The sequence below is a fragment of the Cervus elaphus genome, chromosome 13 (assembly GCF_910594005.1).
Source record: "Cervus elaphus chromosome 13, mCerEla1.1, whole genome shotgun sequence".
Classification (NCBI taxonomy): Eukaryota; Metazoa; Chordata; class Mammalia; order Artiodactyla; family Cervidae; genus Cervus; species Cervus elaphus.
This window is the reverse complement of record NC_057827.1, coordinates 25,108,088-25,176,734: the sequence shown is the minus strand read 5'-3', so window position 1 is coordinate 25,176,734 and position 68,647 is coordinate 25,108,088. Positions and strand designations below refer to the sequence as shown.

The 68,647-nt window shown below is 46.4% G+C and overlaps 5 protein-coding genes and 1 non-coding gene across 13 annotated transcripts in view; 3 read left to right on the top strand and 3 right to left on the bottom strand.

Moving 5' to 3' along the window:
- The window catches only part of RCCD1 (RCC1 domain containing 1), a 25,594-nt gene extending 2,451 nt beyond the window's left edge, over positions 1–23,143 (top strand). For 2 of the 5 annotated variants that reach the window (XM_043921803.1, XM_043921804.1), the window contains exons 3-8: positions 1–307; positions 497–618; positions 3,029–3,124; positions 3,767–3,937; positions 4,575–4,604; positions 5,116–6,194. The exon at positions 1–307 is cut by the window's left edge and continues 78 nt beyond it. In XM_043921803.1, coding sequence (XP_043777738.1) covers positions 1–307; positions 497–618; positions 3,029–3,124; positions 3,767–3,937; positions 4,575–4,604; positions 5,116–5,267 — 878 coding nt within the window. In that variant the 3' untranslated portion in view covers positions 5,268–6,194. Of the gene's footprint in view, positions 308–496; positions 619–3,028; positions 3,125–3,766; positions 3,938–4,574; positions 4,605–4,759; positions 6,195–16,240; positions 16,344–23,094 lie in introns of those variants that run through there. The other 3 variants (XM_043921807.1, XM_043921806.1, XM_043921805.1) reach the window with 3 other exon arrangements.
- PRC1 (protein regulator of cytokinesis 1) lies at positions 11,258–33,731 on the bottom strand. 4 transcript variants are annotated; one of them, XM_043921799.1, is made up of 15 exons: positions 33,575–33,731; positions 28,169–28,301; positions 27,694–27,816; positions 25,943–26,176; positions 25,188–25,358; positions 24,601–24,750; positions 23,570–23,717; positions 22,666–22,802; positions 20,210–20,305; positions 18,454–18,600; positions 18,127–18,237; positions 16,795–16,905; positions 15,529–15,705; positions 15,161–15,202; positions 11,258–13,468 (listed from the first exon to the last, which is right to left on the bottom strand). In XM_043921799.1, exons 1-15 carry the CDS (start codon positions 33,583–33,585, stop codon positions 13,397–13,399), a joined length of 1,863 nt encoding a protein of 620 aa, XP_043777734.1. In that variant the 5' UTR covers positions 33,586–33,731; the 3' UTR covers positions 11,258–13,396. The 4 variants fall into 4 exon arrangements, with proteins under 4 accessions (XP_043777734.1, XP_043777735.1, XP_043777736.1 ...); XM_043921802.1 differs by having other exon boundaries at positions 13,334–13,468; positions 15,606–15,705; XM_043921800.1 differs by lacking the exon at positions 15,161–15,202.
- Positions 19,676–19,782, top strand: LOC122707286. The gene has a single exon (XR_006344798.1). It is a non-coding gene; the product is annotated as a U6 spliceosomal RNA (small nuclear RNA).
- A 3,609-nt stretch (positions 33,732–37,340) lies between the features above and the next one.
- VPS33B (VPS33B late endosome and lysosome associated) lies at positions 37,341–53,722 on the bottom strand. The gene is made up of 23 exons (XM_043921368.1): positions 53,258–53,722; positions 51,141–51,221; positions 50,700–50,761; positions 48,949–48,998; positions 48,698–48,765; positions 46,433–46,478; positions 45,303–45,397; positions 44,904–45,008; positions 44,425–44,521; positions 44,126–44,203; positions 43,383–43,456; positions 43,007–43,093; positions 42,759–42,849; positions 42,278–42,352; positions 41,963–42,027; positions 41,824–41,878; positions 40,675–40,721; positions 39,942–40,074; positions 39,232–39,305; positions 38,487–38,588; positions 38,230–38,305; positions 37,998–38,114; positions 37,341–37,708 (listed from the first exon to the last, which is right to left on the bottom strand). The coding sequence occupies exons 1-23, from the start codon at positions 53,351–53,353 to the stop codon at positions 37,629–37,631; spliced, it is 1,854 nt and encodes a 617-aa protein (XP_043777303.1). The 5' UTR covers positions 53,354–53,722; the 3' UTR covers positions 37,341–37,628.
- Positions 53,723–57,944: 4,222 nt separating this feature from the next.
- NGRN (neugrin, neurite outgrowth associated) lies at positions 57,945–62,553 on the bottom strand. The gene is made up of 3 exons (XM_043921369.1): positions 62,261–62,553; positions 61,774–61,884; positions 57,945–58,997 (listed from the first exon to the last, which is right to left on the bottom strand). Exons 1-3 carry the CDS (start codon positions 62,422–62,424, stop codon positions 58,409–58,411), a joined length of 864 nt encoding a protein of 287 aa, XP_043777304.1. The 5' UTR covers positions 62,425–62,553; the 3' UTR covers positions 57,945–58,408.
- A 17-nt stretch (positions 62,554–62,570) lies between these two features.
- On the top strand, positions 62,571–68,432 carry LOC122706384. The gene is made up of 4 exons (XM_043921550.1): positions 62,571–63,019; positions 64,503–64,615; positions 65,209–65,745; positions 68,400–68,432. Exons 1-4 carry the CDS (start codon positions 62,977–62,979, stop codon positions 68,430–68,432), a joined length of 726 nt encoding a protein of 241 aa, XP_043777485.1. The 5' UTR covers positions 62,571–62,976.
- The last annotated feature ends 215 nt before the right edge of the window (positions 68,433–68,647 follow it).

Below are 68,647 nucleotides of genomic sequence, written 5' to 3'. Positions count from 1 at the left end.
TCCTGGTGCTGCTGCGCGCGGGGCCGGGAGCCGGGGCGGAGCTGCAGGCCTGGGCGCCGGGTTCGGCTCTGCGCGGAGAGCCCCTCTGGTCCCAGGCCGTGCAGGAGGCGGAAGGCGGACCCAGCCGTGATGAGACCCAGGCGGGGCCGCTGCCGCTGCTGCCCTGCACTCGCGCCTACGTGAGCCCGCGGCCACCCTTTTACCGGCCTCTGGCCCCCACGCTGCGGGCACGTCGCCTGGAGCTGGGCGCCGAGCACGCGTTGCTGCTGGACGCCGCGGGCCAGGTGTTCTCCTGGGGCGCGGGCAGGTGAGTGGGGCTTGGCCAGGTGGGCCAGCTGGCCTTTTGCAGGGGTGAGGGCGCGGGGGGGGGGGGCTGCGATAAATGTGACCTCGGAGTGGGAGGTCAGCATCCAGGGGCCAGGAGGGAGTGTTTGGGCAAGGATGGGGAGGAGACCTCTTGGTGTGAGCATCGCTGACTGGGATCTTCTTTGCTAAGGCATGGACAGCTGGGCCACGGGACCCTGGAGGCCGAGCCGGAGCCCAGGCTGTTGGAGGCGCTGCAGGGCCTACCCATGGCTGAAGTCGCCGCAGGCGGCTGGCACTCTGTCTGCCTGAGTGGTGAGTGACCTAGGGCTTTCACAAAACCAGCTCAGGGTCTCCCAGATGCCAAACCTTCCTCCTCCTCGCCCCAGTTAGATGGGTGGCCTAGCCAGGCCTCCTTCCAAGCTCCTCCCGCATCCATCAGCCCAGTCATTCCTGACTCCCAAACGCCTTACAGATTCAGCCCCCACCCCCATGACCACCCTCACAATCCGGGCTGTTGGCAGTTGTTTCCCGTCTTCTGGTCTCACTACTCCTCCCATCCGTCTGCCTCCAGCCAGGGCTGTCATTTTGGAATACTCCCCAAGGGAGAATGGAGGGGTGAGGGGCAGCTGAGACAAGAAGGATGGAGAAGAAAGGCAGCAGCTGCCCAGGTGGCCGTGATGTGTGGCACACAGTGGGCACCAGGAGGCCCACCCGGAGGAGGACGGTGGTCAGTGTGAGCTCAGGTGGCGCCGTGGCTGGTCACCCGGGATGGGATTAGCATCAGTTGAGATTGTGTTCACCCCTCTGGCAGGAGATCAGGTGCAGCTGATAGCTAGGCTGTGGGGTAGGGCTGGGAGCAGATGATTTTTGCAAGGATCTGCATCTGGGCACTCTGGCTGCTACTTATATTGTTACTGACAAGGTCGGGCTGCACAGCCAGCCAAACGCTGAGATGCCAAGGTTGACAGCCAAGAAAGAGTTTATTCACAAGGCAGCCAAGTGAGGAGATGGGAGAATAAGCCTCTGATCTGCCACATTGAAGGGCTTGGGGTATTTATGGCATAAGCCAGGTGGTCTTAGGCATGGAGAAAGGTGATTGGAGGTAGGGAAGAAGGTGAGGTAATCAGTGTTCTGAGCAGGCATACCTGAGTCAACATGGTTCTGCAGATTTCAAAGTGGAGGCGCTTTGGGACTTCCCTGGCAGTCCAGTGGTTAGGATGCAGAGCTTTCACTGCTGGAGCCTGGGTTCAATCCCTGGTCAGGGAACTAAGATCCCACAAACCACCAGGCAGCAGGGCGGGCGCGGGGAGGGGGGGGAGGCAATTAGCATGATCTAAGGGTGGAGTTTTCCAGCCCTCTGACATTAGAAGGTCATTCATTGGCCATGTGCACAAGCCCAGTTTTAGGGTCGGTGGTCCCATCGAGTCTCCAGATTGCTTTTGCTGGGCAGGCGCTGACTCCAAGTTCCTGTGAAACAGCTGGGTTGTATGAAACTGTATACAGTTAAAGGGGGAAAAAAGCAGAAAAACCAAAGTGAACTTAAAGAAGGCACTTTACAAGCAAAGGGGTTTTTAATAGTGTGTTCCTCATCTGTTCTCCAAGGAAAGTTTAAGAATTTCTCCGTAGTTATCACCTTCTGTTAAATCCGTGGGGCATGGTTTCACTCGGGATCTTTAAAAATGACTTAGGCCTGCACTCTCCCCTTCCTATTCTAATGGGCCTGGGTTGGCAGCCAGGCTTGAGAACTACTGGGCGGGAGGAGAGACGAGAGGACCAGAAAGTGAGCACAAAGGGAAGTCTCACACTAAGGTCCAAAAGGAGTTTGAGGCCTCGGTGTAGTGTGGTTGGAGCACTGATGCTTCAAACCAGACCTCCCAGGTTCACATCAGCATCACTCTGCCCCTGGTGATCTTGGGCAGAACACCTCACCACTCAAGTTTCTCTGGAGTAGAGTGGGGATATGGTGCTTAATATCCGTGCTGGCACGGATTAAATATTTGATAAAAATCAGCTACTACTGTTAGTGAATTTTTAGTGTTAGGGCTCTTGCTCCAGCCAACAACCCTATATAGTGTTGTGGGAGGAGGCAAGCAATGTTGAGAGCTTCTAGAGGCCTTCAGGGATGGGGGAGGGTGTAATGGGTCAAGAGGGTCAACTGTATGGCGACAGACGGAAACCGACCTTTTGGTGATAAACTGTAGTGCATACAGAAGTCAAAATATATGTAATGTTGTAAATATGAAACTTATACAAAAACTTTCATGCTGTGTCAATTAAATCAATGCTGTGTCAGTGTAAAAAAACAAACAAACACATTTTTTAAAAAAGGTCTTCAGGACCAGTGATGGGTAGGGCTGAAGAAAGGAGCCTGGGCTCAGTGGATGTGAAAAGAAGACACTCGGAAACTTCCAGGGACTCATTTCCAAACTGCATGTTGGGGGTGGTGGCTGGGATTTAACAACAAAAGGGAAAAGTGACCCTGGAGAGGAAAGCCTAACAAGAGGTGTCCTTTAAGAATAGGGTGACCGAATGCACATAAGGGGGAAAGGCCCTGCTGAGACAAGAAAGCTGCTGGGCCCTGGGGGAGGTGCTTAATCTGGAACGCTGACTTGGGTGGGGCAGGTAAGAGTTGTCTTTCAGGAGCCACACTCCTACAGGGAGTGTGGAGGGATGCAGGGGTGATCTGAGTCTGTTTAATGGGACCCTATTCTCTCTGAGACAGAGACAGGAGATATTTATATCTGGGGCTGGAATGAATCGGGGCAGCTGGCCCTGCCCACCAAGAGCCTGGCAGAAGATGGAAAGACAACTGCAGGAGGTGAGGGTCAATTTTGTTAAAAATTTATTTTATTGAAGTACAGTTGATTTGCAATGTTGTGTTACCTTGTGCTGTATGGCCACATGATTCAGTTATACCTACACACACATTCTTTTTTATATTTTTTCTATTACGGTTTACCGCAGGATACTGAGTATAGTTCCCTGTGCTATAGATTAGGACCTTATTGTTTTTTCCATTCTATGTATAATAGTTTGCATCTGCTAACTCCAAACTCCCAATCCATCCCTCCCCCACCCCCTCCTCCTTGGCAAACACAAGTCTGTTGGTGAGAGTCAGTTGTTGATTTCCACACATTCTGTCATTCCTGCCTCCTGGCCATAGGCTGGCTCGAGAGCTACAGGGCTCAGAAGGGGTATGTGACATCCTTGGGACCCCAGGACACACCGAAGGACTCTGAGCCCCTCATGAGAGGGAGCACGGCACGCCCCACAAGCCTGTCAGCTCCAGCACTTCCCAGGGAATTCGGGGTTGGAAGCGACAGCTTTGGAGCTAGAGTAGAGGCTTCAGCTATTGTATGAATGATGCTTATTATTTTAATTATTTTTTACGATCGAGGTGTAGATCAGGTCTCAGTGAGTGTTCACCATCATTATCATAACTCTTACTGCTTCTCTGAAGCCTCAGGACTGGATGAAGATGGTTCTGAAGTAAAGAGAGTCTCTACGGGTGAGGATGGAGCCCCTGCCCCCTTCATAGCAGTCCAGCCCTTCCCAGCTTTACTGGACCTCAGCCCGGGCTCAGAGGCAGTCAAGGTCAGCTGCGGATCCCGGCACACGGCAGTGCTGACAAGTGAGTGGGGCCAGGTGGGCTGGTTCAGGACGGAGCAGGAAGCCCCCTCCGCCCAGCTGGCGGCTGCAGGAAAGGGTGTGGTCACTTAAAAGGCTAGCAGCCTCACTCCCTCGGGCCTTTCACAGAGGCTACCCAGCCTGTCAGGCCCTGAAGGTTCTTCCTTCCGGAGGGAGGCTAGTGTTTGCCAGCCTTGCATCAGATGAGGATCTGCCCACCCCTGCTCCTGAGACTCCAAACTCAGTAGCTATGAGTCACAGCCATTGGGCATATAGGAAGGTGAACTTTTTCAGTCTGGATCCTTTACCACCCCAGACATGACTAGTGTGTGTGCATGCCGTGCGCTAAGTCGCTTCAGCTGTGTCCGAGTCTTTGCAACTCTGAGACTCTATGTAGCCTGCCAGGCTCCTCTGTCCATGGGATTCTCTGGACAGAGGAGGGGGTTGCCATGCCCTTCTCCACGGGATCTTCCTGATATGTGACTAGACTGTTGTTAAAAAGGGAGAGAGTATGTGTTGCTCCGCCAATCAAATCAGACGACGACCACAGTGAGCTGGCTGTGGGTTGTGGCAGGCTGAGCTTTTCGCATGCCCTGTCAGAGAGCATGGCAACAGCCCCTTTACTGTCCTTTCGGTTGCAGGAACGGGGGAGCTCTACACCTGGGGCTGGGGTAAGTAAAGGGTTTGCTTTTGTGATGCTTAAACAAAGGGGAGGAAAAGACCTGCGGGTAGAGGGCAGGTGACAACAGCTGTGAAGAGGAGTGGAAGCAGGGGTCTCAGCACGACCGCTGGAGTGAAAAGCCGTCTTTTCCCTTCTCTGGAACAGATCTAGGCACACTCAGAGGGGCAGAGCTCAGAGAAATAGGAAGTATCAGTATTTCCTATTTACCTTTCTGAAAAAGTATGTGTCCCAATGGAATATTTCGCTAGCATTTCTGAGACCTCTTTTGGTCTGGCCCCGGGAAGAGAAAAAGGTAGAATGAAAATCTCTGAGCATCTGAGCTTGGGAGTGGGGAGCCTGGATGATTTGCCCGGCTCTGTGGTGCTGGTCTGAACTCACAGAGCAGACACCAGCAGGGTGGTGGCCTAAGCCCAGCGCTTCAGTCAATGGGCTCCTCCTTCCTGGAGGGGAGAAGTCACAGGGCCCAGCAGAGGATGGCAAAGGGGCTCATTTCACTTTAGGTAAATATGGACAGCTTGGCCACAAGGACACAACCACTTTGGACCGGCCCTGCCGTGTGGAGTACTTTGTAGATAAGCAACTCCAAGTAAGAACTGTGAGCTGTGGGCCCTGGAACACCTATGTGTATGCTGTGGAGAAAGAGAAGAGCTGACCTATGGATAAGGGTATAAAATAACAGTAGAGTGGAAAATTATAAAGCCAACACCTGTGAAACTCCCCACAGGGCAAGGAAAACCACTGCCAGCACCCAGAGGCCTCACCTTTGCCCCTCCCGTTCACAGCCCTCTTGCTCCACCTTAGAGCAGGTGGCATCTTCAACTTTGTCCCCCCATTAGAAACACCTGGAGGGAACTCCCTGGTGGTCCAGTGGTTAGGACTCTGCGTTTTCACTGCTGAGGGCACAGATTCAATCCCTGGTCAGGGAACTAAGATTCTACAGGCTCCAGGGTTTGCTGTGCCCCACACTCCCAGAAAAAAAGAAGCACCTGGAGATGTGTAACTGGATGCCTAGAGACGGCATCATGAAGAGAAAGTGAAAGTCGCTTAGTCATGTCGGACTCTTTCGACCCCGTGGACTACAGTCCATGGAACTCTCTAGGCCGGAATACTGGAGTGGGTAGCCTTTCCTGTCTCCAGGGGCTCGTCCCAACCCAGGGATCGAACCCAGGTCTCCCGCATTGCAGGCAGATTCTTTACCAGCTGAGCCAGGGCCAGCACCTTAGACATGATGAAATCGTGAACTTAAGGGTGTAGAACATAGATGTGGGTAGATTTTTGAAGGGCTTCCCTAGTGGCTATGACAGTAAAGAATCCACCTGCAATGCAGGAGACCTGGGTTGAATCCCTTCCTGGGTCGAATCCCTCCCTGGGTCAGGAAGATTCCCTAGAGAAGGGAATGGCTACACGCTCTGGTATTCTTGCCAAGCTGCCCCATCCCAGGTGATTTTTGAGGTAGTGCTAAGACTGGGAACCGCTAGAGGTCATCTTTTGTCTATTCATCTGGACTGTTTTCGCTTTGAATCTTACCATTCCATGTATACCTCTTTATACAGTAAAATTTGTCTGCTTTTGAACTTTAGGTAAATAGTCATTCTGTGTATGTTCTTTTATGTCTTTTTTCATCAGCACTGTAAGATTCATCTGTGGTGACCTAAAGTTTATTCACTTCCATTCTATTACATGAATTATACCTCAGGTTTATATATTCTCTTGTTGATACTGATTTCTTTTTTCTTACTGAGTTAAAATACACATAACAAAAAACTTATCTTCACATTTTAAGTGTACAGTTCAGTGGTCCTGGACACTCCCATTGCTGTGCAGCCATCAGCACCATCAGTCCCATCTCTTATCTTGTAAGTCTGAAACCCTACAGCTATTCAACAGCGACTCCTCATTCTCCCCAACCCCTGACAACTGTCATTATACCTTTTGTCTCTCTTTGTGATCTTGACTACTCTACCTAATGTAAGTGGAATCATAACAGTATTTATCTTTTTGTGACTGGCTTATGATCAGTTAGCATAATGCCCTCAGGGATCATCCATGTTGTGGCATACTGCACAATTTCCTTCCTTTCTAGGCCTTAATAATGTTCCATTGTATGTATAGGCATGTTTGGTTTATCCAGTCATTGGTTGATGGACACTTGGGAGGCTTTCATATTTTAACTGTTGTGAATGATGCTACTGTGAACATGGATTTACAAACACCTCTTTAAGACTCGGCCTTTAATTCTTTTGGATACATACCTAAAGTGGACTCAGAGTCATACGGTAATTCCATTTTTAAGTTTTTGAGGAGCCTACATTACTGTTTTCCACAGTGGCTTTAACATTTTACAATCCCACCAATAAATAGTGCACAAGGGTTCCAATTTCTCTCTATCCTTACCCAACACTTTTTTTGCTTTAAAAAAACTATTTATGTATTTTTGGCTGCGCTGGGTCTGCGTCGCTGTCTGTGGGTTTTCCCTGGTTGTGTGTGGCCTTCTGTTGCCGTGGCTTCTCTCGTAGTGGTTGGGCTCAGCAGCTGTGGTGCACAGGCTTCGTTGCTCCGCAGCATGTGGAATCTTCCCAGACTAGGGATCCAACTGTGTCCGCTGTGTTGGTAGGTGAATTCTCAACTACTGGACCACCAAGGAAGTCCAACTTTTTGCTTTTTTGACAGTAGCCATCCTAATGGGTATAAAGTGGCTATCTCATTGTAATTTTGATTTGCTATTTCCCTAAAGATTAGTGATGTTAAGTATCTTTTCATGTGCTTATTGGCCATTTACATATCTCTTTTGGAGAAATGTCTATTCAAGTCCTTTGCCCATTTTGAATCAGGTTTTGTGTGTGTGGTGTTTTAGGAGTTCTATATATTCTAGGTATTAATCCCTCATCAGACTGATTTGGAAGTATTTTCTCCCATTCTGTTGGTTGCTTTTTCACTCTGTTGATAGTGTCTCTTTTGCTTAAATGTTTGTTTTTCGGTTGCATTGGGTCTTAGTTGTGGCTTTTGGGCTCAGTAGTTCGGTGCATGGGTTCTAGTTGTCATGACACATGGGCTTAGCTGCTCCGTGACATGTGGGATCTTAGTTCCCAGATGAGGGATCGAACCTTGTCCTCTGCATTGCTTTTAATTTTCATGAAGTCCAATTTGTCTATATTTTCTTTTGTTGCCTGTGCCTTTGGTGACATGTCTAAGAAATTATTGCCAAATTCAGTGTCTTGAAGCTTTTGTCCTATGTTTTTATAAGAATTTTTTAGGTCTTATATTTAGGTCCTTGATCCATTTTGAGTTAAATTTTTGTATACAGTGACAGGTAAGGGTCAAACTTCATCCTTTTGTATGTGGATATCCAGCTTTCCTAGCACCATTTGTTGAAAAGACTGTCCATTCCCCAATGAATGACCTTGGCACCCTTGTCATAAATCATCTGCTTATATATTCAAGGGTTTATTTCTGGGCTTTCTATTCTATTCCTTTGATCTATATGTCTCTCTTTTTTATGTCAATACTGGCTTGATTACTATAACTTTGCAGTAGGTTTTGAACCTAGGATGTCTGAGTCCTATAGTTTTGTTCTTTTTCAAAGTTGTTTTGACTGTTTGGGGTTCCTTGAGATCCCATGAGTTATAGGGCTTTTCTATTTCTGCATAAAGGTTCTTGAGATTTTAGGGATTGCTAGAATCTATAGATTTCTTTGGGTGCTACTGATATTTTAACAATATTAAGTCTTCTGATCCATGATCATGGGATGTGTTTCCATTTATTTATGTCTATAACTTTTTTTTCATTTATTAGTTGGAGGCTAATTACTTTACAATATTGTAGTGGTTTTTGCCATACACTGACATGAATCAGCCATGGATTTACATGTGTTCCCCATCCCGATCCCCCCTCCCTATTTATGTCTATAACTTCTTTCAGCGGTGTTTTGCACTGGGTTGGCCAAAAAGTTTGTTTGGTTTTTTTGGTAACACATTATGGAAAAACTCAAATGTGCTTTTTAGCTAACCTAATAGTTTTCATCATACATGTCTTTCACCTCCTTGGTTAGTTCAGTTCAGTTGCTCAGTTGTGTCCGATTCTTTGTGACCCTATGGACTGCAGCATGCCAGGCTTCCCTGTCCATCACCAACTCCCTGAGTCTGCTCAAACTCATGTCCATCAAGAAGGTGATGCCATCCAACCATCTCATCCTCTGTTGTCCCCTTCTCCTCTCACCTTCAATCTTTCCTAGCATCAGGGTCTTTGCAAATGAGTCAGTTCTTCTCATCAGGTGGCCAAAGTATTGGCGTTTCAGCATCAGTCCTTCCAATGAATATTCAGGACTGATTTCCTTTAGGATGAACTGGATGGATCTGCTTGCAGTCCAAGGGACTCTTAAGAGTCTTCTCCAACACCACAGTTCAAAAGCATCAATTCTTCAGTGCTCATCTTTCTTTACAGTCCAACTCTCACATCCATACTTGACTACGGAAAAACCATAGCTTTGACTAGACGGACCTTTGTTGGCAAGGTAATGTCTCTGCTTTTTAATGTGTTGTCTAGGTTGGCCATAGCTTTTTTTCCAAGGAGCAAGCGTCTTTTAATTTCATGGCTGCAGTCACCATCTGTAGTGATTTTGGAGCCCCCAAAAATAAAGTCTGTTGCTGTTTTCCCATCTGTTTGCCATAAAGTGGTGGGACCAGATGCCATGATCTTAGTTTTCTGAATGTTTTAAGCCAACTTTTTCACTCTCCTCTTGCACTTTCATCAAGAGACTCTCACTTTCTGCCATAAGTGTGGTCTGCATATCTGAGGTTATTGATATTATTGATATTTCTCCTGGCAGTCTTGATTCCAATGTGCTCATCCAGTCCAGCATTTCTCATGACGTACTCTGCATATAGTTAAATAAGCAGGGTGACAATATACAGCTTTGACATACTCCTTTCCAAATTTGGAACTAGTCTGTTGTTCCATGTCCAGTTCTAACTGTTGCTTCTTGACCTGCATACAGATTTCTCAGGAGGCAGGTAAGGTGGTCTGGTATTCCAATCTCTTGAAGAATTTTCCACAGTTTATTGTGATCCACACAGTCAAAGGCTTTGGCATAGTCAATAAAGCAGAAGTAGACGTTTTTCTGGAACTCTCTTGCTTTTTCGATGATCCAACAGATGTTGGAAATTTGATCTCTGGTTCCTCTGCCTTTTCTAAACCCAGCTTGAACATCTGGAAGTTCATGGTTCATGTACTGTTGAAGCCTGACTTGGAGAATGTTGACCATTACTTTGCTAGCGTGTGACATGAGTCCAATTACGTGGTAGTTTGAGCATTCTTTGGCATTGCCTTTCTTTGGGATTGGAATGAAAACTGACCTTTTCCAGTCCTGGCCACTGCTGAGTTTTCCAAATCTGCTGGCATATTGAGTGCAGCACTTTCACAGCATCATATTTTAGGATTTGAAATAGCTCAACTGGAATTCTAATCACCTCCACTAGATTTGTTCGTAGTGATGCTTCCTAAGGCCCACTTGACTTCGCACTCTAGGATGTCTGGCTTTAGGAGAGTGATCACACCATCGTGATTATCTAGGTCATGAAGATCTTTTTTGTATAGTTCTTCTGTGTATTTTTGCCACCTCTTCTTAATATCTTCTGCTTCTGTTAGGTCCATACCATTTCTGTCTTTCATTGAGCCCATCTCTGCATGAAATGTTTCCTTGGTATCTCTAATTTTCTTGAAGAGATCGCTAGTCTTTCCCATTCTATTGTTTTCCCCTGTTTCTTTGCACTGATCACTGAGGAAGGCTTTTTATACCTCTCCTTGCTATTCTTTGGAATTCTGCAATTAACCTCCTTGGTTAATTGCTGAGTATTTTAGTCTTTTTGATGCCGTTATAAATCATTTTTGTAATTTCCTTTTCAGATTGTTCATTGTGTATAGAAATACAACTGATTTTTGTGTATTGACTTTGTATCCTGCTACTTTGCTGAAGTCATTTATTAATTCTAACAGCTTTTTGGTAGTCTTTAAGATTTTTTACATATAAGATCACTCACCTGCAAATATAATTTTATTTCTTTCTTTTCAATTTGAATGCCTTTTATTTCTTTTATGGCCTAATGGCTCTATGTTGATTAAAAATGTTGAAAGTGTGCATCCTTGCCTTGTTCTGATCTTAAAGCAAAAGTATGTTCACTGTGGGCTTGTCACATATGGCTTTTATTGTGTGGAAGTAGTCTCCTTTTCTATTTTATTGCGTTTTTATCATGAAAGGTTGTGGAATCTCTCTTTTTCTACATCAACTGAAATCATCAGTTAGGGAGTTAAAGCATAACACATGCTCAGGGTTGGATATTTGCTCAAAAATGCCTGAGAAAACACTTGAGTTTTCATTTCTGTCTAGGATTCAGGCTCCACAAATAAGAACCGAAGGCTAAGGCACAGTTGTTTATGGCCTGAAAGTGAAAGTTGCTCAGTTGTGTCCGACTCTGTGACCCCATGGACTCTATAGTCCATGGAATTCTTTAGGTCAGAATGGCCTGGCTAAGCATTAAAGACTTGCTCCAATACAATGAATATTTTTTTCCCTCATTTTCCTTTAGTGAGTTTAGCAAGTTGTAGGATATAAGAACAATATACAAAAATCAACTATATATATTTATGTAGCCAAGTAACAACCAGAAATTTTAATTAAAAGATACCATTTACAATAGCATCAAGATATGAAATACTTAGGGATAAATCTGACAAAGATGTGAAATATTTGTACATGTGACCTATAAAATACTGCTGAGAAGAAAACCGAAATAAATGGAGAGAAATGCCTTGTTTGTGGGTTGTTAGTTCTCCCCCAGTTGGTCTACAGGTTCAATGTGATGGCAATAAAAATTCTACGAGATTTTTCTGTAGAAATTGACAAGCTTTTTCCCCTAAAACTCATACAAAAATGCAAAGGACCTGTAACAGACAAAATGATGTTTAAAAGCACAAAGTTGGAAAGTTAACATTACCTGATTTTACAAGTTCATATAAATCCTCGTAATTAAAACAGTAGTACTGTCATCAGGACAGACAGATGAGTGGAACAGAAACTTACAGGAGATAAAGTTTAGCTTTTTAGTTAATGGTGCTGGACAACTGGGTACTGTATGAAAAAGAATGAACTCAGCAGGTACTTCACCAGAGAAGAATGATGGCAGAGAAGCACGTGAAAAGATGTTAAACAGAATTTAAAAAAAAAGTTAAACACCATCATTAGGAAAATACAAATTACAACCACATTGAGATACTATTTCACAGCTACTAAAATGGCTAAAATCATAAAGACTGACCATACCAAGTGTTGCAGAAGATATGAAGAAACTGGAACCTTAATATATCATGAGAGTGTAAAGCCATCCACTTTGGAAATCAGACTGGCAGTTTCTTAAAAAGTTAAAATATACACCTACCATATGTATGATCCAGCCATTTCACTCCTAGGTATTTACCCAAAAGAAAAATAGAGCTGTACACAGAGACTAGCAATGAAAACTTGGGAGTTAGGCTTTTTATTTCTCTCAGAAAACTTTTTCTCAGCACATGAGATGTTCTTAATTTAGAAGCACTCAAAGTAAAAATCATGCTCCTGACTAAAAATTTCTTGTATGTTCTTTTAGTCCTGTTTTTCAGACAAAAACCAACCAAAAAGTGATTGGGAAATCAATGAAAACACCACTACAATATATGTTTCTGAAATATAAGTATACATTTTAATTTAATATATTTTAAAATCAGTACATGTATACACATGACTAACAGACCAAATCCACACCTGTAAGCTTCCAAGAACCATTTACTGTGCTGACAGTAGTAGGGGTGCAGGCAGAGGGAGAATAAATAATAGTGCTTTGGGGAGCGCAGTAGTGATCGATAGGGTAGGTAAAGAAGGAGCCTCATCGTGGACATTACGGCAGGAACAACTCCCCAGTACTGACATGTGCAAAGTTCCAGGTCTCCACGACAGGAACAGGAATGGCCCAGCCAACCAAACAGCCTCCCTACTTGGCTACCAAGTGCAGAGGGTGGAGGGACTCAGGCACCAGGGCGCCGGGATGGGGGAGCTGGACCCAGAGAGTAGAGTTCAGACAAGCACGTGTGTTCATACACACACACACCCCCCCCTCCCCCACTGACCACAGCATCACCCCATATGACAAAACTGTACACAGTTGAACAAAGGTGCTCCCAGCCTCCCTGTCACCTCTTTGGCAGTGAGTCAGGCCATCCCAACTTCCGACACACAGACATCTTCATCAGTAGGAAGGCTGTCCTGTGTGGTGGGGACAGGCCTTTAGGTGAGAGCAAAGCTACTGAAGCTGTAGCATTAAGTGAACATCCCTAAACAAAAAAGATGTTAGTTGCTAATTATAAGTGTACAGACAGAAAACTGCTTCATGTCCCATACCCCAAGGATGGACACAGTCATTTTCCTACATAAAGATGAAATATAACAAGCCCTTGATCATGCTTCAGCAAGTACAATTATGGGGCAGGAAAAGAAATTAAGTTCCATATGCTAAAATTTACACTTACTGCTATGAACTAAGTTTTAATGTATTTCTTGAGTCAAAATAAAACCAAATGTCTGAGGACACACTAAGCTTATGATAGACTTTCATCTGTAACTCATTCACTTCTCTCAGTTAGACTCATGGTAATGGAACGTGTCCAGGCTTTCAGGCATCTAAACTGAAGAAACATTAAAGCCACCCTGTATAATTAGGCACAGAAAACTTCAGAGGGGTGACTGATCAGGGCTTCTCAGGACTGGATGTTGGTTGAATTGAGGATTCGGGAAGCAGCATCAGATTTGGAAGCCTTTGAAAGTTCGCGCTGTTGAAAAATAAATAACATCAATGGCAGTACTGCCCCCTCTCATGCATGCCCTGCCCTGGTAAGTAAGCATGAGTAAATGTCAGCACACAGCCCTCTGAGGGCGTTTCTCTAAGACGGTGGGCCCTAGCCCAGCACAGGCTGTGTTAGGAATCCAGGGGAAGGGAATGCTTAGTCACAGATTAAGCAGGTGCACATATGCCCCTTGATTGCTTTCCTCAGCCAGTTTTTGTTAAAACTTCACAGAGGAGAAATCCCTTAGACTTCACCAAGTACTCTGAGTTGTCAAGCTAGATAGGCAACAAGCTTTGGTCTTTTGAGCCCTTTATGAAACAATGGGCCAGAGTGTGTATCTACCAATCCCTGGGGCTGAGGGCCTGTTAACCTGCTGGTGATTTCATCTCATGCTGGAGCACATGGTATTGAAGCAGAAGACAAAGCATGAGTGACCAGTGAGGAAGGACAGGTGTCAGTAGAGGTTAGTCTGCTGGCTTCAGTGCTGCCTGGTGGAGCCTGCAGCCACAACAGCCCAAACCAGAAGAGCCTTCCTGACCGAGCCAAAGACAGATATGTGTAAGTGCCAAGTGGATGAAGCGGGGCTGGCTGAGCAACAGGAAAGAGAAAGTTGGACTTGGTGGCCTGCAGTCAGCTAGCCACAGTGACAAGTACCCACTTCTGTAGGAGAACCACAAAGTCAAGTACTTGATAAGGAATTCCCTGGTAGATCAGTGGTTAAGATTGAGCTTGAGGTTCAATCCCTGGTTGGGGAACTAAGATCCCATATGCCACACAGCACAGCCAAAAAAAAAAAAAAAAAAAACAATTCTTAAAAAAAAAAAAAAGTAATTTGACAAAATATAAAACGAGCTTCAGAGCTCAAAATGAGCTGTAGCTTTGGGCAGCTGTCACATTCTCCATTACTGCAGCAAGACAGTTGATGCCCTAGGCTTTCACTCAATATCCCCCACAAGGGTGAAGGACAGCCTTGCCTCTCAATAATTAGATACTCAGACAAGAGAACACATCCCTAAGGAGAGGGCACTGCAGTTAAGTGTTGGTAAATGTGAAGTAGGTTACTAGGAGCTGAAGAGCATTGTGGGGAAAAAATAACTTTCTTCCAGTGCCTCCTATGTGCTTTAGCAGCTCAGTGTGGTAGAAATAGGCAAAGGCAAAGAAATGAGCATGGGCTAGCCCAGAGCAGACAGAAAGTTGGCAGTGCAGCTCTGAGGGGTTAGTAAGACATATACTCCAGGAAATAATCAGCACACAGGCCAAGAACCTTATAGGCAGCACACAGCTGGGGCTCCCCTCCCCACGTGATGGGGCCTCTCTTCTTTCTAGCACACTGGAGGCCCTTAATGTCACAACTGGGGAGGGTGGAAATTCTCTGTTGTGAAATAACAGGATAAAAAAACTTTGCCTAACTTTAGATGGGGCTGAGAATCCAAGTCTGAACAAGTTAATCGGCAGATTAGTCTGTTTAGTCAGTCTGTTGGGAACTTAAGCCAGATATTTACTCTTTTTGAAATCTGTATTAGGGATTCCTGCTTCCTTTGTTTAAAAAAAAGTCTTATGACAGTACAGCTGAGATGACTGGTTAGTGCAGCCCTGTGCCCACGTGGGAAGGAAGCCAGCAGATGACAGATCAGCTTGGAAAAGGGACATGGGACATGCAGGGGTTGCCATACAGACCTGAAGCCCAACAGTGGAGCTGTCAGAGAGGGACGGATCCTTCTAAGAACAAAGAATTAAAGACAATTACCAAGACTCCACCAAGAGAGCACCAGGGCAGTGATTAGAAAGGTCACCTCCTGCAGCCAGGGAATGGTATTTCTTAAGCAGAAGGATCCAGGTTAAATGTCTGTTTGCTGCTGCCATCTTTCTTCCTGTATACCACCCTTACACCACCCCCACCTCATGCCATGGTCATTTTAGGAAAGGGATTCTCAGCCTCCAAAGATCCGTCCGAACTAACAGCCTGGGTGCCCCTGGGGAGATGCCCCCTCTGCCCCAACTGTGTGCTCCCCAGGGACTGGTAGATATTAGAAAAGGTGAATTACCGCAAACTCAGAATAGGTGCTGGCAACAGAATTAATGCTGAAGTTGCGCCGTGGGGGGGCCGAGTCAGGGTACCCACCGCTGAGGATGCTGCCATTGAGTTCCAGGTTCTCCTTGTTGGCTCCATGCTTGACGGCACGGGGTGTTTTTTTCCCCGAACAGGTGGAAGTGATGACTGGCTGCAGAGGAAAGGAAGATCCTTCAATGTATCACCCTTATAATTACCATGCATACACAAATTATCAAAGGCTGACACCGTCTTTATTCACATGTCTGTAATCCTATACTTCTGGTTTAATAAATATAAATTCATAATGACTTGCAGAACCCCTATCTTGAGCATAGTCTGTGGAATACTTGAAAGACTGAACACGTTTTAGCACACCTCACCCCTGTCCTGGGGTGAGTTCCTGTCTGCACCCAGTCGTCCAGTGTCTGGGCTGGAACCCACATGCAGGGAGCAACTGAAGACCAGGCTTTGAACTGAGCCTACGGAGACTTCAGTTTCCCAGCCACCCCAGTGCTTCCCACAACACCAGTCAGGGCTCAGGAAGACCATTTTCTTCTCTTCTCTCATTGAGCCTTTGAGAGACTAGTTAGTTTCCATCTGTTAACTCTCAGCATCTCAATAATAATCAGATGAAAGGATCTTAGAAACTGGAACAAGTAGGTGGGGCCTTGTGTGGCTGAACCACACTGACTCCTTTTTTTCAGCTCCACCTTAGGCCCGCAGTCCCACCCTCTCCCCGTCCTGCATGACTGTCCTGCATGACTGACCTTCGATCTTCGCACAAGGAATGTGCCCAAGCCAGACAAAGCCCCTATCAAGTCTGACCCTTGCCTTCACCTGATATGAAAACTGGAAGAATGCCTTTTGCTGAGGCAGGTGATTGGTGGTCTTGAGACCCTGGGAGAAGGAAAACTGCACAGCGCCCGCCCATCAGTACAGACGTGCTGCTCCTAGATGTGTCCTATAGATGTGTCTACATTTTTAGCTTTGGCCCCTTTAAATCCCTCTGTACCCCTTTCGGAGCTTGAGTGCAGATGCAAATGCCTCTGGGTCACTGTCCGCCGGATCCTGCCTGTATGTAAATCACCCACAGTAAACTTCATAATTGCACTTTATGAAGCTATCTGCTTTGTTTTTCGGTCTCAAAGCTCCTTCTCAGTCCAGAGGGAAATATTCAGTATCTCTGCCTCCCAATAGACCCTGGAGTGCATAGGCCGGGCTGGTGTTGCAGATGTGCTTGTACACAGAGCATACTGACCTTGCTGCCAGAAGGTGGAAGTCGAGACACAGGGGAGCGGTAGACTGTCCCCGAAAAGACAGGCCGAATGCTGCTGTTGGCCGTAGCATTGGACATGGTGGTAGTGTTCAGCTAGGACAAGAAACAAGATTACTGACATGAGACAACGTGCTGAGTAACCCATCCCTACACTACAGAGGAGTGAGGACGGGAAGCAGTCTAGAAAAGTGTTCAGTGTTCCATCGAGCAGGTGGAATTGTAAAATGGGACAACCATATTGTTCCGAAAAGTTAAACAGGCAACTATCCTAAGATGCAGCCATGTCACTGTTGGGTATTTATCCAAGAGAAATGAAAGCATATATCCATACAAAGACTTACACATAAATATTTATAGCAGCTTTATGTGTAGTAGCCAGATATAAGCTAAATATCCATCAACACAGGCAACTAGATAAGCAAATCGTGGTATATACATCCAGTGGAATACTGTTCAAAGTAAAAAGAATAACCTACTGACGTAACACAGATGAAAAAAGCCAGACACAGAAGTACACACACTGTGTGATTCTATTCTATAAAATGTTAGAAAATGCAAACTAATCAATAGTGACAGCGCAAACAAAGATGTAGCTGCCAGGAGCTGGAGGGGATGGGTGAGGGAAGCAAAGAGAATACAAAAGGGCAAAAGGAAACTTTGGGTGTGATGGGTAAAAATTTATAACATGTTTTAAAAATTTCATCACATTATTTTTTTCCTAATAAAAAATTAAGTAATATCAAACAATAGGGAACTAGTTTAATAAATGACAGAATGCCAAAAAAATAGAATATACCAGCTAATAATGAGCATATTTAAAGAAAGTTTAACTTTCTGAAAAAGCAGAAATCAAAATTATATATGTGATCTCTATTTTATGAAAATACACTATTTTAAAAAGCTTTTTATAAAAGCAGGAAAAACACCAAATATTCTCATTGGTGCTCCTGGAGTTATACATTATAGGTGATTTTTTAAAAACATTTTATATGTAATAAAGTATGAGTTGAGGATCGAAGAGGAAAATAGCACTCCATTTATCAAAGAAAAGGTTTAAAAAAAAAAAGGATGGAAGGGGAGGACGGACTCCCTGATTTCCTGCTCTAGAGATTAAGGAGTATTGGCTATTCTATTTGCCAAGCATGAATGTCTTCCTTCACACAGTGCCATGGTCACTTGTTGGAATTACAGAATGAACCTCTGAAGGTTTTCATCATTACAGAATGTTGGCAGCTGCCAGCACCCCCGAGTTTAATCGGGGACTCAACAGCTGATACACATCAAAGCCCAGCAGTTCGGGCAGCTCCGCCTCACCTTGCGCACTTTGCCTGGAGTGCTGGGTGCCAGTCCTCGCCGCTTGTTGGGTGTTCGCGGAGTACTGCCATAGAGCATCTCTGTCTCTGTCTGCTTCTTGTTCTTTAGTTGCTGTGTGAAAGTCAGGGGCAAGAATGATAAATCCCAGAAGGAGAGCAGCTCTGGGATGGGGGCAGAGGAAGGGCCAGAAATACAATGCAAGTGTTTACACCTAGAGCTAAAAAGAGCTGCCATGAGCTGCAACTTCTTTAGCCAACTTAGAGCCCTGGCAGACTCTGGGCTGCTCGCTCACTGCTCTTCCCCGCTTCCCAAGTCGGGCTCACTTACTCGTTCCTGCTTGGCCCTCTCCTTCTCCAGCCGGTGCATCTCCCACTGTTCTGTTACGTACTGCATGAATTTCTGCCCATTCACCACAAATGCCTTTGAATGCTCCTGTTCCCATATTTCAATTCTTGCTTTCAACTCCTCTTCCAACTGAGACCACAAACAAGGACATGTTAATCATGGCAAAGCTTTGGTGTGAAACCTGAAAGAAATGATTCTCCCAAAGAATGCCTCTCCCCGCCTCAGAGTATCATTAACCTGACTTCAGGTAGCTGCACCCATATGGGAACAGGCTGAAGTGGCCAGGAATCAGTCTGGGCATGGTTCATTCATAACACGCTTGAAGGTGGGAAAAGGTGAGAACCCAGAGCCTGAGCACTAAAGTTCTGGTGCCGCAAGCTGGAGGCAGCACTGGGGGAACCTGCAACAATAAGCAGGCAGTGTTCACGGAGCAGCACAAGCTGGGCTGCAGCCTGGGATCCACCCCTCACTGACTCTGAAGAGGTGGGCAGGGTACATAAGTGCTCAGTCCCTCAGTTTGCTCATCTGTAAGAATGGAAATAATGCCAACTTCTTAAGGATGTTGTGACGATTAAGTGAATTAATAAATGGAAAGAACTCTAAAACAGTAGCTGGCACTTAATTCAATAAATGTTAATTATTAAAATAGAGAATAGTAATGAAGTCCAAAGCACTTTCTCAAAAGGTCACCTTGTGTTATGGGCTCAATTATGCCCCCTGCCAAATTCATATGCTGATGTCCTAATCCCCAGTACCTCAGAATGTGACTCTATCTTAACACAGATGTAATTAAGTTAAAATGAGGTCATAAAGGTGAGTCCTAATCCAACATGACTGTAGCTTTGTAAGAAAATTTAAACACAGACATATACAGTAGGAGGACTGTGTGGAGATACAGGGAGAAGATAACTATGTGGAGGCAGGAAAGAAGCCTCAGAAGAAACCAGCCCTGCTGACACCTTGATTTCAGACTTCTAGCCTCCAGGACTGAGAAAATGAATTTCTGTTGTTTTAGCCACCCAGTCTCTGGTACCCTGTTGTGGCAGTCCTAAAAACGTAATAAAACTTGATATTCGGTTATCAAGAAATACTTGATACTAGGAAGACCCAGCATGTACTTACTATCCTTGCCTAACCTTTGGAAGAGAATACAGTTTGGGGGCAAAATGATTCAAAGCAAGGGATATATAAAAAGTGAGATATTGTGCTCGCTTCGGCAGCACATATACTAAAATTGGAACGATACAGAGAAGATTAGCATGGCCCCTGCGCAAGGATGACATGCAAATTCGTGAAGCGTTCCATATTTTTTGTTGTGAAGTAATTAGCCTCCAACTAATAAAAAAAAATAAGAAAAAAAAAAATGCAATTCTCCTTGAAAATAATCCTGAAGAACCACAATGTTGCAGCTACTAGAGACCCTAGAGATAAAAAAGGAAGAGTTCCAACCCCTTCATTTTTCAGATAAGTCAATGCATCAGAGCAAGAAGTGACCTCCGTGGATTTCCAGTTCAAGAGTCTGATTCCATTCATCAAACTCTCGGAGAGCTGGGGGCTTTCTCTTGTTCCTCCAGGAACTGCCTCCTCTGTCCACTTAGTTCGTAAAACCACCAAGATATTAACAATGACACAATATCTCAAAGTGTTCACTTATTAAAGCCTACTATATTATAAGCAAAAAAAAAAAAAAAGAGATATTTTGTAGCCATGCACCAAACACTTTCAGCAACAATATTACCTTAGGGAGTGTTTTTTGGAGCTTGGCTCTCTGCTTTTCCTCTTTTAGAAGATTTCCTCCACGATTTGTAAATCGACTTGGATCTGAAGCTTTTCTCTGTGAAAAACACATTTTAATTAGAGTAGATGCCTGACAGTCAGTCACTTCTGCTAGAATCCATGCTCTCATAAATGGATGCATATTTGTAAGGAGACTTGAGAGTTTTCATCCCCACCCACTCTGAGCAGTGAGACATGGTGGCTTTCTAAGGCAGGGAGTGGGGTGTGAATACTCCCAGAGAGATGCAAGGTCATACACTGGGGTGCAGGAAAACTCCTGTTTCCTTTTCTAAAGAGTAAGACAGGCTTTAATATTTACTGCACAATGTCACTGGCTCCTTTCCTTGGTTCAGAGGTCACCAAAGGGAAATGGGGGGGTTCGGGGGGACAAGCAGAAGGTCTACACTCAGAGGGCTTGCTGGTGGCTCCCCCACTTGCCCACTCCCACTGTATTAAGACAACACAGCTTAAATGTGCTCAGTGAAAGGGTTTATAGATCATGTGATTTTTATTAAATTAATCCTCACAAAATGGACAAAAAATAGAAAATGTTAGGCTTCTTATTCTTTTTAACTTTTCTGTTTTTAGTTACGTTCTACAATATATCAGAACAGTAAAGTAAGTATATAATTTATAAATGCAAATTAGGTGAATACACTAAAAAATGGGGCAGATAATCAAGAAAGTTTAGAAACAGTCTCAACAATTTGGGGGCCAAACTGATAAATTCTGTTTCCTTTCCAGGCTGTTTGATTAGTAACTTTCTATAAGCATATCTAAAAGGAATGGTAATTAGTTTATTTTTCCTTAAACATTGGCATGTAAACAAGGGTTGCATATTTGGTTCTTTATTAACTTTATATATATATGTTTTTAAATTATAGTTGATTTATAGTATTATATAAGTTTCAGGTGTACAACACAGAGATTCACAATTTTTAAAGGTCATACTCCATTTATAGTTATTTTAAAATATTGGCTATGCTCTACAGTGTTCCATGCATGCTGTACAATGTATCCCAGCAGCTTAGTTATTTTATACATAGTAGTTATACTTCTTAATCCCCTACCCCTGAATAGTCCCGGTTTCCCCCTCCCCAGTGGTAACCATTAGTTTGTTTCTATGTCTGTGAGTCTGTTTTTTTTTGTTATATGCATTAGTTTATTTTATAGATTCCACGTATGAGTGGTGTCTTACAGTAGCTGTCTTTTTCTCTGAGTTCTTTCACTAAGCATAATACCCTATAGGTCCATCTAAGTTGTTGCCAGTGGCAAAATATCATTCTCTTTTATGGTACTTTCACTACTTTCACTACTCCTCCTCCTTTCTTTCTGTCAGAAGTAAGGAGGAATGGAGGCCTAGAACACCTGCTCTTAAACAGCTGTGAGATCTCACACAGTTTTCTCTACTTCTGAGTCCTAGTTTCCTGCCTATAAACTTATAGTTAAACTCTGGATTTGCTAAAGGGCTGTTCCAGCTCTAACAGGACTGGTATGGACCTGAGAATAAATCTCATGAATTTCATGCCCGAAGTGCCTCTCTTGCCTCAACCCAGTCCCAGCTCTGAACCCTAAAATGCTCTAAGGGAACCTATTTGTGTGTCTATCAGAACAAAAGGAACTCAGGGTACACAAATGTGCCCCAAAAACCAGGCAATTTTCTAAGATAATAGTTTAAACAGTACAGAATGTTAGTTACCTGCCCCCACATCCATTCTTCTCTCCTTCCTTAGAAACAGACCCTGGATTTATCTACGGTAGCAGTTCTCCCAGCCTCGCCAGTAGTTGGTGTGGCATTTAAGTGGAGGTGCTATGAAGAGAGCCTGGGAAGGGCTCTTAGAGGGAAGGAGGGGCAACGCCTTTTGTGCTCCCTCCTTCCCATGCTGTATGAAACGCTATGGTTGGAGCTCCAGAACCACCATGGACCTGAGCTTAAGACTCACCCCTGGGACTTCCCTGTTGGCCCAGTGGTTAAGACTCTGAGCTCCCAATGCAGGGGGCCCAGGTTCAATCCCTGGTCAGGGAACTAGATCCCACATGCTGCAACTAAGACCTGGTGCAGCCAAATAAATGAATAAAAAAAAAAAAAAAAAAAGACTCACCCCTTAGTGGTGGAGGAGCTATAAACTGGAGAAGCCTGGGACCCCACTGACTATGGAACAGCCATACCTGCCTTGCACTGCCTACCTCTAGACTGCCTTTATGCAAGAAACTTCAGCCTTATTGAAAGCATTAATTTGGGGTCTTTCTGTTACATGTTTCTAAGCTTGACAAATACAGATGGGTTAGCAGTAATTTACAGATCTAATGATAAAACCTGGTAAAGAGCAAAGGAAACAGGCTCTGACTCCATGCAGAGGATGCTTGCTTACCACCACACTGTACTCTAAGGAAAACAGACAAAAACTAGGGCAGTACCTCAAACTCTAAGAAAAGCCTCCAGCTTTCTTCCCACTTCTGGACACCTTCAAAGAGTTCTTTGTGAACCTCATAGTAGTTTCTTAACCGCACGATCTCGGCATCATGGAGCTGGAGCAGATTTTCTGTGTAGTCCTCTGCAAGATACAGGCCCAGTAGTTTTAAGAAATCCCTCCAGTGTTTAGTATCCCAATTTACTAATCCCTCATCCCCCTAAAATGGAAGCAGATTTTTCTCCCTTACCGTAAAAGTGATACACGAGTAATTGTATGCTGTAGCTAATAAAAGTCAGGTTTGTCACCATCAGCCTGGTAGGACTGGAGACTGACTAAGGTGTAGAATAATATGACTAAGATTCTCAAAACTTCTGTCATCTTTTGCCTTGTCTTATGTTTCTTTCATATTATTTCTTTTCATGCTGCCCAATAGAGGACTGAGTCACAGAAAATGTACAGAAACATGGAATTCAGTAAAGACAGCAGCATCTTTATATTCAATTTAGACCAGAATTCCATTGGGCCCTTGGGGGCATACTCCTGGGCTCAAAAGTGGGCTCTGCCATTTACCTGCTGTGTGTCTCTGGGTTAAGTTGTGCAACATTTATGTGCCTCAGTGTCCTTCCTCATCCCCTAACGTGAGTATTAAGTGAGAAAATCCTGTTAAGAGTCTGACATTGCACCTGGCAGCACAGAGTAAGCACCTGATAAACCTGAGCTTCACACCTGTAGGCCACAGGGTTATACCGCTTCAGAGATCCCTCATTTCCCAATAGCATTTGCAAATGCTTATTTGAACAGGAATGGCAGTTTGTGCCTCTGTTGCAGAGGAAATACTCCCCAGCGAACGTCTGCACTCATGAATCACAGGTGAGCAGCCACACAAAGGGCGGCACTTCTGTACGAACCCGAGTAGTAGGCGGCGAACGCCTGCCTCTGCTCCTGGCTGTAGAAACACTTGTCCCAGTGCTGCGCCACCTCCACTCGGATTGCCTCGATCACCTTCTTCATGTTTTGCATTTTTAGTTCTTCCAACCGATCCACTTCTAACTGCAGCTAAAACAAAAAGACCTGTTAAAAGTGCTTGTCATACTTGTATATTTATGTAAATTTGCAAAATATTTTCCCCTTTTTTAATAAAGTGAAGTGAAAGTTGCTCAGTTGCGTCCAACTCTTTGCAACCCCATGGACTATAGTCCATGGAATTCTCCAGGCCAGAATACTGGAGTGGGTAGCCTTTCCCTTTTCCAGGGGATCCTCCCAACCCAGGGATAGAACCCAGGTCTCCCGCATTGCAGGCATTACCAGCTAAGCCACAAGGAAAGCCCTTTTAAATAAAATTACAACACAAAACCACAGTGGCAAGTCAACACTCTATAACAATGATATCCTAGGAGCCAGAAATCTAAGAAACATACACAAAAAATAACAGATGATCAGGCTACTGCCACCCTTTTCTGATGTTTGTCTTAAAAACAGGCTCACTCAGGACTTCCTTGGTGGTCTAGTGACTAAGACTCTGTGCTCCCAATGCAGGGGGCCCAGGTTCAATCCCTGGTCAGGGAACTAGATCCCGCATGCAACTAAGACCTGAGGCAAATAAATATTTTTTAAAAAGAAAGAAAAAAACAGGCTCACTCAAGGCAGAAGCTGGTAAAGACATCAGTGTGTGCTCACGCTCAGTCGCTCAGTTCTCTGCGACTCTTTGCGACCCCATGGACTATGTAGCCTGCCAGGCTCCTCTGTCTATGGGATTTCCCAGGCAAGAATACCAGACTGGGTTGTCACTTCCTATTCCAGAGGATCTTCCTGACCCAGGGATTGAACCCACATCTCCTGCACTGGCAGGCAGATTCTTGACCAGTGAGCCACTAGGGAAGTCCCAGAGACATCACACTTGACACCAAAAAGCTGACCCAGTGCCCTTAGGGTTCCTTACCGCTTTCCGGACCTTGGCCTTCGACCCAGTCATAACCGTGGCCACAGCTTCTCTTTCTTCTGCAGGTATTTGCAACCTATCCCAGAGCTCTCGTATCTGAGCACGCAGCCCCTCACACACTGCTTCATTTTGTGCTTTTCGCACTTCCAGCTGTATCAAGGAAAGCCAGTGGTTACAGCAATGACAGAGGCAGAGAGAAAGCTGGCCCTCTGGCTTCACACAAAGATACATCTCTACCCGCATGGAGAAGAAGCACTTTCACAAGACTGAAGAGCTGTGTTTTCATGACTTCTGAAAACAAACTATAAGGCTGTCATTATGGTAGTAGGGTCTCAGATCTCCAAAATTAGGATTCAAATTTTAACTAAAAAAAAAAATTTTTTTTTTTTTTTTTTTCAGTTAAACACTAAACTAATTAAAATAACTTACTTTTTCACCCAAATCCTGAATTTCATATTCTGAGAACTACATATAAATTAAGGTTTTTGTTTAAAAAAAAAAAATTCAAGGTTGTATTTCATACAATACTCTCTTTATCTTAAACCGCAAGTTTTTTTTTCCCCAGGTCATAATCTGAGCGACATTACCTGCCGGAGCAACTTCTGTAGTGTTGCAATATTTTCCAGAGATAAACAGAAGGCTTCTTCATCTTCACACACCACGTCTCTTTCAAAGCTTGTGTCCGGAGTGTGCTCTAATTCCTCCATACACAGTATGATTTGTCTCTTTATGTTAACAAACTCCTCACGCCTAGATGCCTATGAAAGAAGATGATTATAAGATACCTGGAGGAAAGTCAAATGACTTTTAGGACATATGAATGTTGACATAAAGCTATGACAAACCTACACAGAATATTAAAAAGCAAAGATATCACTTTGTTGACAAAGGTCCATATAGTCAAAGCTATGGTCTTTCCAGTAGTCATGTATGGGTATAAGAGTTGGACTATAAAGAAGGATGAGCGCCAAAGAATTGATGCTGTGGTGCTAGAGAAGATGCTGCAAGGAGATCAAACTAGTCAATCCTAAAGGAAATCAGTCCTGAATATTCATTGGAAGGACTAATGCTGAAACTGAAGCTCCCAATATTTTGGCCACTTGATGCAAAGAGCCGATTCATTGGAAAAGACCCTGATGCTGGGAAAAATTGAAGGCAGGAGAAGAAGGGGGCGACAGAGGATGAGATGGTTAGACAGCATCACTGACTCAATGAACCTGAATTTGAGCAAACTCCAGGAGATACTGCAGGACAGGGAAGCCTGGCGTGCTGCAGTCCATGGGGTCACAAAGAGTTAACACGCTACTTAGCAAACTGAACAGAAACACCAATGTTAGCATACCTTTGTTTCCCTCAAAGTTGCCACATGTTGTCTAAACTGATTCAGCTCTTCTAAGCTGGGAACTGAGGTGCTGTCGATTTCATAATGGGGCATGCAAAGAATTTCACACAGTTCTTGATCTTGTTCTTGAAGAATTTTCAGTTCTTGTTTTCTCTCCTTTTTCTGTTTTCTCCTCAGTTCTACCTGAGTACGCAAATCCTTTTCTAGTTGCAAGATGGTTGTCTCTCCTTCTTCCTGTAGGAGACAACATACCACTGTTAAGGTGCCAAGTAGATTTCTTCAAAGGAGGAGAAAGATAATGAAAAAAAAAAGACTAGGATGACAGACTTTTAGTTAAACTTACAAATAAGTTAACTTATTTGTTAGCCTAACAGAATAAACCTAACCTAACAGAACATGGCACAGAGAGGGCCCCCTAACAGAGTTCCCCAACAAGGAAAGGTACCGGGGCAATCTTACCAGAGGTAAAAATGGCTGAAAAACTTGCTTTGAGTTAGCTATAGTTATTTAGCTCCTAACTAAACGTTTATCCCCAAAATCCTAAGAACATCACTTAACCATCCCAATAATCGAAGGTCATCATTTAACCAATAAAAATCCATTTTGTACTCCTTGCTCTACTCCTAACTGATAAGCAGGAGAAGAAAAAAGTGGCAGTTATATGTCCTATAAATTTTATTCAACATTGAACTAGGAACTGTAATATAATTTAAGGGAGATATACTACTGAATACCTAACTTCTCATCCAATTTCATATCAAAAGTTTAAAAAAAAAAAGACTAAAGAAGGAATCTCAGAAAACAACAAAATTCTGTAAAGCAATTATCCTTCAATTAAAAAATTTTAAAAAGGAATCTCAAAATCAATGATATTTATGCCATTTGTGTTGATGTCAGAGTCTGCCTGATTGCTCACGGCTACAAGACATTAATTATCCTTAACTCTTTAAACACAGTGTCCTCCTCTGCTGACTCCATCTAGATACCCAGGCAGTTCTTTCTGTAACAGGGAGAGGGACCTGAGACCTTACTGGTACCACATCAGCCCCCTGTGTGCTGTCCCTGCTCCCACCTCTATTCTAGTTACCTTCCCAACCCTCACATTTGTCTTCATGTTTATGATCCCAACACTGTTTTTACTTTTTCTAACCCAGGCTATGTTTCGGGGTCCCTCTGTCATTCATGTCATGCTTGCTGGTGTCTGCATTCATGTCTGACTCGTGCTGGAGCACGGGACAGCAACCTCTCAGCAAGAAACACAGATGAGCATCCCTGGGTTTGACCTCACTCTCCTGATATTCCTACTATGGAAACATTTCTTCTCATGTGGCCACTCTGGCTGGTTCAGTGCTGTGCAGCTTTCAAGTATGAAAAAAACCCACAAAGGCAGGTTTTGGGGGTAACTTTCCCTTATATCACTTGTCACTTTTGTTTAAGTAGCTCTTTTCATTTTCTTTCAAAGAAAGAATGGAATGATATCATCTATTCCTCTTTTAACAAAGCTCAGAGTTAAAAAAATTTTTATGTCCTACAAATTGATAGGAAACTTGTTTTTGATTAAAACATTGCAACACTTAGGTGTTTAGCCTCTCAACAGGGCAACTTATTTATATAAGTGAAAAAAACGGCTTTGCTGGAACCAAGTAACTAGGCAACATGCTCCACCCATTTCTCACGTCCAGTACCAGCCCTACAAAGTTCTTCCCTAAATCTCAGACCCAAACAGGATCCCCTGACACCCTGCCACATACATGAAAAGGCTCAACATTTAACTCGCTGCACAGAGTGTTCAGTTCTTTTTGACAGACGGCTATGCTTTTTATAAGTCTTTCCTTCAGGCTTTCCTCTTCAGCAATCATCATATCCAGGAGGTCCTATGAGAGAGAAAACAGTCCTATAAAAGTTCTGGGTTTTTCCCCATTTGCGTCAAACAACAAATAACACCAAAAACCTCACAGTTTCAAATTTTTAAGAAAGGACTTAAAAAAAAAAACAGGACTTCCCTGGTGGTCCAGTGGTTAAGACTCTACACTCCCAATGCAGGGGACCCAGGTTCAGTCCTTGGTCCAGGAGCTAGGATCCCCATGGCTTGGCCAAAACAAACATGCAAACAAAACCAGGAGGAGCCTGTGACATCCTAGTGTCACTTCTATATGCTATTTTAGATGAGACACCAACATCCTTTCCCCTGTCCCACTGCAAAGAGGCCAGTGCTACTAAACTCACCTTGATGTGCTTCTTTACAACCTCAGTTCTTTGTAACCGCTGGTCCTCTGGAATGCCAATCAATTCCCATATTTCCCGAAGGTGATTCAGGGCTTTCTGGAGACATAGTATGGACTCCTCTGCCAGCACCTCACTAAAAACCAAAAGAGAAGCCAGAGATATGAGTCACTGCCTCCAGTCTAAAAACTGTATTTACAGAAACTAAAACTAGTTTCTCAGTGGGCTCAAGGCTAAAAAAATTGGAAACAAGCGTTCAACTTAAAATTCATCTTTAACTACTCCCCTATCCTTTCCCCTACAAACACCACAACCCTGGCAAAGCAAAATCCAGTATCACATTACATTTTAGAAATTCAATCTTACATTGTGTAAATTCAATCTTTTGAATAATACTCAGAATCTGGACTTCAATCAATGATTCTACTTATGGCAGTATAATACGGAAAAACAGACAAAAATGTCAGCTCCTATAAAACAGCTGGAAGTTCACTGCGAATTTGTTACTCATCTTTTTCCCTTCCAGTTTTATTAAGCTATAATTAATATACAGCACTGTATAAGTTTAAGGTATACAGCACAATGATTTGATTTACATACATCATGAAGTGTTATCACAATAAGTTTAGTAAACATCTATCATCTCATATAGGTAAAATACTAAAGAAATTTTAAAATTATTCTTCTTATGATGAGAATTCAGTATTATTCTTTAATAACTTTCATAAATAACATACAGTGGTGCCAATTATATTGATCATGTTGTACATTACATCCCTATTAGTTATCTTTTTTTTTTTTTCCTATTACGTATCTTAAAACTGACTTATCTGGACTTCTGTGGTGATCCATTGGTTAAGAATCTGACTGCCAATACAGGGGACGTGGGTTTGGTCCCTGCTCTGGAAGGATTCCACATGCCACGGGGCAACTAAGTCTGTGCACAACTACTGAGCCCACACGCCCTAGGGCCCGGGCTTCACAACGAGAGAAGCCGCTGCAGTGAGAAGTCCGTGCGCTGCAGCTAAAGAGTAGCCCCTGCTCACAGAAACTAGAGAAAGCCCACGGAGCAACAGAGACCCAACATGGCCAAAAATACATTAATTAAATACAAATTTTTTAAAAACCTGACTTACCTTATAACCTTTTGACTGCCCTCATCCAATTCTTCCTTCCCCCTACCCTCAGACTCTGGTAAGCTAAAACTATCTCTTTTTCTCTGAATTTGCTTGTTTCTGAAATGTAATTGACCTATAACACTATGTTAATTCCTGCTAGAGAACACAGTGAATATTAGTGAACATATTTCTATACATTTCAAACAGATCACCAGAATAAGTCTAGCTACAATAGGTCACCATACAAACTATTACCTAGTTATTGACTACATTCTGCACACTGTCCATTTCATACCTGTTAACTCATTTATTTTGTAACTGGAAGTTTGTATTTTTCTTTTTTTTTTAATTTGGCTGCACTGGGTCTTTCTTGCTGTGGGATCTTCATTGCAGCCTGCAGGATCTTTTTGTTGTGGCATATGGGATCTCAGTTCTCTGACCAGGAATCAAACCAACATCCCCTGAATTGCAAGGCAGATTCTTAACCACTGGACGGTCAGGGAAGTCCCTGATAGTTCTATATTTAATTTTCTGGGGGATCGCCAACTGTTTTCCATGGTGGCTACTCCAATTTACATCCCTACCAATAGTGCACAAGGGTTCCTTTTTCCCAGTATCCCTGTCAATTCATGTTATCTGTTATCTTTAAGAAAAGCCATTCTGACAGTTGTGAGGTGATTATCTCATTGTGGTTCTGATCTGTATTTCCCTTTTGATAAGTGATGTTAAGCATCTTTTCATGTGCCCGTTGACCATGTGTACGTCTTCCTTGGAAAAATGTCTATTCAGATCCTCTACCCATTTTTAGTAAGGGTGTTTGTTTTCTTAATGTTGAGTTGTATACATTCTTTGTATATTTTGTATATTAACCCCTGATCAGTGTTGATGAGTATATAGAAAAGCTAGAACCTTCACACACTGCTGGTTGGAGTGAATTAGTACACCACCTTGAGACTGTTGGCAGTATCTGCTAAAGTTAAACTCTGGATGTGCTTTGCTACCAGTCAGCCAGGAGGCCTGGAACAAGTCACTGAAGCTCTTCTGTGCGAGAGATGAGGCTAGAGGCTCTCACTGGCCCCCTTTCTGTTATAGCATATTCAGGGATTCTGAATCACCAGACTAGATCTCCAGGAACATCAGTTTCTCCATAGTTTTAATATACTCATTTCCAAGACATTTTTCTAGCCAAGGAATCCCAATGTAAAGGTTTCCTGTGCTAGTTGCAGAAAAGCTTTTGCACAAATACTAGTTGCCTATGCCAGATGGCAATATCAATACACACATAATGAAGAGTGTTTAAAAGAATTTACTGGGACATCCTTCGTGGTCCAGTGGTTAAGAATCTGCCTGCCAACACAGGGGACATGGGTTTGATTCCTGCTCTGGGAAGATTCCACTGCCATGGGGCAACTAAGCCCATGTGCCGCCACCACTGAGCCCACGCTCTAGAGCCTGTGCTCTGCAACAAGAGAAGACACTGCAACGAGAAGTCCAGGCAGCATGTACACCTCAACTAGAGGAACAGCCACAAAAACCCATCACAGCCAAAAACTAGTTAATAAAAAAAATGAAAAGAAAAACCTACAGAATGGGAGAAAATATTTGCAAATGATGTGACAGACTTGGGCTTAATCTCCAAAATACACAAACAGCTCAAACAACAATAAAAAAAGAGAAACAACCCCATCAAAAAATGCACAGAAGACCTTAATAGACATTTACCCAAAGAAGACATACAGATGGCCAGTAGGCACATGAAAAGATTCTCAGCATCACTAATTAGTAGAGAAATGCAAATCAAAACTATAATGAGGTACCACCTCATAACTGGTCAGAACAGCCATCATTAAAAGTCTACAAATAACAAATGCTGGAGAAGGTGTGAAGAGAACCCTCCTACACTACTAGAGGGAATATAAGTTGGTGCTGCCTCTATGGAAAACAGTTTGGAGATTCCTCAAAAGAAAAAAGAGAGAAAAATGGAGTTGCCATATGATCCAGCAAGTCTACTCGTGGGCACATACCCAGACTAAACTATAATTTGAAGATACATGCACCCCTAGTGTTCACAGCACTACTACAATAGCAGGAAACAACCTAAATGTCCATCAACAGATGAATGGATAAAGAAGGTGTGGTGTATATATACACATATACATACCCACAATGGAATATTACTCAGCCATAGAAAAGAAAATAATGCCATTTGCAGCAACACAAATGGACCTAGAGATTATCATTAAGTGAAGTAAATCAGAAAGACAGACAAATACCACATGCTATCATGAATCTAAAATACGACACACGACAGACTCACAGATATAGAGAACGTATTTGTGGTTGCCAAGGGGGAAGGAAGGATTGGGAGTTTGGGATTAGCAGATTCAAAGTGTATAGCACACAAAACTATATTCAATACCCTGGGAATAAACCGTAATGGAAAAGAATACATGTATAACTGAATCACTTGGCTATACAGCAGAAATTAACACAAAATTGTAAATCAACTGTATTTCAATAAAACTTTAAAAGTAAACTAAAAGCATAAAAAATGTAAAAAAAATTATGGTACAATTATGTACTGCCTTGCTAATTGGTTTCAGCTAATTCCTGAAAAGTGCAAATTTGAGATTTTTTTCTTATACTACATCACTTGAAAAACTGAGGGTGCTTACAAGAATACCATTCAAGAACACAGAGGTTGAAAGGGGCCAATTTTTCCAGTCTCGAGACTCTTAAGTCACTAGCCCAGAAGATATCCTAAATGGCCCTTTAAATGATTTCCTACCTTCTGGCAGCATTCCACTGATCTACTGTCCTATTTTTTTCTAAATAGCCCTCCAGAAAAGCTTGTTAAGCTCCTCTGTACAACCTGCTTCAGAAATCAAGCCAATAGCTAATTCAGTGACCATTCTGATAACCATATTTTTCAGGCATATTTCTCTCAGTCTTCTCTAAATATGAATACTTGACACCAGATTACCTGAAAGTCTGGTTTTGTTAGCATAGTAATTCCAGTTGTCCTTTTAAAGCCTAGTTAGATCTGTCAGGCTGGAACCAAAGTTAATTGATAACTTTTCCTTCCTATCATTCACTTTCTTGAAAGCAGTAAAATGCCTGAACAATCCAAAAACTGCTAACGGACGTGGGAGTAAGAGTCTTCTGTAAAATGTCCTTTAAAATTTTACCAGTCTTCAGAATGTGTCATTAGCTGAAACACACAGAAGCTTAACTGTGCTCTCTTTTAAATAAGTTATTTGTCATCCACAACCTGACACCCAACAACTGTTTTCCAGTGGTGCCAGTGATTTGTACTCCATTCCCATTCTCCCAAGGATAAGCATTTGAAAAAGAACTGTCAGAATCAGCAACCATGGAAGGAAGAACCTTACAAAGCCATACATTAACCAGTTTGACCAATAACTATAAATTACTTAATAATGAATTATCACAATGCTTCACTCACTACTTTCCGAAAATAAGGTTAACAACTGTATCACTTTTAACACAAAAATCCTAGCACTGGCATTGTTTTCATTTTAGAGATGAGCAAACGGACATTCAACATCATTGCCCAAAGTTACAAGGCCAGTAAGAGGCGGAGTGATGAATCTGGTCGCAATTTCAATTCGGACACTCCTTCCCCCCCACCCCCGCTTCTCCCGCAATGCCTGAAAAGTTGCTAAAACGACCGGACACGTATTCCTTAATTGGGAGTTTCTGAACTTGCAAGAAAACCAAGCTATGTTTCCAATTCGAGTAAAATATTAACACTGCAACCCAGAGACACTGAAATGCAACGCTAAATTAAAAGCTTAACGGCTTTATTGAAACCCTGACTACAAAAAACTCAGGACATACATAAAACAAGCCGTCGGTGCCAAGAAGCAGCACCTGAGACGCTAGGCGGCCGGAGAGGGTGGGGCTCCCGGACTCCAGCTCCGACCGGCCCGCACCCGCGGCGCCGCGGGCCCGACCCGACCTCCCCACCCCGCCGCTGATTCCGGGCACCTGCGCTCGGGCCGCTCGGGGCGGCTGGACCTGCGGGGGCCCGAGGCCGCCGGGGAAAGGGTGTGTCAGGTCTGGCTTCTCCGCCGCCAGCGGCCTGCGGCCCTCGCGCCGACTCACAGCTTCCCAGCGGAGCCCGGCCGCTCCCGGCCTCACTCGGTTGCGGCTGACAGGACGCCCCGACCCCGGGTGGAGGGCGGCCCCTCGGACCCCGCACCGCCCCGCACCCAGAAGGGGAGTCGCTCCTTCCCGCGCCCCCTCGACACCCCCCACAAACATGCACCTTCTCCTCATGACGGACGCTCCAAGCGGGCGGGCGTCAAGGCCCCCGACCTTCTCCACGCGGGCCGATCGCAGAAACCCCCGGCAAGCACCAGCGGCGTCCCTCCCGGTCGCAGCTGCACGAGCCGTTAGGCCTCCGCAGAATTTCAAACCGAACCGGAGGCGGTGAAAGCCCCATGATTGGTGCCCCGTCCCGTCGCTCCTCGCGAAGCCCCGCCCTCGCCCCGCCTACCGGCGCGCCGCGGTTTGGGGCGGGGCACCTGCGCACTGGGCGCGGTTTTCAAAGTGCGCGTCTCCGCCTAGAGACCGCCGAGTCTCCCGGTCTCCCTGGCATGGTGCGTTTAAAACGCATTGCCGCCCTTGGCCGGCGAGGTGACGGGAGCAGGAGTCACAGAAAAGCCTGGCGCCTTAATGTGTTTCCCTCGCTCTTTCAGGCAGCAGTCCTGGAGACCAAGCTGTGGTGGCCGTTTCCCCAGATACAGGAAAGCAGGACCTAAAGGGGAGAGGGAGTGACGTTGGACCTTGCTCACCGGCCGGTGCTTTTCTATTTAATTTTCCCAACCATCCTGTTTTTGTTGTTGTTTAGTCGCTAAGTAGTGTACGACTCTGCGACCCCAATGGACTGTGGCCTGCCAGGCTTCTCTGTCCATGGGATCCAACCTGCCTCTCCAGCGTTGGCAGGCGGATCCGTTACCACTGAACCACTGGGAAGCCCGACCATCCTGCTAGGTAAACACCGCCGTTCTACAGAAGGAAGTATCTCCAAAAGGTTTGTGACTTCCCAGGTAACGATTGGTAAATAAATGAGATTACCTGGATCGTGGTTTTCTTTAAAACTACATGGGTTTATATAATTGTCCTATGAAAAATTAGACTCAAAACTCGACAAAGTTGCTTGCAGCTGTGCGCTGTGCTCAGTCGTGTCCGACTCTTTGCTACCACATGGACTGTAGCCTGCCAGACTCCTCTGTCTTTCGGGATTCTCCAGGCAAGAATACTGTACTGGATTGCCATGCCCTCCTCCAGGGAATCTTCCCAGCTCAGGGATCAAACCCAGTTCTCCCGCATTGCAGGCGGATTCTTTACCATCTGAGCCACCAGGGAAGCACTTAATGCTTACACATCGCTTTTTCATGGTTGTGTAATATATGGTCGTGTAGATTCATAATTCAACTCTTTTACAGTTGATGAATATTTAGGTGTCATTTGTACAGATAAATGTTTTCATACCTCAATCTCTGCATCTTGCATTCTTTCTTAGGGTTAGTTCCTAGAAGTGTAATTACTTTATGCTCCCTCTCCAGACAGGTTGTATTTATTCACTTGCCCTCACCACCAAGGCATCCTCACTGTTAGAATACCTTCCTTACCCTCAGCAGCATGGAGTACTGTGGTCCTTGTGACATGTCTTTGCTTGATAAGAATTGTTGCTTGCTTGATAATAATGGAAATTGCACATTTCCCCCATGGTTTATTGGCCAACAGTAGTGTCTGTGAGTTCTCTTCATTTGCCTTTTCCATGAAAGAAAAGTAAAGGGTGCTTGTTTGCTTAGCCTTCATGACAGTGTTTTTTTTCACTTTCAGAAGAACTTCACTGTTGCTTTCAACATCCTTTAACTTGTTCGGTTCAGTTCAGTTGCTGTCATGTCTGACTCTTTGCGACCCCATGAATCGCAGCACGCGAGGCCTCCCTGTCCATCACCAACTCCCGGAGTTTACTCAAACTCATGTCCATCGTGTTGGTGATGCCATCCAGCCATCTCATCCTCTGTCATCCCCTTCTCCTCCTGCCCCCAATCCCTCCCAGCATCAGGGTCTTTTCCAGTGAGTCAACTCTTCGCATGAGGTGGCCAAAGTATTGGAGTTTCAGCTTCAGCATCAGTCCTTCCAATGAACACCCAGGACTGATCTCCTTTAGGATGGACTGGTTGGATCTAACTTGTTAACAGTGTGCCAAACATTTGCTCCACTATGTGGCCTACAGGCACCACTTTTTAAATTTTCTTGCTCTCTTTGTTGATCAAGTTGAGAGTTTTCCAGAAAGCATCAAAAACTTGTGATCTTCAGACAAGTGTCCAGGGTTATAAGTTTCCAGAGATAAGACTATTTTGCTATCATGTGCTTTACACTGTAGTTCTGAAACCAACAAAGTCATAGAACCGTTGAAAGATAATTCAGGGCACATACTCAGCATGTAAAACACTTTGAAATGTATGTATACAAAAGGATCATATTATGGTCCTAGTGAACTGCACTGTTCTAGAATTTAAGTGCAGTGCACTGCTACCGTTTATTCATTTGGCCAAAGAATGTTTTTCTGACTGTATAATTCTTTTTACAAACTAACAGTCTTGTCAGTAGTGTCTCTCATCTTGCACACTAGTTTGGTGTAACCCTGTCAAGCTTCTAGCTAGATACTTGAGATATGCATTTTCCTTGGAATTTCAACACAGCATTGTCATTTTCCTGTGGAAAGAATACTTTTGATGACCTAACAACACAGGTTTGGGTCTTCTTTTTTTTTTTTTTTTAATTTATTTATTTGGCTGCATTGGGTTTCAGTTGACAGACACGGGATCTTTCATTCTGGCATAACTCTAGTTATGCGTGCTTAGGTGCTCTGAGGTATGTAGGATCCTGGTTCCCTGACCAGGGATCGAACCTGTATCCCCTGCATTGCAGGGCGGATTCTTAACCACTGGACCACCAGGGAAGTCCCTGATCTTTCTTTTAAGAAGTGGCAGCACTGTGGACCTGGGAACAGACTGGAGGCAAAACAAATGGAAAGGACAGTTTTGCAAAAAGCCCGGGCCAAAAACAAGTACATCTGCCATGGGGATGGTGAAGAGAAATGAACTAGAAGCATTTAGAAATAATGGGTAGGGGGACCAGCTGAATGTGGTGGATAAAAAGGAAAAAAATCTAAGGTCAAGGATATAATTTCTTGCATGAACAAAACCAGGGCAGATGATGAGAATGTCAATTAGGGAAACAGAGGAAGAGGAGCAGGTTTAGGGGCCCCATGTGGTGACACGAAGTTCAGTTTGAGAGTTTAATTTTAGACGTGCTGAATTTCCACTGCCCACGGAATGATCACGTTGGAAATAACAGCGTGAAGTTCAGCAGTGAGACAAAAGCTTGGCATGGGCAAGCGGATAACAACAAAAGACAGAGAAGGAGATGGCAACAAAGGAGGATCCACAGACAGGAAACAAAGGAGATGGAAATGCAGCCTAGGAGACGCAGGAGGACAAAATTGTCATGGAAGCCTTACAAGAAGGAAAAGGGGATTAAGAGTGAGATCAAGTTAGAAGACAACCACTAATAGATGGTGGTTAGAGTTCACCATTTTTAAAGGGTGAAGGGAAAGAGAAGCCATTAGAATTAGCACTTACAGGGGCACTAGTGGCCTTTAGAGGAGCACAGTGCCTAAAACTGCTCTAAAGGGGGGCGCAACCTTTTCTTCTGCAATGAGAAACCGAAGGCTTAAAATTCAAGCGCCTCCTTATGTTGAAACGATAGCAAACTCATTTTTCCTAAAATACAATGAATCACCGAATTTTAGAATTGGAAGGGTGCTTACTGATCATCTAATCCCTGTTTTATGATTGAGGAAAGTGAATTACAGCGCAAGTTTCAAGGAAGAAACAGACCAGGCCCAGAGCAACTACCCAGTCCCGGCCGCGGGGCACACGAAGCTGCTATATACAGCCCCCTCCACCTCCCCCCAATAAACTGTGGAAGTGCCTGTCCAGAACTAAACATGATACGTTGAGAGTAGAGGCTTTATTTACAATGATACTCAAAGAAGATTTAGCAAAAGATCCTCCTTATCTTACTAGCAGGGGCTGTACTTCATAAACAAAAAAGAAACATCCTGGGGGCAGGAGGTGAACTCTCTCCTCAGATAGGTTCTCTAGATCCCAAGTAAGTTTCCGGCTCCCCAGCTCTTAGGAGGGTAGTTGGTAGATATTTTCTTAGCAGCTGGGAGTCAGACTCCTGCATCCCACTGAGGAACATGTCCAGGGAAGACATCAACACTGGCAGGGAAAACTTCAGGCTTTCACCTCACTCATGGCCTCCATGAGGCGGGCACTGTTGGTGACTGCTGTTGTCAGAAAAATGAACCTGTAACCTAAGGAGTAAAAGCACCACCGAACGTGACCGAGGGCAGATTTGAGCCCCTGACACCAGCCATGTGGGGCCCCTCCAGTTCCACAGCCCGGGCTGGGTCAGAGCACCAGTCTGTAGTCACAGGTACACCAGCACCACACTCTCGGGCCCAGCAACTTGCCACGCTGGATCCGGGCTCCCTGCTATTCAGCCCCCAGCAAGATGGCAGCAGGTAGTACCCAGAGGCCTCTAAAGAAGCTTTCCTGAGGTCTGCCCTTAGCCCCCCAGATCCCATGGAGGCCTGTTCTCACCTTTCTCTCTGCCCAGGAACCGGAGGGCTGAGATCTCAGAGAACGTGCAGCCACCCAAGAACACCACCAAGATGAGACGCAGGGACTCGCTGGAGGCCTTGTCATCCTTGGTCATGTCTGCAAAGACCAGACCAGACTCGGCTCTTCACTGGCCACGCAGGCTCGTACTGGGCAGTGCATCGGGCCCTCCCCTTGTTCCACCCGCCCCCACTGGGCAAGGAAGGCCATGCACCTGTGAAGGCCAGCTCACTGCAGTTGAGCAGCCGCACCACTTCGTCCAGGCCCTGCCAGCCCCGTCGCTCCAGCACCTGGGAAGGCACAAGCGCTAGTTTCAAGTCCAGCTGTAGCCAGACTGTAATGTTCCTTGCTAGTTGCTCAGGTAGTTACAAGCTGGGCCAGGCCAGGCTGGGCTCTGGGCTCTGACCCAGGCCAGGGACTAAAAGAAAGCAGAAAGCATGAAATATGAATGGGAGGGGGCCACGTTCTCACCTGCTCGATGATTCTGCAGCTGAGGGGCACGTACGCACCGCTGAACACGTACGCCATGTCACGCGGCACTTTCAGGTCATACTCGCCATCCACGCGTGGGATCTGGAGGGTAAAGGGGAACGCAGGAGGCAAGTGGCAACTCAGCCTTCCAGTCTTTTACAGAGTCAGAGGAAAGTGGTATATCCCTAAGAGCTGTTCTTACTTCAACGAAAGGAAGAAGCAGCAATAGCCCTGGGGGGGGAAAGACTCCATAATCAAAGACGGAAGCTGTTCAGTACCTGCCAGTTCTGCTGAATGAGGGCCCATGTGCCCTGGCAAGAGTGCCCCTTTGTGACCCTCCAGCAGTGACATGGGACACGCCTGTCACTGAAGCAGCACTTGGCACATTCTGATACTCGTAGGTGTGTGTTACATGTTTACTAAGCGAATGAACCTTTGTGTTTTGTCTCATTATTAAATTAAGCTCATGCTATAATGCTACCAAACAAAAGAATCTTCTTTTTTTCCTTTAGTTTTTAGTTTTTGGCTGCATTTTGGTAGTATATGGGAACTTAGCTCTCCAACCAGGGACTGAACCCACACTTCTGCTTTAGAAGCATGGAGTCTGAACCACTGAACCACCAGGGAAGTCCCCAAACAAAAGGATCTTTATAAAAGCAAAGCAACAGAAAGGGTTTTGTGGGCTCAAAGTACTCCACAAAGGACTGAACCCACTGCCTCCCCTATCCACTCCTGATCCACATACCAAATTCAGCTTCTTGCTGATGGCTCGGAAATTGCTTCTCTTGGCCAGGGAACTGAAGGCATCAGTAATCTTTCCTGGGAAAGAAATTTGTGCCGGGTTTTATCTAAGGTTTATGGATTAATGATGCTGCTGTGGGTGATACCATTCAGGAAGTGACAGGACCGCCTCTCCTCAAAGAGCAGGACCTATCACACCTGAAGACCCTCCTCAAAGCTGATCACCTACACCTACAGCCGATTACCTGAAACTGATCAAGACATTCACTGCCTTTCCCTCCTCACCCAGTCTTCCTCCTTCTATAGGGGACCAACTCTCTAGTAAATGCAATCCATAGGGTGATCTACAGTTTACTGCTTAAGTGTGTGGCCTTTGGAGTCAAACCTGACTGACTGGGGGGCCCTGAACAAGTCACTTAACCTCCCTCTGCCTCGGTTTCCTCATGTGTAAAATGGAGACAATACAACTTACCATGAAGAAGGTTTGGTAGGATTACATGAGAAAGTATATCTAAAAGGCTTAGCACATCAGTGTTCACTAACTTGAAGCTGTTCTAACAAGAAAGCAGGAGTGGCGGTAAGGACAGTGACAGTAAGGAATCGCCTTCTCCTTCCCCAGCTCATTCTCCCCTTGCCCAGCGTGCTCCGCCTGTTGAGAGATGAGGCGCCGAGGACCAGGGAGGGCAGAAGGGGCTACCTGCGCTCCCTGCTCACCTGCGGCCCTGTCCGTCACCAGCTTGCTCACTTTACTCTCCACGGCTGTGAGGGTGTCTCCTGGGGCCTGCTCTGTTAGGAGCCCAGCTCGCCGCAGGTTGGAGAAGGTCAGCAGGTGCTCGGGGCCATAGCTCTGAACAAAATGCAATTCAGCTCTCTACCAAGCATCCACCAAGGGCCTAGCCCTGTGAGGTGATACGGAGGTGGGGGAGAGGAGGATTATGTGGTCTGTGTCCTGAAAAGCCCACACTTGTTTGTGGGGAAGAATTTTTTTTTTTTTCCAATCAGGGGATAAGTGCTTCACAGTGCTGTGCTGGGGAAGTCACATCAGAAATAAGCAAACGCCAAACAAACAATAAAAGCAGCACGAAACAATTAACACAGAAAATTATGGATGGAAGGAGGTGGGGAAGGCTTCACAGAGGAGGCAGAACTTGAGAAGGACCTGGAAGGAAAGCTGTATAGATGCCTCACAAGGAGCTAAAGGGAGGGAGAGTCCAAGGGCAAGAACTCACCACTGGTTCCAACAGCTGAACTGTTCAAATTCCCTCCCATACTAGCCACATAAAGCGGGGAGCAGAGTGAAATGAGGGTGGTGAGAAGGGTGTCTGTGCTGAGAGGCAGGCCGCATGGGAACAGAAGGGTGACCAGGGCCGGAAAGGGGCTATTTCTTCTTCAACTCTTTCAAAAATGTCCACCAAATTCCCTCGAGAACACATTCTCCTGGCCTTACCTGCAGGTACTGGGTTTTCAGGGATCGGTAATCCTTGGGGATCAAACCTGAGGGTAAGAAAAGTAAAGGTTTAGGAGCCAGTTGAGGTGTCCTAACATGTACAGCCAAACCCACCAACAAACCCTCCTCCCCGCAGGAAAAAAAACACAAACCCTAATGAGAAGGAAGGAGTTGGACTTCATGTTAACTTTGCATCCTATGCAGTCAATTCTAAATTGACTCCTGAACTGAAGCCTGCTTTTTGAAAGATAAAGCCTGGATCTGAGGGTTCCAAGAGCCCTGGAGAAGGGACACTGATGAATGCCAATCTCATCCATGGGGGGTGGGGAAGGGGAATGCAAGCGCTGGGAGAAGGGCCTTCCTGTGCTTGTGTTTCCCTGGCTAGGGGCCAGTCCTCCCGGGAACTGCTTAATAGCAAGTGAGGAATGGGAGAAGTGTTCACATGAGTTCCCAAAGTGCAACAGGGAACTCTTAAGGTGTAAGAGGAAATGGGCTTCCAACTACAATAAAGGGGATTTAGAATAAGCAAATGACTTCTTTGGGTAAAAAGCAACCTTAAAGAATATTTGCTGAGATTTCCCTGGTGGTCCAGTGGTTAGGAATCCACCTGCCAATGCAGGGGGCACGTGCTAAGCCCATGTGCCACAACAAGAGAACCCTGAAACAACAAAGACCCAGTGCAGCCAAAAATAAACAAATTAAGATAATAATAATATTTGTAAACTGGAAGACTTCAACACTCAGAACAAGTTGCCATGAAGAGTTGCGGAATCCGAGCTTCTAAAATGCTTATGAAATTGGTTTTTCCTGAACTGTATCTTGATTATGAAATCGTGTTGAGGGTAGGAGGCCAGATGGAATAACGAGAGACATGTTGCTCAGCTCTGCCCTTTACAGTCCTATGATGGGACAGGACTTACTGCAGAGAAGAGAACTAGATGCAGATGTCCTTAGAGTTGGTACGATAAATCACCTTAATGACCTGGGGGTGTTTCACCCCGAACAAAAACCTACTTTATTACAAGGGAAAGAATCCATAAGATTACAGGGGAATGAATGTTCTGCCTGTTAGGACATTTCTCTTTCTTTCAAAATGACTTTTTCTGTCCCTAAGGTACAGCTCTTCAACCTTTGGTCCCTGGGACTCACCATTCTCCGTGATGGACAAAAGGCACATAAGACGGAGGCTTTCTATGGGTGACACCTGCACAGGAAGAAAAAGTCACAGAGAATTCAAGTTTCTTAACACACGTTCTCTCTTCTTCCCTCTGCTTGAGCCCCGCCTCACCTGCCGGTCGATGTGCTCTTCAATGTAGTTGGTGCTCTCCCGGATGTTGAACCCCTCCAGTAGCGCTGCAAGGAATCAGAGGAGAACCTGTGACTGGGGGAGTGGCTCAGCTTGTTGCCATCTACGCTAATGGGCGTCTGTCTCCCCATCTCCTTCTCCATCCTTTTGGGGTGGGTTAAGGGGCCCCCAGGACTTCTAGCAGGAACCAGCATTCCACATGGCCACCATCAGCTGGAAAGTGCCAAAGAGCATGTTTTCAGGGCGGGCTGGGGCTGGGAGTCCAGGAAGCAGAAGCAGGAGAGGCAGCCAAGTCACCATGCTCAGTCTTGATGAGCTCCTGGAAGTCCTGCTTGGTTTTCTTCTTCATGATGGATTCACAGGCCCCAATATCTGCAGATGGGACAAAAGGGGAGCAGACACATTCCTGTTTATGGAAGGAGGTCGCTTTACTGTCCAGGAGAATAAAAACTTCCTCAGGCAAAGGGCAGGAGCCCTTCTTCCCATTTCAGAACAAATAAGAGCACTATTTGGGACTTCCTTGGTGGTCCAGTGGCTAACATTCCCAATGCAGGGGGGCACAGGTTCGATCCCTGGTCAGGGAACTAGATCCCACGTGCCACAACCAAGGCCCAGTGCAGCCAAATAAATAAATAATTTTTTTAAAAAGCAACCAGAAACACTGATATTATTAAAATAATTTTTTTAAAGCACTATTTGATAGATGAACGGGATCTCCTCCCAGAGGCAGAGCTCCTCTGCAGCCCTCCCCTCACCCTGGCCTCAAGCTGAAACGTACGGAGGCTCAGCAGGCGGTGCTCCTGTTTCAGTCCCTTGAGCTCCTGAGACACGAAGTTCTTCATCTGCTTGATGTCCATGCCTCTCCGGCGCTGTGGGGATGTACCCGAGAGGTCAGGCCTTCTGCCCTCACGTGGGAGTGACCACTGCCCGCCCGCAGGTCCCACCCCCTGCTGCGGTAGCATCAGGGAGGCAGCAGCCTGGGGAGCCGCTGAGGGAACAGACAGAGGCCCTGGGCGGGAGCCTCACATCATACTGGGCCTGCAGATTCCGGGCCTTCTGGCTCAGGAAGCCGAAGACATTGGAGAAGTGCTCGTTCCGAATCTCGTTAAACACCTGTGGGGGGAATGCGACAGGAACAGATGACTGCACAGACTTGGACCTCCCGTCTTCCTGCCTGCTCGGTGCAGTGATAGCACAGGGCGCGTGCTCGGTGGTTCTAGCAGAGAAAGCTGAGCCGGTTTCGATGAGGACGTGTCCTATCCCTGCTGTGCACCCTGGGGTGCCCTCTAAGCTGGCAAGGTGGCCTTCTCGCTGGGACTCCGCCTCCCCTCCCAGCACCAGGGCCCTCAGCCTTGTGGTGGCAGCGGCCTGGGAAATCGTCTGCGGGCACCTGTGTGCTCACCTTGTCCTCGGCATTGAGCAGCACCTTCAGGCTCTTGTCAGAGGATGTGACTTCCGGGCCAAAGTCAACACTCCCTTTGAGAGCAGATGGGATAGCTCTGAGGATCTCCAACGAAGCCTTCCTTCCCCACCCTTTTCTGAATTGCCATGAAAGGTATCCCCAGGACTTCCCTGGCAGTCCAGTGGTTAGGACTCTGGTTAGGTCCACTGCCAGGGGCCCGGGTTCGATCTCTGGTCAGGCAACTAAGATCCCATAAGCAGGGTGAAAAAAAAATGAGTTAAAGGTCCCCCAAACTTTTTGGGGGCTTCCCTGGTGCCCCATGGAGTAGGAAATGCTACCCACTCCAGTATCCTTGCCTGGAAAATTCCTTGGACAGAGGAGCCTGGCGGGCTACAGCCCATGGGGTCGCAAAGAGTCGGACATGACTGAGCACACAGTGGTGGCTCAGCAGTAAAGAATCCACCTGCCAATGCAGGAGATGCAGGTTTGATCCCTGATCCAGGATTCCCTGGAAGAGGAAATGGCAACCCACTCCAGAATTCTTGCTTGGGAAATCCCATGGACAGAGGAGCCTGGTAGGCTACAGTCCACGCGGTCATAAAGGAGTCGGACTTTGCAACAAAACCACAACAAACCATTTGGAAGCCAGCATTTCACTCTGAGCCTGAGTCTCCCCCACAAGTCCTCCCCCAGGGAGGCCCAAGGACTCGAGCACACCTCTGTCTCGCCGAGATGCCACTTACCACACTTGATGCGGAAAGTGTCATCCACCAGGCCCTCATAAACCACCTGGGAGCAAAGTGCCGTCACAAAGTCCATGTCTGAAATCGAGACCCCCAACCGTAAGGGTCTTCCTCAACTTAGCCTACCACCCAATTAGCTCAGTATCCATGGGGCCCAAGTGCCCACGCTGCCCCGGTCAATGCTGGCATTCACAGACCCCACTGGAGGATTCCAACTGTGCCACCGTGTCTGCTATATTTTGTAATATTCTTATGTCTTCTCGGGTCCACGGAAGAGAGGAGTGCTGAGCACAGCTCACCTCTGTCCAGGAGAAAGATATGTCCAATTTCTGGCCTTCGGCCCTTGGTTTCACCATCCTCCTCCTCTTCCAGTCTCTTCCACAGTTCATATGACATCTGCTAGGGCCCAACACGTCCTCAGTCTTGAGTCCAGGTCCCTTCTGCAGCCCCACACCTACAGAACCCAACCCGTTCCATGCAATCCTTCTCCTTGACCCCAAGGAAGAGCTCATTATAACATGATTACCTCTTCTACTCCATCTGCTCCCATCCTTCCCCATCCTTCCCCACAGCAGTGAAGGAGTCTCGTTGCCCTCAAATATTTAGGAATGCTACCCAGGGGTGTCCTACTGTTCTGTTAGCCACATGAGTTCTCTGCTCTGGGGACCTCTTCTGGAGCAACAAAAGCCTATACATCACATCACAGATGCCCTCGAATAATCCTTAGTGGGCAGAAAATGGGTGAAATACAGGCTATCTGGGCAACAGAACTGCTCACCTTGGCACACCTGCCAATTCCATAGCAGTTGGGGAAGGGTCCATAGAGGGTGCTGAGGAGGTGCAAAGCTTGCGCCAGAGTGTTGATCCAACGCTGATCTCCTTCCTGCAGGGACCATGTGGGCCACAAAGCTATGGATCAACCTGACAGATTCATCTGGAAAGGGGCGAGGCCTAGAAGCCCCGGAGCAGAAGGGCAGGGTTTTGGCAATGCTTCAGAGGGTTCATTTTCATTGGCCCCAAAGGAAGCCTCGTGAATATCAGTCAGCAGCGTTCCACCTCCAAATCAGTATCACTCATGATACATGAGATGAGCTGGAAGAAGGTTGAATCCATAGCCCACAGGACCCCATGTTTGTCCCCACTCCTTGAGGCCAAGACCCGAGTGCCTTGCACTCACCAGGAAGTAGTCCCTGAAAAACTCTGGTAGTTCCATGCTCAACAGATCCACATCAAGAGGCAAGAGAGAGAAGGCCCATTCGTCACAGCTCACATCTGTGGGTACAGAGAGCGTCAGCCTTCCTGCCTAAGGCACCCGGCTCCACATGAAGAGGGAAGGTCCACCGCAGTCATGTGAGACTTCCCGAGGGCCTTCCCCACTGCCTCAGGTACCACACTCAGCATGGGATGCTCAGAGATGAGTAAGATACAGTCTCTTCCTGGAAGGGGCTCACAGGCTGATAAGGAGAGGACATGTGTATGTGACAGCCTGTAATACAATGTGGTAAGTGGTGTGTTTCCATTAGAGTGCCGACCAAAAATGCTGATGAAACACTTACTGCATCATCTGACAGTACTGACTGAAAGCTGTGTATGTACAGGCACTAGGCTACTGGGAACACGCTCCTAACTTCTGGAGCTTACAGTGAAGTGGGAGGGTGCACAGCAGACAAACGGGATTCCAGTTGCAGGCTCCAAAGACAAAACAGCAACCTAAGAGCACAAACAGCTCACGGATCTAACCCCAACTGGGGATACAGGAAAGACTTCCTGAAGAAGTGACATTTAGGCTTAGAATTCAAGTATGATTCAGGTAGGCAAAGAAGCTGCAGGGTGAGGAATATTCTAGGCAAGGGGAACAGATGTGTGAAGTCCCCATGGCTGGAGGGCGGTGACTCAGGAGAGCGGAGCACACATGAGTCTAAAGGGCAGGAAGGGGCCAGACCGTGGAGGTGCAGGAGGCCACACTGAGGGTTCTGGGCTGTATTTGGAGCAGGATTTCCAGCAGGAAGGACTGGGGACCAGGTCTGTGTTGCACACGAGGAGGGAAGGCACACTGTTTCCTTGTGGGGGTCTTGGGAGGGAAGAAGAGAGCACGCGTGGTTTCCAACTACACCCCCAGGACCCCTTCCTTACTCTCCCACTAGTGGCCTAACCTGGAGTCCTTCTTCGCACTCTAAGGACACTCTCCTCCTGCCAGGCCAACAGGAATGAGAGAGAGCGAAAAGGAGGAGATACGGCAGGGGGACAACCCTCAGGGCCTGCTCCCACACATCCTCCCCCTTTCCACTCGCACCCGCCTCTTCTCACCTCCATAGACGCCCTCTTCCTCAAGCACCATCTCACACGCGTAAAACTGAAAGACCAAGGGAAGCTGATTAGTAACCCCCTTCTCTGTTCTTTCCACTTCTCTGGATTCCTCTTTGGTCTCTGATGATGACCACAGTTACTGAATCCAGGGAAAAAGACAAGAGAACCCAGACTCTTAGATCTAGAACGGACCACTGGAATCATCCGGCCTAACACTATGTTTCCTTTCCATCCCATCCATTTTATCTGTTTACTAAGCCAATTGCTCTTTTCTTCCTGATTGACTGGAAAAGCTTTACAAAGGAGAGGGTATTCAGCTGTCATGGAAGGGTGAGTCCTGCAGGTAGAGCTTGGAAGAAGGGCGTGACAGTGCTATAGAAACAGAGGAAGAGGAGCAGGTGGAGGTAAAGAGCAGTGGGGCGGAGAGGGGAGGGATGGATTTATGGTTAGGACATGTCCCTGGGACCTCTGCAGACACCTGGGGGAGGTCTGGACAGACAGCCTTGGGGTTCATGGCACATACATTACATTTAAAGTATGTAGTTTATTCAAAAGAACACAGAGAAGAGAGCTAAGGACAGGACTCTAGGGAACCAAAATTAGGAGCACACAGTCCAAGACCTTCCAGAGAAGGCTAAGAAAGAATACACAGAGGCGGGAACAGAGAAACTAGCGCCTCTAAATAGCACCTCTAAAGGCAGAGGTTCAAAGAAGAATGGGCAGCCGTATCCAACGCCAGAGATGTTAGGTAGAAGAGCCCGACACAGACATCACTGGGTTTGTGAAGAATTATCTGCTACCACTGCTTCTGCTTCCTCACACCCACCTTCTTCTTTTTATCTAGATGCCCTAGATCTCTGTGGTCAAATCCAGTGATGTCTCTGTCAGGCTCCCAATGCAGGGGGCCCGGGTTCGATCCCTGGTCAAGGATCTAGATCCCACATGCATCAACTAAAGATGCAGCATGCCACAACCAAGACCCTACCCAGCCAAATAAATAAAAACTGAAATCCTATAGGCCTATTTTTAATTCTAACTAATGAGATTCCTTTGCCCACTTGGAAAACTGCCAATCTTCATAATTAATAGAGGGAGCTCAGGAAGAAAGAGATCTCCTCTTCCCTTACAGCCACTAAAGAAGGGACGGTCCTGTGATGGAAAATCAGGTCAAAGAATTTGCTTAGATAGGGTGTTAGAAAGAAAAAAATTCATTAAAATCTCAGTTTTGTTTTTCTGTGTGTTACGGAGGCTTGCAGCATTATTTGAAACTGTTACCAACCTGTTCTGTTCCCTATCTAAACAAATCTGTCCTTGGAAGTATAACTGGGAAAAAAGGGTTCTGCATGACTCCAAAAGCTAGAAATTACTGCTATAGCTCCTTTCAGTTCAGTTCAGTCGCTCAGTCATGTCTGACTCTTTGCAACCCCATGAATCGCAGCACGCCAGGCCTCCCTGTCCATCACCAACTCCCAGAGTTTACTCAAACTCATGCCCATCGAGTCGGTGATGCCATCCAGCCCTCTCATCCTCTGTCGTCCCCTTCTCCTCCTGCCCCCAATCGCTCCCAGCATCAGGGTCTTTTCCAATGAGTCAACTCTTCGCATGAGGTGGCCCAAGTATTGGAGTTTCAGCTTCAGCATCAGTCCTTCCAATGAACACCCAGGACTGATCTCCTTCAGGATGGACTGGTTGGATCTCCTTGCAGTCCAAGGGACTCTCAAGAGTCTTCTCCAACACCATTAAAAAGTAACCGGTAATCCTGATTAGTTATTTTACTCAATAATTTTCTTGCCCTAGTAATAATGTTATACTTCATATATTTATATTCCTAAACAGGATAGCTTCCTAGGTGGCACAGTGGTAAAAGAATCCACCTGAAATGCAAAAGACATAGGAGATTCAAGTTCGATCCCTGGGTCGGGAAGATCCCCTGGAGGAAGGCATGGCAACCCACTCCAGTATTCTTGCTTGGAGAATACCATGGTCAGAGGAGCCTGGAGGGCTACAGTCCATGGGCTCACAAAGAGTCAGACACAACCAGGCATACACACACTCACATGTAGAGGCCACCTCTCACCACTGTACAATCTGTATTTGAGGTAATTTGATAGGAGACTCTCTGCTACATTAATAAAAAGACAATGGCAGGTATTTTGTTCAGTCACAGAATTCGCTTAGAAGGAGATACAGCTGTTCGTCCCTTACCCCGTCCCAGTCCCCCATGCTCTTCTACCTTATCTCACTCCCACATGGGTCCAAACTCACCTTCTGAGGACTGAAGATCACTTTGTATTTCCGAGTTCGGCCAGCCACTTTGTCAGCATTGACGAGACCTACAGACAGAAGGGATGCAGCCCAGAAAGCCACGGGCCTCATGTTAGAGTAGAAGCAAGGAAGTGAAGAGCCTTGATGAGGGGCATGGCCAACCCGAACAATTCTGTTCTCACGGCCGTGGCCCTCAGACGTTCCCACCCTCCCCCGGGCCTTAGTGACAGTGGACGCTGTGACACACTCACTGGCAATGTACCGCATATTCTTGATGCGAGGTCTGACCAGGAAGCACAACCTACGGGAGAGAAGGGGGAAAAGATTCCTAGTGAAGAAAAATCATGAAGTTGGTGATAGTGATGCCAGCTCTTCCACCAGGTGCTACAGTTCTCACCCCGGCCAAAGCCATGCCAGCTTTCTCGGCTGCCTCACCACAGAAGACTCCCCTCAGTAAAGCAGGTATAGGTACAGAAGAACCTACTTGCAGGGCAGGAATAGAGATGCAGAGGTAGAGGACAGACTTGTGGCCATCGCAGGGGAAGGAGAGGGTGGGAGAAGCTGAGAGAGGAGCATCGAAATATATCCACTACCACATGTGAAAGAGATAGCTAGTAGGAAGCTGCGTGTAACACAGGGAGCTCAGTCCGGTGATCTGTGACAACCCAGAGGGGTGGGATGGGGTGGGGGACAGGAGGGAGGTTCAAGAGGGAGGGGACATATGTATACTTGAGGCTGATTCACACCATTGTATGGCAGAAACCAAAACAACATTGTAAAGCAATTATCCTCCAATTAAAAATCATAAAGCAGGTATATTGTGGTGAGCTGGGGGTACTTATTGGCCTTATGGTGGACCCAGAAGTTTCTACTCTCAAATAATTTACAGTTTATTGGGCAAAATAAGACACACCTATGCATGGAGTATATTAACAAGTATTCAAAAATAATACAAGGAAGTATATGACATAATGTTTTTCTCCATGTATCTAGGGGGGTTTTTTCCTCTGAGGGAGGGTGTACGTGACTTAAATTGAGAAATACTGAAAATAAAAACAAACGCCAGACAAACGCCAAGCAGCATGTGACCGAGTGCCAGGTGAACAGGACAAACACTGAGCTCCGTGCAAATCCAGGGGAGGAGACAATCACCCAGGGCGGCGACCCCGGGGTGGCTCCATGGAGGAGGCGGGGCTGGGCTCTGAGGCTAGGTGTCTGCCACGAGAACAGCGAGGAGGTTTGTGCGCAGAGCGGGGAAACACGTGAAAGTGCATCAGGTAAGAGGGGATGTGCAAGAGGCCGGGCTGGAAAGAGGGTGAAAGGCCTTCTGGGAGGCAGCTTTGGAATCTATGATGAGCAATGCAGACCTTAGTGGGTAAGTAAGGGAAGGCTTGAAGGTTCTGGAGGAGATCACAAGGAAATTATCTGTGAAAGACTAATCAATGTGGTAGGGGGGTGCTTCCCTGATAGCTCAGTTGGTAAAGAATCCACCTGCAATGCAGGAGACCCTGGTTCAACTCCTGGGTCGGGAAGATCCTCTGGAGAAGGAATAGGCAACCCACTCCAGTATTCTTGGGCTTCCCTTGTGGCTCAGCTGGTAAAGAATTCACCTGCAATGCAGGAGACCTGGGTTCAATCCCTGGGTTGGGAAGATACCCACTCCAGTATTCTGGCCTGGTGAATTCCAAGGACCGCATAGTCCATGGGGTTGCAAAGAGTCAGACATGACTGAGCAACTTTTTCACTTTCTTTTCAATCAATGTGGTTAGAACTGGTAGATTGGGTTAGAGAGAGAAGAGGACAAAGGAGGGAGAAACTGCAGACAAGGAGACCAATTAGAAGGCTAAAGCATAACCTAGGGATGAAACTGTAAAAGTGCAGGGAAGTGAATGTTTTGCTATCACAAATGTCACGGGGCTAGATCTCAGCCGAGGACGGATCAAAGGCAAACATGCAGGGCCCTCCTCCAGCCTGGAGCAGAGCCCGAGGCTCCCGGACTCACTGTTCACTGGAGCTGAGAGCCGGCTTCTTCTCCACTTTGTATAGCTTGTCTACTTCGTGCTGCTACAGACAAGAATCAAACGAGACAACGGAAGTAAGTGTGCCTGGGAACCTGAAGCCTGATGCAAAGACAGGGGGCTTCTGAAAGGGCTTCCTCCTATTTACACTAATTCTAGGAGTCAAAATGCCTCCCTAACAACCATTCCACTGAACCTTCCTTAAACTGTCAGTAGAAAAATCAACATTAAAATAATTTAAAAACAATACGAAGAGGATCAATCCCCCGCCCCCACCCCGCCCCGCTCCAGTCCACTCAACTCTGCCATCCTATATTTACCCTAGAAGGGTAGTCACTCCTCAGTAATTTGTACTATTCATCAAAAGAAAAACTGCTTAATGAGGAAAGAGGGGCCTGATCCACCTGGGAAAGGGAGCAAGGTACCTTTAGGATGGAGACATTGGCAATTCGATCCAAAGGGCTCATGAGATCTGCCTCAATGAACAAGTCTTTCTTTCCTGGAAGCTGAAGGAGACACAGTATCTTGGCTCACTCTCAGGTCACACAAGCCCCTCAGTCATCCATTTAATAGAAGTCTCTGAGCTGGGGACTTCCTGGTGGCACAGTGGATAGGAATCCACCTGCCCATGCAGGGTACATGGGTTTGATCCCTGGTCCAGGAAGATTCCACATGCCATGGAACAACTAAGCCCGTGTGCCACAACTACTGAAGCCTGCATGCCTTAGAGCCCATGATTTGCAACAAAAAAAGTCACCACGATGAGAAGCCCACGCACTGCAACGAAGAGGAGCCCCCGCTTGCCACAACTAGAGAAAGCCCCAGGAGCAGCAACGAAGACCCAGCACAGCCACAAGCCAATAAAGAAAATTATTTTAAAAAAACAAAACAAACTCTGAGTTCTCTGGAAAGGCACTAGACCTCACCTAACCCAGCATCTTATTTATTGTCTATATCCACAGTTGACATTTCCCTACATATTCACCTATTTTTGCCTTCTATTCATTATTGGTTCCAGTGGAAAGGTAGTTCATCTTTTTTTATGGCCACGCAGCATGTGGGATCCTAGTTCCCTGCTCAGGGATCCAATCCATGCCCCCTGCACTGAAGCTCAGAGTCTTAACCACTGGACTGCCTGGGAAATCCCTCACCTTCTTTCTAAGGTCACATCCTTGTCACTCAACCCTCCTGCTCGCCTGTGACCCTGTTCTACATCACTGCTCCTCTGTTCCACTGCCTCCTCCTCTACACCTCCTGATAAACCAACTGATCTCCTGCAAAACAAAACTGCACTGTGTATCCTGCAACCCCACAACTAACTGCCAAATATCTCTTCAAATGGCATTTTACTTCTAATTACAAAAAGAACCAATGTTCAAGGCAGAAAACTTAACCCAGGACAGTCCTCATCCTCCCACCCACTTCCTGCTTCACCATTCCCGACGCTGCTCTCTCATTTGTCCAGAGGAAGGAGAGGTCACACTGAGCAGAAGAGAGGGTGAAGTCGTTGAAAGGTTCCTGTCAATATGACTTTGACAAATAGGTAGGCTGTAGGCAGTGACAGATCAAGATGACAGTTCAACCAAGGCCAGGGAAAGCTAACAGGCTGAATGGTGAGGGCAGTTCAGTTTGCCTGATGGGTAAGGTGCATGTAGGCAGTGGTCCTCAACCAGGACTGATTTTGCACTTCAGGGGCTATCTGGCAAAGTCTGGAGACATTTAGGTTGTCCCACCTTGGGCCAGGGGGTGTTACTGACATCTGGTGTTACTGGTAGAGGTTAGGGATGCTGCTAAATATCCTACAATGCACAGGACAATTCCACCACAAAGAATTAAGCAGCCCAAAATGTCAGTGTTACCAAGGTTGAGAAATCTTGGATGTCGGGGAATGGTGGGAAACAAGACTGAAACATTTACAGGAATCGGGGATAAACCTTCAGTAGCTACTTAATGCTTACTGTGTAATTTTTCATCCCTCTCTTCCATGTATTACATGCCTTGTCCTTTCCTGGGTCTTCAACTTTGCTCCCACCCGTACATCTGGAATACCCCCTCTCATCTCCAAGGAAAGTATGATTATCTTCACACTCCAGTCCTCGAAACTCCTAGATTACTCCAGCTAGAAATGACTGTTTCCATTCACCCTAGCTGTCACTCATTTACCACAGGATACCCTATGTGTGGTAATTTGTGTTTCATATGGCTCCCAGTAATGCTATGAATAGATCAGGAAGTAAGATCCCTAAGGACAAAGTTGTTTTAACCCTGTTTCCATCCCCAGTGATGCCTGACACTAGTGGTGTCTCCCTTGCTCGTATTAAAAAAAAAAAAAAAAAAGGATTTCCAATAACTCTCTGGCCAGGTCGTCCCAAGAAGCTCTTACTGCTCTCTGATTTTTCTCCCTGAGTGCTTCATTTTGGATCTGCCACAGAAGCTCCAAGGACCAAGGCAAGCTCAAGGGAACTCGGTAAGAAAGAACTAGGCATCCAGTGAGTGCTAAACTGCTGATGCAGTAAAGGTCCCCGACATGGCGGGCACTGACCTGCTCCAGCAGGTAGATGAGCTGGTCTCGGGCCAGCCTCTTGAGCATGGAGAAGTCAGGCAGCTCTGGGGCGTCCGGTCGATGGGGAAAGGCCATGACGGCGGTCACCGGAGCCACAGGGTGGAAGAAGGGGGACGCCCTCCGCTCCGAGGTGGCCGGCAGCGGCCCGGGTAAGTGCAGGATGGCTCTCCTTCAGGTAAGGGCACAGAACCCGAGACCCCCCAAGCGGCCCTCGCTCGTCAGCCACACTGGAGGAATGAATGGCCGGCCACCTCTCGGCCAGACAGCTGCAGCCAAAGGGACCTTGCTTCAGGCCTGCAGCCACTGTATCCCGCCCCGCCCCTCCCGGTCCACTTCGCCCGTCCGCAGGATTCTGGTCTACACCTGCAGAGATACCAAAGAGAGGGGCGGCTTCCTAGACCTCCCGGAAGTCCCGCACTCTCGAGCACCGCTCAGGGTACCCGGAAAAGGACGGCGTCCTGGAAGGGACATTTGAAAACGCGCGGCAACGCGTCAACGTTCCAGTTTCTTCCCGAACCAGAGGCGAGTGTTCCTGTGATAAAACGATTTTACCTTAAACTAACTTTGAAGGGTACACCGAATTCTTCTAGCTCACGCAAGCAAGCGTTGGGCACTTGCTCCATTTTCAGAACTTCGTGAAATGGGCGAAACCAACTTGGAATCCAGAGGGCACTCATCACCGGGGATCTTGACTGTCGATCACATCTACTCCACAAAGAGCGGCGAGCTTTGAGCTCTCCAGCTTCTGACCTGCGGGAGGCTAGACGCCCGAGATGGAGGCGGGTGTGAAGGGAGAGAAGAACGCGTTAGGAGCCAATGGAAGCTAAGTCTCACCCCTGTGACCTTTCAGTATCAGAGTTCTGACTCATTAATGCTTTTCGTGGGAAAACGGATAAACTGTGACATATTCATACAATAAAAATAAGTGAATAAATGAAAAAAAAAAAAAGCGAATAAATGAAAGAAGCCAGGTACAAAAATGGCTTCTATACTATTTACAACAGGTTCTTGAACAGGAAAAACTATAGTGAAAATTTCAGAAAAGTGATTGAATTGGGGCAGATTAGGGAATTTCAGGGGTGATGATAAAGATCTATATCCACCTTGTTTGGGGTTTTTGTTTGTTTGTTTTTAAAAAGCTTATGAGAGACATTATAATGGACAGGCCTGGCTGACAATACCTGAACTCACTAATCAATCGTGACATCACAAACTCATCTGGTGAGATGTATAGGAAGTACAAATTGAACCTGATCAAGCCTCAAGATCTAATTGCCACTTCATAGGAAATACAGAAGGTAGTGGAAACATGATAAAAGACATCATAAGGATAAAATCAAGCATATCCAAAATGCACAAAATTTTATGGGTCAAATAACCTATCAAATGACAAAGAGAAGAAAGTGGAAGGGGAAATCACTTTAAAATCAGACTTCTGGGACATGACACAATGCAGTTTTGCAATGTGTGGACTTTGTGTGAATCCTAATTCAGAGAAATCAACCAGAATATTATCAGGATATTAGCTGATAATAAGGAATTACTGAAACTTTCAAGGTATAGAAATGGTTCATATGTCTTGTGTTAAAATGGAGTTCCTATCTCTGAGACACATACTGAAGTACTTACAGATGAAATAATTTGATGTCTCAAGTTTGCTATTTTTAATATTTATTTTTATTTATTTGGTTGCACCGGCTCTTAGTTGCAGCATGTGGGGTCTCTGACCTTCGATGAGGCATGCAGGATCTTTAGCTGTGGCATGTGGAAACTCTAGTTGCGGCATGCATATTAAGAAAATTTGGCTATTTGCTAAATGCTGAAGCTGGGTGATGGGTACACAGGGGTTTGTTGCATTACAATATTCTGCTTTCAAATATTTGAAAACCTCAAAAACAAGACAACACAAAACTTTTATGCTCATCGAGTGTTTTTTACTGAGCTTCCTCTCACCCCTCACCTTTAGTTAGATCAAATCTCAGCTGCACAGAAAGGAAGAAGCTGCCCTTCACAGATGAGTGACATATACACCCTCCAGGTCACAGGGACTTTAGTCCCTTCTATCCTGTTTGCTAGCCTCTTGAGTCTGGCCCCAAAGTTGCTCTGAGTTGTCCACTCCGCCCACAGTCTCTTTCATTCCAGCTTGGGGATCTTGCCTTCTGTTGCCCCCGTGGAGGCATCTGTGCCCCCTAATGAGCTCCCCCTCATCCAATGTGATGTGAAAGTCCTTTGTGTCCAGAACTAGGACTGACTGGGGAGAGGGCACCATGGAGTCCTCTGACCCATGCCCAAGGAATCCCCATCCCCCTGTCCAGCCTCCCAGCTTGGGCTGGGGCAGTGGGGGACCAGGGAGGAGAGGACGACAGTATCCCCAAACATCTCTGTGCCAGTGAGTGAAGATCCAAGACTCTGACCATATAGAGCAGGGATGGGTTGACCTGTAGGAAGTGTAGGCCTTCTTGATAGGCAAAGGTAAAAGGCTGGACTTTCTGCCATTGTGGATTGACTGATGGATTGGGTTTCCCAGGTGGGGCTAGTGGTAAAGAACCCACCTGCTAATGCAGGAGACCTAAGAGGCTTGGGTTGGATCCCTGGGTTGGGAAGATCCCCTGGAGGAGGGCACGGCAACCCACTCCAGTATTCTTGCCTGAAGAGTCCCCACGGACAGAGGAGCCTGGTGGGCTACAGTCCCCAGGGTTGCAGAGTTGGACACTGAAGCAACTGAATACACACCTAAGGTTTCCCAGCCAGTTTTCATTCACTCAACCAATTCTGAAATCTCTGTTAGGGGGATTCCCTGGAGGTATATGGTTAGGACTCCACTGGAGGGGACATGAGTTCAGGCCCTGGTCATGGAACTAAAATACCACTTGCCACTCAGCAAAAAAAAAAAAAAACCTCCTCGGGTTGGAACTGCAGCAATGAATACAGACAGGTCTCCTGCCCTTATGGGAATGGGGCAAGGAAGGTGATGACAAATAATACATTACTGCTGCTGCTGCTAAATCACGTCAGTTGTGTCCGACTCTCTGTGACCCCATAGATGGCAGCCCACCAGGTTTCTCTGTCCCTGGGATTCTCCAGGCAAGAATACTGGAGTGGGTTGCCATTTCCTTCTCCAATGCATGAAAGTGAAAAGTCAAAGTGAAGTTGCTCAGTCGTGTCCAACTCTTCACGACCCCATGGACTGTAGCCTACCAGGCTCCTCTGTCCATGGGATTTTCCAGGCAAGGGTACTAGAGTGGGTTGCCATTGCTTTCTCCAATACATTACTAATACATTTCAAATACTGGGGAAAATTAAACAGGACTAGGGTGATTAGGGAAAGCCTATGAAAGTAACATTTGACCTGAGACCTGAATGGTAAGGACCTAGCCAAATGAAAATCTGGCGACAATGAACTAGTAAGTGCAAAAGCCTAAGATTAGCATTTACAATGGAGAACAAAAGATTTAAGCTAGTGAGCATTAGGATGCTAGGGGATGAGGTAAATGGAAAAGGTATCTAGGCTAGTAATAAAAGCTTCTATTTTTTTTCATAATCCCCTGGGGAAAGGGCATAGTCAAATGATGTGCAGGAGTTAGAAATGCCTGTTTAAGCAGTCAAATAGTATCTTGCTGCTCAAAGGTTCTCATGGCAAATTACTTTTTCAAATCATAAAAATATTGGTTTGTAAATTACTTGAAAGTGACAAAGCAGTGACAAGGGCCTTGTGTGTCCACTGCTCTATTACTAAAACCTGGATTCCCCAACTTTGACTGGTATGTGATAGGGCCTTGCAGACTTATACCGAGCGAATGCTCCAGTTAACAGCAATCAGTGATATAATTGCTATTAATGACATCTGAAACAGCAACAAGATACATGAACAGACTATCAATGACAGGATTGGGATATCTACGTCTCCATTAGAAAAACATTCTGCATATAGTTAAATTCTGACTAGCCTATTTTTGCTGGTAAATTGTTAAAGCGAGACATTGTTGAGAACTATCACTGGACTCTTATGTTGCCTGAATATATCTCTATTTGTCTTTTGATAATCACTTTCTGGTGATTATATTCATCAAATACTTCTAAAACAATCTGTGAATTAACAGAAATGATGCCAGGCAATGCTGGATTCCAGGAATTTAAGATGACTTAAGAGTGAGACCTGGGTTCAAGGGCCTGTGCTGTGCTGCCACTCACTCACAGCTACATGGCTGTGGGTATATCCAAAAACCTTGATACCAAATTTGTAAAAGTGATCTATTATCTGTTCTTGTCTAGATCACAAGAGCCTTGTAAAAATCTGATAAAAACTGTAAAGTAAGATTCTATTTAAGCTTTTGGAAGTGGCTAGAGATTATGTTGAGAGCCTGTAAAGCCTGTGCCTGCCCTGTATTTCTGTTTGGACAGACCCCCACACCCCGATCTTCTTCAGGGCCCCAGCAACTAAAAGAGTGACTTTAGACTGGGTGTTTAGGGGAGGCCTAATGTCGTTTTTAAAAACGTGTCAAAGTCTGTAACTAAGCAGGGCTGATCAGCACAGAGCCCTTTGCTGGCGATACCTCTGGCCACATTTCTCTCCCAACATTTAGGGACTCTGTTTTTCTTCCCTTCCCTTCCCTTTCCTTCCCAGGTAAACAAACCCTCCCAATCCCACAGAGCACCAATCAAAACAGACTGCTTCATTTTGCTTTATTTTGCACATAATGAGGACAACCAATTGACTAAGCAGTTCCAGAACTGTTAAGTGTTCATTAATCAAGAAGTAAATGAGGCGAGAAGACAAACTTAATCTCCTCCCAAATATACTGCAAGTATCACAGAAACTTGTAACAACACATGCAATACAGGTTTTTCAACACACAGACAGCCCAAGGGAGAAGGGTGAAATCTGCAGATGGCTGTGGGTCAGAGCAGGTGCTGTGCTCCAGGAGGCTACACTCTACCTGGTGGATCACTGCTCTGCTCCCAGACACATCTGCCCTGTGAAGTCATCTGCCCTTTGTCAGGTTCAAACCTTTCATCCCACATTCCAGGCTCATCATTCCCCCTCACTTCCAAGGTGGAAATCCGTACACAGAAATCCAGGCAGAACCAAATATACTCGCCCGGCTGTGTGTCACGTGGCACATCCCCGGCTCAGATTCTGTACAGGAAGTTCCCATTACTGTCAAAGAACTCTCGTCCCCTCTGCATGACTCTGTTGCTGAAGATCTGGTCACCTGCCTCCCCTGCCTTCAGCTCTTCCAGCTTCTTGTCACTGGGTAATCCATCACTGTCAATTCCTCTGGTGCCCCTACAAGTGCCGGTAGGGTGACCTGCAGCAACAGGCACAAAGTTCTTCCCCTCCTCCAGGCCCTGGACTCCTTTATTCCTTTTCGTCTGTCTCGTTGGTATATTTGTACTCTGAGTGTTCAATTCAATCACTTTCAAAGCTGTGCTGTGACCATCGCCTTTGGATGAGGCTTCATCCCCAGGCATCAGCAAAGAACCTGATACAGACAGGCCTGCAGAAAGTGGTTTGGAGGAATCTCCAGGGCCTGGGAGCTCCGGAAGCAAACGGCCAAGTCCAATTTTCTTAAGGACTTTTTGATCCTGCTTTAGTTTCTGTTCCAATGTGGGTACGAACTTGCTTTTTAAAACCCTTCGGATCACATCAGTGCTGACATCAAAGCCTTCAGCCAATCTGGGAACTGACCAAGACTCTGCAAATTCCCTGTGTAAATACCTATGGAAAAAAGAAGCAGATTTTCCATCTGTGAAGACATCTCCTATCAGAACAGTTAACAGATTACGTAACACTAGTGATACATACATGAAAAGAAGAAAGCTTGGAAAAACTGCAAACACAGTCTCTGTCGTGCACCACTAAATGTCTACAGCCAATTCTTCTGTGCTTACAGCAACACCCAACTACTTTTAGTCATTTAATGTCAACTGGATTTCTCTCACTGCATGACAGGCCCCAGTAAGATCCAGGGGATGCAAGACAGTCTTTCCCTTCAAAGAATATACAATCCAGACATGCCTGACAGTGCAGTGATGAAGACTCCGTGCTTCCAATGCAGGGAGCTGGAAGACCCAATGCAGGCAGGTTTGATCCCTGGTTAGGGAAGTAAGATCCTGCATGCCCCACTATGCAGCAAAAAAACCAAAAAAGACTGCTGTGTTGATTGAATAATAAATTGATTATTAAATTGGCTATTAATAAATTGATTATTGATTGTATAATAAATATCCAGCCCAGGGCCTATCCCTAAATAGACATTCATTAAAAAAAAAAAACATACAATCTGGTGGTGGAGACAAATGTATTAACACCCAGCAAAACCAGCAACACTATGAGAAGGATCTCAGCAGAGGATGCTATGAGAGAACCAGGAAGGGAGAGGCAGGGACAGGCTAGCACCACACCTATGGGGCAGCCTAAGAATTCTTCAGGAAGTCCACCCTAGAGCTGGTCTGAAAACATGAGCAGTTGTAACAAGCTGGGAGAGGAGAGTAGAAGAACAGGGGGTCAAAGGAACTGATGGTAGAGGAGGCAGCAGATGAAATACAAAGAAGCACATCACCTTTGTTGGGAAGAGTTCTAGCCGTGTGACAGTGGGGGAAGGAGCAAGACCATGTCTTGCTTAGGGATTCTGGAGTTTATCTCAGAGCAACAGTGAACAAAGAAAGAATTTTAAGCACATGAGCAAATTTTCATTTTGAAGCTCAATCCAGTGACAGTGAAACAGGGTGCAGTCATCAGTTAGATTCCTTGAACTGTAATCTGTATATTAATGAACAATAATAATCTGTAAGGGTCAAGGGAGAATTTCAAGAATGCAGACAAGGTCAAATGCTGAGAAGTATTAGACAAGTTAAAGTGTTGAGAGTCAGTTATGCCTAGCACTGAGGAAGTCACTGGTATATTTGTGAGCAGTTTCATTGTCATGATTAAACAAACAAAAATGAGAGCAGGGAACCAGGAGGGAACTAAAGGAGGAGGGCGTGTTGAGTAAACTTGACAGTTGGGTTTCCTTTTTTTTTTGTAATCCAAGTGACTGACTTAAGTTTTGCTTGCCAAGGCATGCACTCTGAAGATGGCTGTCTTCAATAAACACACTGCCAGCCACACAACTAGATAAAAAGCTGGGCTCCAGCCACCCCACGGAGGCACCTTTGTTTCAGAGATCATGGTTGACTTCAACAACTAACCACGTGGGCCACTTGCCTTTTCTCTTCCTGTGCTTTAAATTCCCACTGAATTCACCAATAAAGAGTAAGCCCTCAAAAGCCTACCCCTCCCCACCCACCGCCAAAAAAATCTCAGGCCCCAGTGCTCAACCCCAGTAAAAGTAGAACTCCAGGCCCTTGCAACTCTCTCTAGCCATGGCCTTGCTGTGTGGCCTCAGGTGAGCTGTGTAATTTTCAGGTCCTGTAAGTAATAAACTTCCACCCACCCCCAGCCAAAGTTGAGGTCATTGAAGGGCATGTTGTAATCTTAAGACACAATAGCTGGTCCAGCCACAGCACTGGTTATTGACAGACTGGGCCCAGCATACAACACAGACAACTTTAAGTTGACAGAAAAAGGTACCTGAGGAATTAGGTGGGGATTTGACCTAGAGCACCCAGAGGACCGGTCCTAGACAAGTGAAGAACTGCCACTTCCCCAGTGATATGACTAGAGTACAAGACTGAAAGTGGAAAGAGAGGAGGAGTCCAAGAAGCTTTAATAACTTTTAACCTAATGGCCTGATTTTTCTCTGAAATAAAAAGATTATTTACTGATCCCCAAAGGGGAGGTGACAGGTAAGAAGATGGAAGGGTTAAAAATGCTGGCATTCAAGACAAGAGAGGAAGCTGATAGAAGAGAGGTGTTGCAGGCTCATAAAATCTTGATCATCTCTATAACACCCCCTTATTCTAAGTCTCAACTCCAGAATTATTCTGGTGAGAATGAAAAACGGAACATAACCTTTGGAAGAATATTTAACAATATTTACCAAAATGCAAATTCATTTACTTTTGGCTTCAGCAAACCTACTTCTGAGAATGTGTATAATGCTTCTGGCAGGTATGTACATTGATGGGTACACAAGGTCATGCACCGGAGCACTATTTGTTACAGTAAGTGAGTGGGAACAAATCAAGTGCCCACCATAAAAGATCAGTAATACAAACTACAATTTACTAAGCATCTACAAAAGAGAATGAGGTCTTTCTTGGGAAGTTGAAAGATCTTCGGAATATATTAAGTGAACAAAGTAAATTGTAGAAAAGTTATTTATAAATTCTGTTTGAGACTACGAAAGTGAAAATAAAATTCTACATTCACATGAGCTTGCTTGTATGTGCAGAAGGAAACCTAGATAGTGACACAAGAAAACTATTAAAAATACTATCCATAGGAGACTAAGAGGGTTAACACTTGTCAACACATATGCCGTTATACTGCTTTAATTTTGAGCCATATGTAATGTACTATGTATTCAAAACAAAAATCATAATGGTCTTACCGGATCTGCTCCATGGCTTCCCACGTCAGGGTCCTGGGCGGGGCACCTGACGCCTCCATTTGCCTCCGAATTTTCTGGAACCGAATGGCTTTTTTCTGTCGTTTCAGGGTGCTGGGGGAGAGAACCAATTGCAGAAACCATGCCTAGACGCTAGATGGGTGGTTTAGGAGCCTTGGGGTCAGTCACAGAGCGTCCAGCGCACTTCACTTTGGAAACACTACCTGGCCATGTCGGCCAGCCAGAACACCGCCCCACAAGTCTAACACCAAGAACAACAGCCCATAAGCTGTTGCTGAATTCTTTAGTCGGGTGATGAAATACGTCCTTGGTGAGGACCTGTGGTCGCAAAGGATCTAACACCTGCCCCTGCGCCCCTAAAAACGGGTGAGAAGGGCTGCTGCAGGACGCCCAGCGCCAACCAGGCGCGGACAAGGGCGCCCAGACCAAGGCCCTGCTTCAAGCTGAGGGCCCGGGAAGGAGCCGGTACCTCTCCACCTCCTGCAGTTCTCGCTCCTCCGGTTCCCAGTCGAAATCGGGATCCGGTTCTCGGCTGATAGAGCCCGGGATGGTCACCCCCCGGGTAGCAAACCCACAGCGAGCGACAGCTGCGCGGACACGGCCGCCCCGGAAAACCTTCAGGGTGAACGCCATGTTTACAAAAAAAACCTTCACGACCCGCGGAGTGGCAGCACCGGAAGCCAGGGACGGAACCGGAAGTACGCTTGGGCGAGAGCTGGGGTAGGTCGCGGTTCTTTCCGGCTTCAGGCTGAAGGCGTGGCTTTTGGGTTTAAACCGCTCTGTGCCCCAGCCATCTCCGACAATAACTACAGGGCGGGGCGGGGGGTGGGGGTGGTGTTTTCTCTGCAACTCCCGGAACCGGAATGAGGTAGAGGACGCTCCTGCCAAACGCGATAAATTTTTAAGACGAGATCATTGGCCAAGAGCCGCCAGACCCTCTACCCCAAGGGCTACTTAGGCCGGCCTGCCTCCGCCATGGTCACAAGAAGGGCGTCCCCTCAGCGGTTCTGTGATGGCGACAGCCCCGAGCTGTGGAAACTCGACTCCTCTGGGAAACGGACTTCTTGTCACCTGGATGACCTCTAGCCCCGGGCTGCACCCAGAGTCCAGATTTAGCAGTAAATCTACGCTAAGGTTTGAAGGACGGAGGTGACAAGTTGTTGTGTGGCTGCCAGGGCTAACACCATGACAGGCGGCCCGGACCTAAGTCTCGGTTTCCCCCGAAATGGTAAGATTCCCTACCCCCATCAGGCCGGAGCCAGCCAATCTACATGCGCCCAGTAAGAAAAAGGGAACCTATCAGGGGAAAGCTGAAAAGCCCGCAAACGCCAAAGTTTGAAAAAAAGCCCGCGAAAGTTTGGACCAATAAAATTGCTTTGCAAACATGTAACCATGTTTGCCTGGTTAAGCCAGCTTAAGCTTATGCCAGCTACCAACTGCTTATGCTCACCCTATAAATTTGTGTAACAGCTTGGGCTCGGGGCTCTCTGACCCCGCACCACTGCGTTGGATGCGCCAAGAGTCAGCAATAAACTTCCCTTTTTGCAAGTTGCATTGTCTTGGAGGCCTTCTCTCTTCCCGCTCAGGGATTCAGACATTGGGCATAACATTTGGGGGCTCATCCAGGATCCCTTGACCGGGGGAAGAGAACACTTACAGGACAGAGGAGAAGGATAGATAATAGCACCGGTGCTCAGGCAGGACAAGAAGTTCAGTGTAAATCCGAGGCCCTGCTGTGAGGCAGGAAGGTATCTGGCACAGGAGAAAGCTTTCTATAGGGGGTTAAGACGTTCCAGCCGGCGTAAGACCGAGGCCAGCGGACGCGCTGGAAGGCAGCCGGCTCTGCAGGAAGGAGAGTTCCTCTCCTGATCCCGAGTCTGGTGAGCAGTGGACGCCATTCGGTAAGGTGAACCTAGTACCAGGGGGGCAAGAAAACTCAGGGGGCCCGAAAACCCAGCACTGTGTTGTCGGCCGACGTTTGTCTGTCCGTGTGTTTGTCTTCGGCTCTCCGTGTTTGTGTGTGTGCCGGCGTTGTCTCTGGTCTCGTTCCCTTCTGGTGCATCGTTCTCTTCTCTCTCCTCTGACTTATTCTCCTTCTCCTCTTCTTCTGTGATCTGCTCTCAATTCCTTTTCTTTTCAGGAGTTTCAGTGAACAGGCGAACGGTTGTGGGGGCAATTGATGAGTCCCGGCCAGGGCTACACTCTGGCGGACTCTGATGGCCCTACAATAAGTGAGCATCAGTAACTAGAGCCTGACTGGGTGAAACTCTCCTTTAACATCCTTAACTGAGGACGTGGCCTAAAATTCTTCGTGTGGGCACGGGTCAGGCACTTGAAGGCCATTAGGGCGCCTGCCACTTGAAGACTCCTGTGAGAGGATAAGGGGGTCACGGAATGGGCTAGAAACCCCTAGGGTGCCCACCCCCAGCAAGAAAACTTCTGTGCAACGACACAGGCATATAAACAATTCCAAAAGCATACCATAAGCCCAACCTCTTGGCCGCCACCACTCCCGGTAGGATTTTTGGTGGTCGTTCTCAGTGACTTCTTCTCTCTCCCACTCTTCCCTACCATTTATTCTTTGACCATGGGTCAGGGAGAATCTACTCCACTTTCCCTCATGACTGACCATTTTTCGGATGTCAGGGCCAGGGCCCATAACTTGTCTTTGCTAGTCAAGAAAAGTAAATTAATAACATTTTGCTCTGTAGAGTGGCCCGCCTTCCAGGTTGGATGGCCTCTGGAAGGCACCTTTCAACCGTCCATCATACAGGCTGTGAAGGAGAAGATTATGGCTCCGGATCCCTGGGGCCATCCGGGTCAGGTCCCCTGTCATGGTTTGGCAGGATCTAGTGGAAAATCTGCCTAAGTGGTTAAAACCTTTCGTTCACAAACCTCCTAGTTCTTCTAATTCACAGGTCCTGGTGATGGAGACCCCCCCGGAGGAAACCAAAAAGAAACAGGACCCAAAACTAGTCTTACAGGAATCCTCTTATCCAAACCTGATAGATCTAGAAATGGAGATGAGGCCTCCGCCATATGTGCCCCCCTTGCAATTCCCTCAGAGGAGAGAAGCTCCCACGGGTGAACCGAGAAGACTAAGAGGGCCAACGGGAACTGACCATGAGGGGGGACCAACATTGGGGACCCGGGGGAGAGCTAGGGGAGAGAAAGAGGGGTGGGCAAGACCCTGGGGACCCAGAGTTACCTTCATCCACTGTTCAGGCGCTCCCCGTCCGAGTGGGACCAGCTGACCCGGAAGGAGAGCGAACCTATCAGTACTGGCCCTTTTCCACGAGTGACCTGTACAATTGGAAGACCCAAAACCCTCCTTTCTCAGAGAAACCCCAAGGCCTCACTGACCTCTTAGATTCCATTTTGTTCACTCACAACCCCACCTGGGATGATTGTCAACAGCTGTTGCAGGTGCTCTTCACCACAGAAGAACGGGAGCGAGTTCTGGCAGAGGCGCGGAAATGGGTCCTGGGGGCCGACGGGAGGCCAACCGCCCAGCCTCATCTCGTGGACGAGGGGTTTCCTCTGTTGCGGCCTAACTGGGATTTTGAGCGAGCGGAAGGTAGGGAGCGTCTTCGAGTGTACCGCCAGACTCGGATGACTGGCCCGCGGGCCGCAGCAAGAAAGCCGACAAATTTGGCAAAGGTAAATTTAGTAAGGCAAGAGCCCGCTGAGAGCCCGGCAGCCTTCCTAGAGAGGCTGATGGAAGCGTTCAGACAATATACACCTATGGACCCCCAGGCTGAGGAGTCACGCACTGCAGTTCTGTTAGCGTTTGTAAATCAGGCAGCCCCAGATATTAGGAGGAAATTACAAAAGATAGAGGGATTGGGAGAACAGACAATACAGGATCTACTGAAAGTAGCTGAAAAGGTATTTAATAATAGGGAGACCACAGAAGAAAAGGAAGAACGAATTCGACAGGAGGAAAGGGAATTAGCTGAGAAAATCAGGAAGGAAGATAGGGAACATAGGGCGAGGGAAAACTGTAAGAACCAGAGGGAGCTAGCCCAGATTCTTTTTGCGGGGATAAAGGCCGGAACAAAATTGAGGGAACCTTGAGACCCCCGGACGGGAGAAAAAGAGAGACCAAAAAGGCAGGCCTTAAAGAAAGATCAGTGCGCCTACTGCAAAGAACAGGGGCACTGGAAAAACGAGTGCCCTATGAGGGACCCGAGGAGAGGAACGACCCAGAGAGAGAGAATCTCCCCTGGAACTCGAGTTCTATATGCAGGGGAAGACAGTGACTAGGGGAGTCAAGACTCGGCACCCCTCCCCGAGTCCTGGGTAACCATACATGTGGAGGGGAAACCCGTTGGCTTCATGGTAGATACTGGCGCCCAACACTCTGCTTTAAATCAAAAACTGGGACCAATGTCTAAGAAAACCAGCTTGGTGCAAGGAGCCACGGGGACAAAAAGATATTGTTGGACCACAGAACGAAAAGTGAATCTGGAGACCCACCAGGTGTCCCATTCGTTTTTGGTGATACCAGAATGCCCAGCCCCTCTACTTGGAAGAGACTTGTTGACTAAAGTTAATGCTCAGATTCATTTTGACCCTGGGGGAATGACAGTCACGGATGGACTGGGACAGCTGATACATGTCTTATCCCTAGCCTTAAGAGACGAATACAGACTTTTTGCACCTAAGCCCTCAGAGACCATAGCACCAGATGTACAACCGTGGGTCCATAAATACCCACTGGCCTGGGCAGAAACGGCAGGAATGGGACTGGCCAAACAGAGACATCCAGTCATCATCAAGCTAAAGGCCGAGGCAATTCCTGTGAGGGTGAGACAGTACCCCACGAGCCAGGAAGCTCGGCGGGGGATCACCCCCCACATTTGACATCTCATGGATGCTGGAATTCTCAAGCGGTGCCAATCCCCTTGGAACACCCCCTTACTGCCCGTGAAGCAGCCAGGGGACAGATTACAGACCTGTCCAAGACCTGTGAGAAGTCAACAAACGGGTGAGTGACATACACCCCACTGTCCCTAACCTGTATACCCTCCTGAGCAGTTTGCTGCCTGAGTACACTTGGTACACTGTGTTGGACTAGAAAGATGCCTTTTTCAGCCTACCCCTGGCGGCCCAGAGCCAGGAGATATTTGCCTTTGAGTGGACCGAGGGGGAAGGCCAACCAGTAGTACAATTAACTTGGACCCGCCTCCCACAGGGGTTCAAGAACTCCCCTACCTTGTTTAATGAGGCTCTGAGTGAGGACCTCTACGAATATCGGGCTTGCCACCCAGAGGTCATTCTGCTACAATATGTGGATGACCTTATGTTGGCTGAAACCACAGAGGAGGCATGCAGCTGTGCCACCGGGGACCTCTTACAGACCCTAGGCACCTTGGGGTATCGCGCTAGCGCAAAGAAGGCGCAAATAGCCTGGCAAGAGGTCACCTATTTGGGGTACAAGATCAGGCAGGGGCAAAGGTGGCTAACCCAGGCCATGAAGGAAACAATATTGCAGATACCAGAGCCCAAGACCCCCCGCCAGGTGAGAGAGTTTCTGGGGACTGTTGGATATTGCAGACTGTGGATCATGGGGTTTGCTGAGAAGGCCTGGCCCTTGTATGAGGGAAGTAAAGAGACCCCAAACTGGACTTGGACTGAGCCAATGAAACAGGCTTTCCAGACACTCAGACGGGCCCTACTAGAAGCCCCAGCCCTTGCCCTGCCTAACCCAAATAAGCCATTCCAGCAGTTTGTAGATGAAAAGCAAGGAATAGGAAAGGGGGTCTTGACGCAACAATGGGAACCGTGGAAGTGGCCGGTGGCATACCTTTTGAAGCGATTGGACCCCGTGGCCGCTGGGTGGCCCCCTTGCCTTCGCATCATCGCAGCCACTGCCCTCCTTGTCCGCGACGCTGACAAGTTGACGTATGGACAGCAACTCTTGGTTTACAACCCCCCACGCCATTAAAGGGGTTTTGAAGCAGCCGCCGGGTAAGTGGATCTCCAGTGCCCGCTTGACACATTACCAGGCCTTGCTGCTCGATGCCCCACAGGTGCGTTTTCAGACCCCTTGGTCCTGAATCCGGCCACGCTTCTACCTAACCCAGAGAAAGACCGCCCTCTCCATGATTGCAGTGAGATACTGGCTGAGGCCCTGGCGGCATGAAAAGACTTAACTGATGTACCCCTAAACAACAGTGAGCTAGTATGGTTCACCGATGGGAGCAGCTATGTAAAAGATGGGAAAAGGAAGGCGGGAGCCGCCATAGTTGATGATTCAGGACAGACGATATGGGCTGAGACACTTCCCCCAAACACTTCTGCGCAAAAAGCAGAATTGATTGCCCTAATACAGGCCCTGGAGCAAACCAAAGGGAAGAGAATCACCATTTTTACTGACAGCCGATACGCTTTCAGCACTGCCCATATTCAAGGTCCAATATACCAAGAAAGGGGATTTCGGACAGCTGAGGGGAAGGAGGTCAAAAATTTGCTCGAGATTTGCAGGCTCCTGGAAGCTGTCCAACTGCCCCGGGCAGTAGCAATAGTACATGTCCCCGGTCACCAGAAAGGAGAAGACCCTAAGGCACGGGGCAATCGTGCCGCTAATGCGGCCGCTCAAAAAGCGGCTAGCTGGGACTACGCCGCCCCCATATTAGCCGTGGGACTTCCACCTCCTGGTATGGGGACCTTGCCACCAGTTCCCAAATATTCCCTCCCTGATCTCGCCTGGATCAACGAGGATACCACCCTCCAGAAGGATGACAAAGATGGATGGTACCGAGATCAAAACAACAACCTGATATTGCCTGCCACCCTGGGTCGTCACCTGTGTGAACACCTGCACACAACTACACACTTGGGAGAAAGAAAG

What these genes read in the sequence shown, in the direction of transcription:
- PRC1 (XM_043921799.1), bottom strand. An exon ending in GTTCGCCGCCTACTACTCGG is followed by an intron (nt 22,803 to 23,569) that starts GTTCGTACAGAA and finishes TGTATCTTGCAG; the next exon opens with AGGACTACACAGAAAATCTG. An exon ending in AGAGGGCCAAGCAGGAACGA is followed by an intron (nt 18,238 to 18,453) that starts GTAAGTGAGCCC and finishes ACTTTCACACAG; the next exon opens with CAACTAAAGAACAAGAAGCA.
- VPS33B (XM_043921368.1), bottom strand. Translation starts at nt 53,353, where the DNA reads ATGGCCTTTCCCCATCGACCGGACGCCCCAGAGCTGCCTGACTTCTCC. An exon ending in TGATCTTCAGTCCTCAGAAG is followed by an intron (nt 46,479 to 48,697) that starts GTGAGTTTGGAC and finishes TTGGTCTTTCAG; the next exon opens with TTTTACGCGTGTGAGATGGT. An exon ending in TTTGTCCATCACGGAGAATG is followed by an intron (nt 40,722 to 41,823) that starts GTGAGTCCCAGG and finishes TCTTACCCTCAG; the next exon opens with GTTTGATCCCCAAGGATTAC.
- NGRN (XM_043921369.1), bottom strand. Translation starts at nt 62,424, where the DNA reads ATGGCGTTCACCCTGAAGGTTTTCCGGGGCGGCCGTGTCCGCGCAGCT. An exon ending in GAACTGCAGGAGGTGGAGAG is followed by an intron (nt 61,885 to 62,260) that starts GTACCGGCTCCT and finishes TCTCTCCCCCAG; the next exon opens with CACCCTGAAACGACAGAAAA. An exon ending in GAAGCCATGGAGCAGATCCG is followed by an intron (nt 58,998 to 61,773) that starts GTAAGACCATTA and finishes TTTTTTCCATAG; the next exon opens with GTATTTACACAGGGAATTTG.
- LOC122706384 (XM_043921550.1), top strand. Translation starts at nt 62,977, where the DNA reads ATGACAGGCGGCCCGGACCTAAGTCTCGGTTTCCCCCGAAATG. An exon ending in TCTCGGTTTCCCCCGAAATG is followed by an intron (nt 63,020 to 64,502) that starts GTAAGATTCCCT and finishes TTTGCTCTGTAG; the next exon opens with AGTGGCCCGCCTTCCAGGTT. An exon ending in GACAGGAGGAAAGGGAATTA is followed by an intron (nt 65,746 to 68,399) that starts GCTGAGAAAATC and finishes CCGCTCAAAAAG; the next exon opens with CGGCTAGCTGGGACTACGCC.